The 72,089-nt window shown below is 36.0% G+C and overlaps 2 protein-coding genes, 2 long non-coding RNA genes and 1 pseudogene across 15 annotated transcripts in view; all 5 read right to left on the reverse strand.

The window, feature by feature from the left end:
- LOC110930407 (putative wall-associated receptor kinase-like 16) overlaps positions 1–4,908 on the reverse strand; it is a 7,152-nt gene extending 2,244 nt beyond the window's left edge. The window contains exon 1 of the mRNA XM_022173708.2: positions 4,082–4,908. Coding sequence (XP_022029400.2) covers positions 4,082–4,907 — 826 coding nt within the window. The 5' untranslated portion in view covers position 4,908. The remainder of the gene's footprint in view (positions 1–4,081) is intronic.
- A 5,755-nt stretch (positions 4,909–10,663) lies between these two features.
- Positions 10,664–14,331, reverse strand: LOC110930408 (annotated as a pseudogene).
- A 3,964-nt stretch (positions 14,332–18,295) lies between these two features.
- On the reverse strand, positions 18,296–37,585 carry LOC110930410 (wall-associated receptor kinase 2). The gene is made up of 3 exons (XM_022173709.2): positions 36,720–37,585; positions 19,797–19,964; positions 18,296–19,576 (listed from the first exon to the last, which is right to left on the reverse strand). Exons 1-3 carry the CDS (start codon positions 37,576–37,578, stop codon positions 18,369–18,371), a joined length of 2,235 nt encoding a protein of 744 aa, XP_022029401.2. The 5' UTR covers positions 37,579–37,585; the 3' UTR covers positions 18,296–18,368.
- A 12,353-nt stretch (positions 37,586–49,938) lies between these two features.
- On the reverse strand, positions 49,939–53,010 carry LOC110930411. Of its 12 annotated transcripts, none has more exons than XR_004888782.1 (10): positions 52,824–53,010; positions 52,669–52,741; positions 52,430–52,516; positions 52,219–52,324; positions 52,080–52,153; positions 51,023–51,256; positions 50,807–50,893; positions 50,509–50,676; positions 50,291–50,389; positions 49,939–50,163 (listed from the first exon to the last, which is right to left on the reverse strand). It is a non-coding gene; the product is annotated as an uncharacterized LOC110930411 (long non-coding RNA). The 12 variants fall into 12 exon arrangements; XR_004888775.1 differs by having other exon boundaries at positions 50,807–50,905; positions 52,080–52,135; positions 52,386–52,516; positions 52,824–53,009; XR_004888774.1 differs by having other exon boundaries at positions 50,807–50,905; positions 52,386–52,516; positions 52,824–53,009.
- Positions 53,011–66,476: 13,466 nt separating this feature from the next.
- Positions 66,477–67,904, reverse strand: LOC110928201. Its single transcript, XR_002586205.2, has 3 exons — positions 67,744–67,904; positions 67,154–67,207; positions 66,477–66,791 (listed from the first exon to the last, which is right to left on the reverse strand). It is a non-coding gene; the product is annotated as an uncharacterized LOC110928201 (long non-coding RNA).
- Positions 67,905–72,089: the final 4,185 nt, after the last annotated feature.

The following is a 72,089-nucleotide window of genomic DNA, read 5'->3' on the forward strand; positions in this document are numbered from 1 at the left end:
CGGAATGCGACATATAGCTTGAGTCGAGAGGTATATGTGTCCGCACCATAGCTACGTACAAAATTAAATAACTACATACAAATTACGCAACATATATGAATAATTACACACAATAACTCGCAACATATATAAATAATTACTTACGCAACTTAGATAAATATTTACTCAACATTTTACTTATGCACTTATGCATTTATGTTTATACTTATGCACTTATGTTTATATTTATGCAAGTAATGTTTATAATTACGCACATATATACGTAATTACGTACATCATACACATAATTCATTGGCGTTTTTTAAATGTTGAATTCTTTTAGAAAAAGGTATAACAATCCTATAATTAAATTAAAGATAATAAATGTTCAATGGTATATATTTTTAAACAAATAACAAAATATATAAAAGTAATATGTATTTGAAAAAAAATGGTGAAACTAGATACAATTTTTAATTTATATTTGATTTTGTCTGGCCAAATAATGCTAATATGGCACCCATACCACTTGTAGGTCCTTATAATGATCTTATAACACCTATTCCTTGTTGTTAATGCATAAACAAGTGTGGAATCCAAGTTTATACACAAACCGAAGCAACAAGAACACGATCAATAACAAGTATATATAATATCACTTTAAAGTTTCTTTGTATTGATTTCACCAGAGTAAGAGTACAATGAATACAAAATATGACCCCACTCTTTAAAATGTGCTCTCTCTGTTTCAAAATGGACAATTGTTTTATTTATACAGTAGGTTAAAACCCCGTGTATTACACGGGTTGAATACATATAATTTTATATACCAGATAATAAAAAAAATATATCTTTAAAAATCTCGTTTATTAGACGGGTTAAATAAATGTAATTCTATATACCAAATAATAAAACAATATATATTTAAAAATCTCGTTTATTACATGGGTTGAATAAACGTAATTTTATATATTAAATAATAAAAAGTTGTATTTTTAAGAACTCCGTGTATTGTATATGTTAAGTAAATTTAATTTTATATATTAACTAATGAAAAAAGTTACATTTTTAACACATGTGTTATACGGATTGAACACATGTAATTTTATATAACAAACAATAAAAAGTTATATCTTTATAAACCCTATGTATTATATGGATCGAATAAATCTAATTTTATATACTACCTAATAAAAAATTATATTTTTAAAAACCCCGTGTATTACACGAGTTGCATAAATGTAATTTTGTATAGTATAAATCTAATAAAAATTTATATCTTAAAAAAAACTAACGGATATACTCGATATACGATGGATGGGGTGATTGCGGTGATGGTTCTTATAAATGTCACGTACCATAATTGAGTTGAGAGTTAAACACGAAAATAAAAGTTTAGAACCAATAAACATTGATTAATATTTTTATTTACCCCGTATAAGCATTTTTTAAATAGGTTATACCCTTAATTACTTTAGTTTAATAAAATAAATAAATCATTTAAATAATATTTTAAAATATTATATTATCTCCTATACAAATTGTTTAAATTTATATTAAATTTAATTTTATAACTATCTTTTAATTGATATTAATTATTTATTTATAAAACATAAATGGCTTCAATGAATGACATGTGTCATCCCATTGGTTTCTTTTATTATATAGTATAGATGTATTTATGAATTTTATTAGTTATCAAATAAGAGTTTGAATCTTTTTCTCATTGTAATCGAGTTATTTATGGTGGCTATATAATCCAATCGAGCTTGTGATTAGGATTATGAGAGATTAATCTAGTTTTGAGTTATTTTTTAGATTAATAATTTCGAAGAGCTTATTTCATAATTGTGTGTTTTTATTGTTTGATATCAACTGAGACTTGAATAAGTGTTTCATCTATTGACCTACATCAGTTTACTCGGTTTCCCTATAGCTACGAATATTTTACTCAATTTCCAATTTCCCCTTCAATTTTTAAACTCTTACCAATTTCTATTTCTATCTAACTTAAAGTATAAAGTCGGTAGTTTCTTTTCACAACTTTGATTTTAATTTTACTTTTAGCATTTTCACAACCACCCTCTTAACATTTGTAAATTACATTTTGGCACATAAATTTTTCCTTTTCATACCCTCTACTTTTGTAATTTACATTTTTACCTATACTTTGATAATTTACGTTTTTGGTACATATGATTTATACTTACCCCTCAACTTTTAAAATTTACACTTTTACGTTTCGACGCAAATTTGGTCTACGCTTTCGTGCTTTATTTTGTATGTTTCCTACACATGAATCGGGTCGCATATAATATGTTTTGACTTAACGGTATAAATTCGAGTTAATCAGGTCATATAATACGTTATGATTGTACAGAATAAACTCGATTTATTTTACGTTTTGATCCAATCGCTAAGCAACTATATGTTATATTGAGTTCAATCGAATACATCAAAACGTGCGTTTTCATATGATTAACGCATCACATAACGCTTGGACTAATCCGTTTAACGTTTACGATGTACATCAAACTCAAACGCATTTCCTAGAACAACTGGTTGGTTGCTTTGGTTGAGTATTAAACGAAGCTATGTTCGATCCATGTAGTTGGTAAGTAAAGTTTTTCTTTTTTTTTTTCTTATTTTCTTATATATTTTAGCTTTTGTTCCTTTACTTTAAACAACTATTTTTATATACGTTTCAGTATAAATTCGAGTTCGTCTACGTTTCGACATAAACATTTTAACAAGAATCAAGTTAGGTCAAATATAATACGTTTTCGTTAAATAAAACATTTTACGTGCATATTATTATGTACGTGACGGTATAAATTCGAGTTGGTCAACATTTCAGCGTAAATATTTTTGTAAAACGAGTCAGGTCAAATATAATATGTTTTTATGCTTATTTTATGTACGTTTCGTAAATTTTGTTCTCAACCGAGTGAAGTCAAATTGTGATTTCTTTTTTTCCTTCATTTTTTAAAAACTCTAATTAATCCATATTGATTACACGTGTTTGTTTTTCCTTTATACCCGTGATGTTTTCTATATATGTGTCGGGTCACATATAATACATTATAATAGTACGGCATAAATTCGGTTTACTTTACGTTTTAATCCAATCAAACTGCACGTTTTCATACGCTTAACATATCACATAACGCTTGAACTAATCCATTCAATGTTTGCGATGAACCCACGCCGCAACGCGCGTGGGCATTATTACTAGTTTTATTCTATTCAGGTAGTAATTAGTTAAACAATTAACAACAATAAAATTATTTTACGTATATAATGTTATAATACAACTAAAACAAGCCCATCAAAAAATTGATATTTAATTTATGGAGTAAATTGCCATTTTGGTCCCTGTGGTTTGGTCACTTTCGCCACTTTAGTCCAAAACTCAAACCTTTTGCATCTGAGTCCCTATGGTTTCAGTTTTATTGCCATTTTGGTCCAAAAATAAATCAGATCATATTTGTCTTATAAAATCCTGCTATTTTGTCCTTTTCCACAGGGGCAAAATGGTCATTTCTTTTTTATAAATAAATACCAGATTTTATAAGACAAATATGACCTGATTTGCCTCTGAGGAAAAGGACAAAATTGCAGGATTTTATAAGATAAATATGACCTGATTTTATTTTTGGACCAAAATGGCAATAAAACTGAAACCACAGGGACCCAGATGCAAAAGGTTTGAGTTTTGGACTAAAATGGCAAAAATGACCAAACCTCAGGGACCAAAATGGCAGTTTACTCTAATTTATGTGTCATACGTAGTAATGATGAAAATGATGAGCAATCTTTGTTTTTTCTTAAATAATCACTTTCGTTAAAGATGATGTATAACGGATTATTTAATCCAGAAAAAATAAGTTAACCATAATCAAACTAAATTTAATAGTTATACTATAACCCATTATTATTTAACATCAAATTGTAATAGTCAACTTTAACACACATCAATTTCAAGTAGCCCATTATTTCAAGTAAACCATGCCCATTATTTCAAGTAAACCATTAATACTTGTAAATATATAAGTGTTGAGGTCGTCATTGAAAATGATTTTGATAGATATTTGAAACTGACCTTGGCAACCTGGATCAAGATAGGGGTTACCCTCATAACCATTATTGCATCTACAACGATACCCGCCACCGTCTACCTCATAGCAGGAACTGTTTCCTTTGCATTCTGCAGACTCAGAGCAACCCCCTTCGGGTGCAATTACCCAATCTATCACAACTGGGACAGTGGCCCATATTCGCTCCCAAATATCCGAGGCATTATACAAATCATCGGCACCATGAAACACAAAACTGCCCTGCTCACCAAGAAACGCTAAGCCACATTGGTTGAAAGACCAAACATCTGTGTGGTTTTTGAAGGAGTTAAGTGTAACATTATAGTAATCTAGACCCTTTGGTATAGATGTCTGACAACATCCTGATCCTGAGCACTGTCCATTATCAGGCTCATCCTGATTTGTGCTACATAGTCCCAAACAACCGCTAACAAAGTTGTTTCCTCTAATCAAAGAATAATCATCACAGCCAAGGACTGTGAACTTGTTCTTTTCAGAGAAAGTGAATGGACTAGCTATAATACTCCACCATTCAAATTCATTTCTTATAGTTCCATCTGGGTTGTAGCACCTAAAAGCAGGCCGAGTGCGAGTGCGGAACTCTGAATCTGAAATGTTGTATATTTCTATGTTGCTTGAAAGGAGGAACAATTTTGGATCTTCGTTAGACATGTTACAAGTCAAGTAGAACGAGTTGTCAAGGGAACAACCCGTGTCTTTACCAATACCAAACGGGTAAGGAACTGTCACATTCCCACAACGGCTTGGACAGTTCGTCTTTGCTATGTTGTTAATAGCACTTGCGGAGGAACCTTGAGTGTCCAAGGCCATTGTAAAAGGAAATGTAAAAAGATAGAGGATCATAATATACTGATGACGCATGTTTCTCCTTTGTCTCCTCTCTTCTATGAGCCAATACTTTTGTGTGAGTCTTTTCGTTTACAATTAAGTTAATTTATAGGGTGGCTGCAAGGAGCATATATAAACTACCAACTCTAAAAGGACGTGAAAGATTAGAAATTAAATATTATGCCTTCACACAATCACTTACCAAGAATGATAATTTTTTTTTTTTTGAGTAAATTACAAGTTTTGTTCTTTAAGTTTGCACCATTTTGCAGGCGGTGTCCTTTGGCGTAAAAGTTTACAGGCGGTATTCTTAAACTTTCAAAATCTTGCAAGTTATATCCTTTAGCCCTAACTCAGTCCGATTTTTTGGTTAAATATGGTCATGTGCTTTGTACATGAGGGCATTCTTGTCATTTAATCTACCTAGGGGCTATTTTGTAAAGAATTATTAATAAAGGACTAATTATATAAAACTGAAAAACAAAAAAAAAAATTAATATAAATTCTGTCTCTCTCTCTCTATCTCTCATCCGAACCCATTATCACCACGACCTAATCTCTCTCAACCCACCACCACCTCCCACCACCACCCCACATTATAATCCATTTGTTTCTCCGAACAACGGTTATCTAGGTTATCACCAGTTTAGAGGTGAAATTGAATCTGGTGACAGTGAATGTGAGTCGATTGCCCCACACTTAAACCCAGTTTCATCTTCGATTAACGAGCTTAGAATGTTAAGACTAAACGGTTCATTTCCGTCATTTTCACCTACCGGAGATCTAATCGCGTTCAATCCTGATTTTGATTCAAAAGCCGGTTTAGATATCGTGAAATCCGATGGTTCAAAGTGGTGGAACTTGTTAAAAGGACGAACAACATTCTACAATTCATGGAGTCCAACGGAGAAGAACGTTATATTCACATCAATGGACCGATATTTGACTCTGTTAAAGCTGCGGTGCAAATCGCTAGGGTTTCGTTTGATCTAGAACAACTTGAAGATGATGTAACATATGTAAACTTAATGGTTTTCAGTTTGGGGTCAGCGTGTCTAGTGGCATTGAGGCTATTTTACACGTCAACAAAATTTTAAATGAATGTCACACTGACGAGTCTCTTGCAATGCTTACTATAGATTTTTCTAATGTTTTTAATCAGGCGGATAGATCGGCCTTACTTCACGAGGGCAGGATGAGGTGCCCTTCTATTCTTTGTTGGTAGAATTTCTAAATGGGCAACGAGCTAGATTGTATCTTGGAGATGGGCACATTTGGTGTACCACTAGAGTTCAACAAGAGGAGACATTGGGACCACTTCTTTTGTTTTTCACCCCCTTGTGCATCAGATTAGAGGCAAATGCAAGCTTCTTCTTCATGCTTGGTATCTTGACGATGGAACTATCATTAGAGATTCAGAAGATGTGGCTAGAGTGTTGGACATCATTACGGGGCGTTAGTAGATACGCAAGCTTTATTAGTGTGTTGGAAAAGAAAAGAGTTGCTAATGCTGTAGATTTGATGCGTCTTCTACCAAAACTAGGTGACATGTAGAGTGAAGTACTCTTGCTTCGATCCTGTATGGGCATTGCGAAACTTTTCTTTGGCTTGAGGACATGCCAACCGGTACACATGGAGGATCCAAGGTTATTCTTTGACAAGGGTTTGCGTGATGCAATTAAGGAGGTCCCTTCTTTGGAGACTTCCAGTTGCGACTTGCTTCCTTACTTATTAGGTTTGGGGGTTTGGGGTTGTATTCGGCTGTAGAGGCTTCATCCTATGCCTTTGTGGCATCGAGGACCCAATCTTGGGTGCTATAGGACCACATTTTACGAGACAGTGAGATATGTGGTATGGATTATGATTAATTTTTCTGTGCTCTAGCTTATCTTCATGATACGATTCCAAGCTTCCATTTCGGCGGTTTCACTAAAAAGGATACTGCCCTCTAAAGTCCAACATGCATTGGTGAGTGCTCTTTTTAGTAAAATGGTCCATGACATTGAAGTACAGTTTGGCTTGACTATTAGACAAAAAAAATGTTTTTATAGATGGGTTAGGCCAGCACATGTCGTCAGTGGAGTATTGCACTATCCTTGAGTATCGGCGCGCATGATTCCTTTATTTCCAATTGATGAGATATGCCGTGTTTGTCTTAAGACTTGTTTGCACTCTTTTGGGGAGCATACAATTCATTATAGAGAGCTCTTGGGTTTAACTACCGACATAATTTGGTTAGGGATGTCCTTTTTGACATATTCAAGCGCCCCGATATTTTCTGCTAAGAAAGAGGCACCCGTGAATTTCTTAACTGACCAATTGGAAGGAAGATATACCCTTAGATCAGCCAACATTTTGGTCTTCGGATGGATAGGAGGAAAAATACATGTGTGTGGATCTAACAAGGGTTTCTCCCTTGTGGGCTTAGGGGTAGTGCTTTCATGGTGGGTCATGCTGTTTAAAAGCTGCTCCGGGCAAAGTAACCAAACATAAGAAAGCGTGCATTGACAAGCTGCACGTGTCTATCCCATTTACTTTTGATACTTTTGGTTTCCTTGCGCTAGAAGCTGTGGACCTACTTAGCCGAGTTCAAAGGGTTATGCATAGTAATGTTATGACCCTAAGATCTATGGATGTAGTTTTTAAAAGACTTAGCTTTGCTATTTAAAAAAGGGTAGCCGACATAGCTTGTTGCCCGTTTAATATCTAACTCGAACCTAACACGAAATTCGCGGGTTTGGGTTTAGTATAAACAGGTTCGGGTCAATTTCATGTTGAACTCGCGAACCTGTTTAGCTAAACGGGTCGGGTTAGCTAGTTGACCCGTTTAACCCATTTATATAAAATGAAAAAGTGTATTGTACAAAATGGCTTAACGTACGCTACGTACGCGATGTGAAATCACATGTTATAAAATAACATGGATGAAATCACATGTGAGAATTTTGATGAAATCGCATGTTGGTTTTTTGTAAGAATTTCGCGTGTGATAATTTTTGATGAAATTGCATATTGGTTTTTTGTAACAATTTCGCATATGGTAATTTTGATGAAATCGCATGTTAATAAAACCAACATGCGAAATTGTTACAAAAAACCAACATGCGGTTTCAATGTGGGATGAAGATCTGACGGCAGAGATGATCGCGTACGTAATGTAGGATAAGGGCTCTTGTACGTTAACCTAACTCTATATAAAATTACATTTTTTAACAATATGTTTTCTGTTATAAACTAAATTGGGTGTGTATTTTATGTCATAATTATAACTTAAAAAAAGTTGACATAAGATTATATAACTTAAATCTAATTGTATTATATACATTTTATAGTAAATTTTAATATTAGTATATTAATTTACAAAAAAAAAATAAAAAATAAAAAAAGAGTTAAAAAATTTAGCTTGTACAGGTCGTGTTCGGATCAACTCGTGAATATTTGGGTCGTGTTCGGGTTCATATGTATGACACGATTTGCGTGTTCAGGTTCATCTAAAATTTTCAGGTTCGGATTGAACCCGCCAACCCATGAACACGACTCGTTTAGCACCCAGCCATTAGTGTTTTAAAATACACACCTTAGGTTTTCATGTATATGTGTGTTTGTGTATATATATAGAGTATGAGTTGGCTACAAAGCCAGCTTTTCCTACAAAGTGTAGGAAGTCATATCATTATGACATGTGGAAATTAATTATTCTAATCAAAAGGTATGAGAGTAATTTGATTTTTATTTTAATTATAGAATATTTTATATCCTAAACTAATTAATGAGAATTTTAAGGAAACTGAATATCTCTTTGATTTCAAATGCGACGGTTATCAATAATTATAATACGATCTCTATAACATATTCATATTCAATTCGTATTTCATCCGGTTCGTCACATTGTGTTTCATCACTAAAAAAACACTACTAAGAACACCTCTAAGTTGTGTTTTAGCTGTTAGTAACTGGTTTGTCACGTTGTGTTTTAGCAGTCATTAACATTAACTGTAATTGGTTCATCACATTGTGTTTTTTATCATAAATAACTTCTTGACGTTGTGGTTTAGCAGTCAGTCGCTTGTTCGTCACATTGTGTTTTATCACTAAAACACACTACATGAAAAAAAACATCTTTGATCTCTAAAACAAGAAGAAATAATGAAAACCTAGATCTAATTTATCACTTTTTTGGTATGATTTGGTGTTTTAGAAGGTGGGGGACTAGAGAGAGAGCGGGGAAATCACGACAATTATGGAGGTGATTTTATGATTGATAGTTATTTCTTATTTAAAATAAGTTAAATGACATATTTACCCTAATCAATTAAATTGGCTTATTTTTAAGACACACATATTATCAAAATTCCACAAAGATAATCTCAATCATCAAACACACTCATCCAATGGTAAAGATCACTTCTTACACTTTGTAGGAAAAACACACTTTGTAGAAGAACCCCACCCTATACACACACACACACATATATATATATATATATATATATATATATATAATATTTTCATCTGTATTTTATGTTTTTAAAATATATACAATAGGGGAAGGTTCAAATGAAAACCACTAGTTATCGTGAAAACTCGAAAACTAACTAAAAAATCCAAAAAAAAAAACATACCAATTTTTTTTTTTTGCATAATAATTTTCGCAAGTTTTTTATATAAAAAAAATTTTCAAAAAAAAAAAAATATTTTTTGTGTAGTGCACATGTGTAATACTACACATGTGTATTATTACACATGTGTACTACAATTTTTTTTTTTTTTGAAAAAAAGTTTTTTGTTCATATATAAAAACCAGCGATTTTTATAAAAAAAATTGAATTTTTTTTTTGTTTTTTAGGCTTTTTTTAGTTAGTTTTCGAGTTTTCACAATAAAAGTGGTTTTCATTTGAACCATCCCCATATACAATATATATATATATATTATATTACAATAAATAAAATACATATCACCGTCACCATAAAAATATTTAAAAATGTAAACATATTATACTATTTTTTATAGCAAATGTTTCTCCTACTTTATACCAATAATTATCCTAAATTACACCTTTTGTCTAAATTTAAATCTAGGACCTCACCTCTAAGAGGCATGTGCCTCTGCCAGTGGGCTATCCCACATTAGCAAACATATTATACTATTAATCTCAAGAAGTAATTTTGTATTTTATGGTATATAAATATATATAATTTCTAAAAAGTATATATTCCAAAATAAAAGTTCATTTGTGAAGTAATGAAGCTATTAAAATGAAAAATTACTAAACAATAGTTAAAGGAATTTTAAAAACAAATGTTATAAATTTTTGGGTATATGTTTCGGGTATATTATTCGGGTAAACGGGTAATATTTTCAGGTAATCGGGCTGGATATCACCTAGTCCTGCACCCGTTCAATACTCGCGATTTTTTTACGAATCCCAAGCCTGTAGAGTGTCGACTATACCGTCCTTGATGCTTCGGATTTAGATATACCCATTGGGCTCCAGATTTTTTCCATAGCTAAACTTCTCAATATACCCCAGAAGAGTAATAAGTAAATTAACACAACTCATACTTTGATCCTACTAGCAGTAATAGTGTTATTGACCCAATCTACACCCAATTCAACAACACGTTTTGCCCTGTAGTTGATCCAAAAGAAAAGTGTATTGATCGGTGCTCCATCCATTTTAAAAACCCTTGTAGAGCTTTGGAAATGTAACAAATTGTTACAAGGATATACTACAATATACACGATAACATTAACGACAATATTTATAACCTTGCTGACATATACTACAATATACACGATAACATTAACGACAATATTTATAACCTTGCTGACTATAATCAATGCAAACAACGTGGTGATGCTCACACAATCGACATTATAAGAACCACAAAGAGAGTTTAACGTGGTTTGTTTTCTTCAAACACCATGTCTGTGCTGCTTGAGTAAGATTCCCCATCACGAGTACCATAAGAAACTAATGGGACCTCGTAAAGATCAGAGTGCTCAACTTCTAGGACTAAGCTTCTAGTGTCTTGAAATGTTTGTTGTTGAACCCAAGGATGAGTTGTGAATTTCCTTAACCTATCTAGCTCCACTGCCACTTCTTTCATTGTAGGTCTATCTATGCCTTGTAAACTAAGGCATCTTTTTGTGAGATCACCTACGGCTTGTATTTGCTCAAGTGTCCCTTCACGCAATATTCGAGGTTCAACAATTTCGTATAAATGGTTTTCTGTAACTGATTTGACAAAATGTGTTGCTAAATTCTTTTCAACATTATATCTATCAACACCAATTGGTTTTTTCCCGGTTATGAGTTCTGCAAGGACCACTCCAAAGCTATATACATCACTTTTCTCTGTTAGTTGGCTTGTGTTGAAGTACTCTGGATCTAGATACCCTAGTGTGCCTTGAATAAGAGTAGTTACTTGTTCGTGATGTAATGGGACTAACCTTGATGCGCCAAAATCAGAAATTTTTGCAGTGTAGTTATCATCTAGTAATATGTTGGTAGACTTGACATCTCGGTGTATGATTGACATAATGGTTTCTGAATGAAGGTATGCAAGTGCACTGGCAGCTTCAACAGCTACCCTCAATCGATTTTCCCATGATAACCAACTCATTCCACCTAATCCAGAATGAATGTGATGGTAAAGAGTGTTATTTGAGATGAATTCGTAAACTAGTACAGGGACTTCTTCTTCCAAGCAACACCCTAAAAGCTTTACCACATTTCGATGGATAACTTGTGTAAGGATCAAGACCTCATTTATGAACTGCTCTGCTTGGCTCCCATCCACTATTTTTTACTTCTTTATTGCAACTACACGTTGATCAGACAAAATTCCCTTGTACACTATACCATAAGCACCTCGACCAATAATATTATCTTTAGAATAATTACGAGTGGCTCTACGAAGTTGTGTTGTGCTAAACAAAGTCATTGCTTCGTGAGACCCTTGTGAATTAATCTTTTGTTTTAGCAACACACCCCCGTTTTGCTCAAAGAACTTTTCTTGGAGCTTTGTTAGCCTCCTCCTCCTTATACCATATAAAATCCCCGCTATACCCAATAGTATAGCTAAAAGTCCAAACACCGTTGCTACATGTAAAATGAAAATGAAGAACTTCAGTTAGTGGTTGTTGTGCAATCCATTTCACTTAAAGAACATTGTTTTCTAAAAACTAACACCTTGAAAATTTGTATTTCGAAGGTTAGGCTAGTTCACGATACACATGATTATACTTTTATAAAAGAGTTACCTATAATGAATGTTGTTGTAGAAAATTTTGAATCTTTACGCCATTGACAACCATTTGCTATTTTTGCATTACCAAAAGATCCTAGCGGACACGTACAATTGTAACTCCCTAGAGTATTTATGCAATCACCATAGCAAGGGTTGGTTTCCGGATCCTCGCACTCGTTGATGTCTATAATTAGGAAAAATATAAAGCAACTGTTAAAAGAAAAATCATTAATGAATGAAAAATTACTTATGAATGGCAGGTAAAAAAAAATAAAAAACATCCTAATTTACATGTCTTGTGAAAAAGAAAAAAGAAATAATGTTGAATGAAACGAATGGCAGGTAAAAAAAAAATCCTATTTTACATGAATTATGAAAGAGAAAAAAGAAATAATGTTAGGGTTCAGTTAGTTTGTGAGTGGTAGAGGAAAATAAGTTAAAAGTTAGGAGTTTTATGGTAGACATCAAAGGTTGAAGTGCTATCAACCAATTCGTAAAAGTTGAAATTATTTAAATATAATATCTCTAATGATTTTCGGGCTTAGTCAGCGGGGTCAAGGTTCTATATTCGGAGTCAACTTTATAACACACATCAGTTAAGTAGCCCATTATAGCCTATCAAAATTTGACTCAAAACGTTATAAAATGAGCGGTTAAGAACTCAGAGCATTGAACTTTTTGATTTTGAACTTAAATGGTTAAAATCAATAAAATACATAGACTCGGAAACTAATTTACTTAATTTACTCAAAGGAAAAAAGAAAAGTTTAGTAGCCCATTATGTTAAGTAAACTAGTTGTCATACTAGCTTGCTTTAAATATTGTTGAGATGGCCATTGAAATTAAATACTGAGGGTGGGCGGGGCGTAATTCGGTGAAGCATGCGGGGAGGCCACTCACCGATTAGGGGGGTACCGCCAACCTCACGGTGAGGTAGAGAGAGGGTGTGAATCCGGTGGGGAGGTGCCGAAGAGAGGGGGAGGAGAGAGAGAGGAGAGAGGGAGAGGGGACCAATCAAAAGCCTTCCTTTTTTTTTTTTTTTAAAAAAAAAAAAAAACCAACTCCCCTAATAGGGGAGTGCCGCCATCAAAAAGGGGTATTAGGGGAGTGTTAGAGGGGAGTTGACGTGACATTTTATGGTTGGTTATATGTAAGAGGGGGGACTCACCTAAGAGGTGAGCACCCCTTACACCCTGACAACTGACAACTGACCTTGGCAGCCTGGATCAAGATAGGGGTTACCGTCGTAACCATTGTTGCATCTACAACGATACCCACCACCATCAACCTCATAGCAGGAACTGTTTTCTTTGCATGCGGAAGACTCAGAGCAACCCTCTTTGGGTGCGATAACCCAATCTACCACAACAGGGACAGTTGACTCTATCCTCTCCACAAGATCTGAATCAGCATATAAATCATGGACGCCACGGAACTCAAAACTGCCTTCCTCACCAAGAAACGCGTAGCCACAATCGTTGAAGGGCAAGACAGCTGTGTGGTTATTGAAGGTGTAGAGTGTAACATTGTATTTACTCAGGCCTTTCGGTATAGATGTCTGACAACATCCCATTCCTGAGCACTGCCCATCATCAGGCACATCCTGTGCTTTGCTACAGAGTCCCAAACAGCCATTAGAAAAATCTACACCGTTTGTCCCTCTGATAAAAGAATAATCATCACACCCAAGGACTGTGAACTTATTCTTTTGAGAGAAAGTGAATGCACTTAACTGAATCCAAAAATCAAAATCATTTATTAGAGTTCCATTTTTGTTGTAGCACCCATAAGAAACCGTGGTGCCAATGCGGAGCTCCGAATCTGATATGCTGTATATTTCAAAGTCACTTGAACGGAGGAACAACTTTGGAGGTTCGTAAGTCATGTTACAAGTCACGTGGAATGAGTTGTCGATGGAACAATCCGTGTCGTTCCCAATGCCAAACGGGTAAGGAACTGTTATATTCCCGCAGCGAGTTTGACAGTTTGGCTTTGCCATTGTGTTAATGGTGGAACCTTGAAGAGTTCCCAAGGCTATTGAAAAAGGAAATGCAAACAAAGAGAGGAGGATAATATGAAGAAGCATGTTTCTCCTTAATTTCTTTCACTCTCTTTTGTATGAGGTAGTATCGGTTTGTGGTGTTATTTTGGTTTACAAATATATCAATTTATAGAGTCGCTGCAAGGTAGTGTTACTTATAGCTGTCAACTCTAAATTTAATGTTATGTCCCAACACATTTACACTCCGGTAAAGTATCTAAATTGAAGTCATATTTAATCACTTACCACAGAGTAACAATCAAAATAATTATTAAAATATTATCAAAAGTTTAAAGTGTTTAAATAATCTAACTGTATATTGTAAATATTTAAATTTTCTATATTGTTAAAGTGATTAAAATTTACAAGTATTTATTAATTCTAAAGGAAAACTAATGGATCAAATAACACTTTCTTAATTAATTAACCAAGCACAGACTCAGGTTTTCGCAGTTACTCCTCATGGTGAAAAATTTGTTACTATTATTTTTTTTTGGCAATCTATGGTATCCCACTGTCTTTGCATTAATGACAGGGTCTACTTGTGTTATGGTTAAGTGAATTTGAGTTTGATCGTATGGAACACGTCGAAGAAAGAACTTGATTGACCTTGTCCTCTAGATAAGACTTTGAAAAGGTCTTGAGCATAACACCACAATATTGGTCCCAAATGAATATCTGCCATAAAAATCTGTTCTTGTTTTCATTAAATTGCAATGTATAGTTAATTGCAATGTATAGTTAATAGTGGCCCTTTTTTGTTATAATGTAATTAAATTATTCAAAGTGGACGTGAAAGTTGGTCTATAGTCCACCATGACATTAATGGAATGTCACTATTACAAGTTGTAAGGGTGTAAGGGGTGCTCACCTCTTAGGTGAGTCCCCCCTCTTACACACAACCAATCACATAGTTCCATGTCAACTCCCCTAATACACTCCCCTAATACCGATTTTTGATGGCGGCACTCCCCTATTAGGTGAGTTCAAAATTAATTTTTTTTTTTTGGTAAAATTATGGATGTTTAAAAATTATATAAAAGACATTTCATTAAATTTAAAAAAAATACATTCAAACTAGAAAAAAAAAACACATTGAAAGTAGAAAATAAAAAACACATTCAAAGTAGAAAATAAAAATTACATTAAAACTAGAAAATTAAAATTTTAGAAATCGCATGGCCACCCGTACTTGTTAGCGATTTCTCGCTTTCGGGCGAGGATGATCGGCAACATACTTGGCGGAACATCGTCGTGCGGCTTAAGGAAGGTTTTCATATCTCGATCGTAATTGTAGTTTTTCATCGTCTCGAGTTGTGCCGATATGAGCTCGCGAGCCTCCGACTCTCTTTTTTTCCTCAATTCGATCGCCTCCAATTCTACCGCTTGCTTCGCTTCTTTCATGGCGGTGTACACTTTGAATTGTGCCGCCAACTCGGCCGAGCTTCCCTCGGACGATGTAGCTTGACGCTTGTCTCGCCGTTGTGCTCTTTGTGGCGAGGGATCTTCGTTCATATCCGGTATCGAAAAGTCCACGTCAACGGGCTTTCTTTTATGTGCCGAACCTTCACCTTCCTCACCCATCAATGGGACTTGGGCCCATTTCTCGTGTTTTCGAACGACCTCCCACGCCTCGATGTGTTGAAAACCGGTTGGAAATCTTTCTTTAAATTCTTTTAACGCGACTTTCATCACGTCCAGATCCTGACATCCGCTTGCTCGTGTGCGATCCTACATGTTATAAAATAAAAAAAAATTAGAAAGTGTTAAAAAAGTATGAACTTAGAAAAAAAATTAAAAATATACAATGTTAAAAAAAATATAATTTTTACCGCTTGTTGGTATAGGCCGTTGAAAAAGTTTATTTTCGCATGCATCGGGTTCCATTTAGACCGTACTTGATGAACGGTCCGGTTACTTCCACCGATAGTTTTGTTAAAGTGCTCTAAAATTTTACCCCAAAAACTTTCGCGACTTTGTTGATTGCCCTTTTTTTGTTGGTAGAACAATGTACCCACGCCTTCGCCAACGCCTCTTCTTGTTCTTTTGTCCATTTTTCGCTCACCGTTTTCCCTTTTTTTTCTCGAGCCTCATCTTCTTCGTTGCCCGCGTCTTCGTCCACATTATATTCATCTTCCTCGTCGTCGTCGCCCAAATTTTGAGTTTCGGGCACTACCTCATCGTCCTCGTCGTCGTGAATAGGTAGAGGACGTTCGACATTTCCTCGTGTAGAAGGAACTTGTGGAGAACGATAAGCATATGGGTCGAAGGCGGGGGATTGAGGAGGAGCGTCCATTGATAACAAATTTTGAAAATAGCCGAAATTGGGTTGTTGGGTGTTGTAAAACGAGGGGTGTGTAGGTTGTTGGAAAAAAAACGGGGGTTGTGAAGTGTATCCGAAAGGGGGTTGTGGTTGAGCATTTGAACCGCTCGAACCATCTCGAGACGGTTTCGAGACCCGTCCCTTAGTTTTTTTCTTGGCCTCGCGGGGTCGGTTCTCCATTGCTCGGTGTATAAAAAATAAAAGGTGAAGGGGGTTTGGTTGGAGAGTATAAAAAATAAAAAGTGAAGTGGGTGTGGTTGGAGAGTTTAAAAAAATAGAGAGAATGAGATGGTTTGAGTATAAAAAAATGGTGAGAATGAGATGGTTATTTATATTAGTTTTAAAAAAGTGATTTTTTTTTTATTAAAAATATGACCGTTGAAGAGGACCGTTCCTCAAATCTCGTGCACATTCAATCGGTGAGGCCACGCCCAAATTACACCCCGAATCGGGACCCCGCTTTGATGGCGGCGGTGTTCCCGATCGGGGAAACCTATCACCGCGGGCACTCACCGAAGACGCCCCGTACACCCTAAATTAAACCGAGTTGAAAAGGAGAGGGCTAATCTGACACCCATTATTTCATATAAGACATCCACCCACCATTTCCACCACCACCGGACATTTTTCCGTTACCCACGTCATCAACCAACACAACCACCATCATTGTAAAACCAACAATCCCGCTATCATCTTCACTGTAAACCAGCACAACACCATCCCTTACCATCACACCTGCAAAAAAAAGAAAGAAAAATGTGATTTGACCAACACTCACCTAAGTTAACTGAATTTTTTGAATGAAGTTAGTGGGTTGGATGAAAATAGCAAAAAATAACAAAAGTCAGGGACTAAAAATGACAGAAAACAAAACTATTTGAACTAAAATGGCAAGAAAAAAAACTATTTGGACTAAAGTAGTAATTTTGGTCAAACCTCAGGGACTAAAATGACAATTCACTCCAATATCTTTAAAACCCATATACAACAGATACTATAATCTGTTTAAAGTGTTTGTTACATAGTTAACTTTTGGATATGAGATATTGTGATACTCACATATAACCTTAGATCCACTTTGGTTAAGGGAGCACAAGCTTACATTACGCCTCAGAAAGTTGTAATCGGAGATGGTACATAATAATTAAAGTTACTAATATTCCCTAAATGCACTCTAAAACTTAAACATTTCCTCTTTAATTTAACCATGTAAAAACTTTTGTCTATTTCTACACCATGACAATATTTAGTATCGCGTTGCCATGACGTGGAAATTTTTAGTTTATTTAGGTATCTTATAGTTAGTCGGTTTAGTTGTAGAGTTCATTAGAGTTTGTTGCTCTTTTCTTTTCCTTTCACATAGATAGAAATGTGTATTCATTTGTTAGTTAGTTGAGCTGATCATATGTTGAGCCTAAATTCACTTCCATTTTTCTCTCTACATTATATTACTTTCTAAACATGAATCCACGAGCTTTGTTATGTACCCAAAAATAGTAATGAGAAACAAACACAACTGGACTTCTATCCTACTAGCAACAATATAGTTTTTGACCCAGGCTACCCAATTCAACATTAACTGTTTCCCTCTGTTGTTACAAAAGAAAAAAAATGGCCTGAAACCATAAGAAATGTGTTTCACTTGAAAACTCATTTAGACATTTTCATGTGGTGCTACTTTTGAAATTTTCCAAATCATTACAACGAAGTATTGCGATAAAAAACATTGAATACAACAATTATAACCTTATAACTAACCATAATTGGTGCAAAGAAGATGGTGATGCTCATACATGAATCGACACTATAAGAAGCACCAAAAACATTAACGTGGTTTGTTTTCTTCAAAGGACATGTATGTGATGCTTGAGTAAGATTTCCTGTTAATAGTATCATTCGAAATTAAAGGGGCCTCATAAAGATCAGATTGCTCAACTTCTAGCGTTAAACTTCTAGTCTCATGAAACGATTGTTGTTGAATCCAAGGATGAGTTGTGAATTTCCTCAAACTATCTAGTTCCATTGCCACCTCTTTCATTGTAGGTCTATCCTGACCTTGTGGACTAAGGCATCTTTTTACCAGATCACCTACAACTTGTATTTGCTCAAGTGTCCCTTCACGTAATATGCGAGGTTCAACAATTCCATATAAACGGCTTTCAGTAACTGAATTGACAAAATATGTTGCTAAGTTCTTTTCAACATTGGACCTATCAACACCAATTGGCTTTTTCCCCGTTATGAGTTCCGCAAGGACCACTCCAAAGCTATATACATCACTCTTCTCAGTTAGTTGGCTCGTGTTGAAGTACTCAGGATCCAAATACCCAAGTGTGCCTTGAATAAGAGTAGTTACCTGTTCGTGATCTAATGGGACTAACCTTGATGCACCAAAATCTGAAATTTTTGCGGTGTAGTGTTCATCTAATAATATGTTGGTAGACTTAACATCTCTGTGTATGATAGGCATAATAGTTTCAGAATGAAGGTATGCAAGTGCACCAGCAACTTCAACAGCTACTCTCAATCGATTTTCCCATGATAACCAACTCATTCCACCCAATCTAGAATGAATGTGATGAAAAAGAGTATTATTTGAGATGAAATCATATACTAGTATAGGGACTTCCTCTTCCAAGCAACACCCCAAAAGATTTACAACATTTCGATGGATGACTTGTGTAAGGATCAAGACTTCATTTATGAACTGCTCTGCTTGACCAATATCCACTATTTTAGACTTTTTTATTGCAACCACACGTTTATCAGACAAAACGCCCTTGTACACTATGCCATAGCCACCTTGGCCAATAATATTCGCTTGAGAATAATTATTAGTTGCTTTACGTAGTTGTGCAACGCTGAACAAGGTCATTGCCTCCCGGGACCCTTGTGAATTGATCTTTTGTTTTAGCAAAAGGCCCCCATTTTGCTCAAAAAACTTTTCTCTAAGCTTCATTAGCTTCTTCCTCCTTATACCATAAAATATCCCGGATATACTTGATAGTATTGCTAATGGGCCAAACACCATTGCTGCAAGTAAATTTAAAAAGAAATTCAATTAGTTGTTTGATTAGCGGTTGTTGTGCTAAGTGAACACAATTGTTTAAAACTGAGTTATTTGAAAAAAATGATTTTGAAAGTTATTATAGTTTAAATACACATATTAATAAAAACGAACATTTTGAAAAAGATGATTTTCAAAGTTATACTACTTTACATACACATATGTATACTTCCATGAAAAAATTACCTATGATGAATATGGTTGGAAACTTTGAGCGGTTAGGATATAGACACCCATTTTCTATTTTTGCATCACCAAAAGATCCTGGTGGACAAGTACAATTATAACCCCCTAGAGTATTTAAGCAATCACCATAGCAATGGCTGATTCCTGGATTCGCGCATTCATTGATGTCTATGAAAAGAAAATTGAATAGAATGGTTAAAGAATGTAGAAAACATCATAATTTATATCTTTGTTTAACAACTTAGATATCATGTGGATTGACTTACAAGTCAAGAACCTAACTCTGTGATACTATTGTAGCTACTTGAAAACTATCAAATTGAATTGGTTAGAAAACAATATATCATTGAAGGTTGCATGAGATGAGATGATGGACATGAATACATGAAATTAAGTCACCTAAATGGTGGACTTCATGTAAGAATCTAAGTTGGATAAAAATGGAAACATATAAAGCCTCGTAGGCCTCGTAGTTAATTTACTTGGACTCACATAGTACAATTAAAAATGTTTATATTTTTGTGCCAAATTATGGTTAATTCAATTTCCAGGTTTTGTTAGGGAAATTGAGTAACACGTGTTTATTAAAAGTAGGGTGGGTTAATGTACATCATGTACGTTATTAGTTTGAGAAGCGTATGAGCCACCGGAATGCGACATATAGCTTGAGTCGAGAGGTATATGTGTCCGCACCATAGCTACGTACAAAATTAAATAACTACATACAAATTACGCAACATATATGAATAATTACACACAATAACTCGCAACATATATAAATAATTACTTACGCAACTTAGATAAATATTTACTCAACATTTTACTTATGCACTTATGCATTTATGTTTATACTTATGCACTTATGTTTATATTTATGCAAGTAATGTTTATAATTACGCACATATATACGTAATTACGTACATCATACACATAATTCATTGGCGTTTTTTAAATGTTGAATTCTTTTAGAAAAAGGTATAACAATCCTATAATTAAATTAAAGATAATAAATGTTCAATGGTATATATTTTTAAACAAAAAACAAAATATATAAAAGTAATATGTATTTGAAAAAAAAATGGTGAAACTAGATACAATTTTTAATTTATATTTGATTTTGTCTGGCCAAATAATGCTAATATGGCACCCATACCACTTGTAGGTCCTTATAATGATCTTATAACACCTATTCCTTGTTGTTAATGCATAAATAAGTGTGGAATCCAAGTTTATACACAAACCGAAGCAAGAACACGATCAATAACAAGTGTATATAATATCACTTTAAAGTTTCTTTGTATTGATTTCACCAGAGTAAGAGTACAATGAATACAAAATATGACCCCACTCTTTAAAATGTGCTCTCTCTGTTTCAAAATGAACAATTGTTTTATTTATACAGTAGGTTAAAACCCCGTGTATTACACGGGTTGAATACATATAATTTTATATACCAGATAATAAAAAAAATATATCTTTAAAAATCTCGTTTATCAGACGGGTTAAATAAATGTAATTCTATATACCAAATAATAAAACAATATATATTTAAAAATCTCGTTTATTACATGGGTTGAATAAACGTAATTTTATATATTAAATAATAAAAAGTTGTATTTTTAAGAACCCCGTGTATTGTATGTGTTAAGTAAATTTAATTTTTGTAGGTCCCTTTTCTCGGAGGATCGAGAACAACCTAAACCTTGTTATACTAACTCACTAGCGAGTGCGGAATCCAAGCTAGTAGGCAAACCGGGATGAAGCAAGAACAAACACAAGAACACACAAAGTTCACCGATTAACACCACTGTATTAATACGTATGAAGGTTTACGGTTACAAGCACAAGGTTTACAATCTGTTTGCAAACTCTCTAAAGTATGTGTGTGTGTGTTTTTCAGCAGAGTTTCTCTAACTCTCTATGTGTGCATCCCACCACACTAACACACTGCATGGGTATTTATACCCATACATAACAGGTCTTGGTCGAAGGATCGATAGATGGTCCGAAGGATCATCTATCGATGACAGGGAGCTCGAACGATCAGCATGGACATCGAAGGATCATCCTTCGATGTCTAATGGTTGAACCATGGTCGAACCATATCTTTCGAGCACCTCGAAGGATGATGCGTATCCTTCGAGGCTATCCTTCGATCCAGATAAACATCATGTTGTCCAAGTCAAACTAGGAGGATAGTTGACTTGGTCAACTTACAGACTGACTTTGGACATCGTTTACATACAGACCGAATACAGACAAAGTACAGACACAAGTGCACCAACAAACTCCCCCTTGGCTGTAGCTTTGTCTTTATCTTCTATAGTTGCAGACTCGTCTTGAACTTCGACGGTCTTTGGTCTTCGAGTTACCAAAACTCTGATGTCCTTTCAAGTCTTCAATGTCGGAGGATCTTCAAAGTCTTCACGCCTTGAAAGCAGAGAGTGTATCAACAAACTACCCGTATCATGTAGGAAGTGTGTTGACAAACTCCCCCTTAACATAAGCTCCCCCTTGAGTTATGCTCGTGAATGGACTTTATCTTTATGAAGTGAGATCCTTGTGGTGTTGAGGATGGTCAGCGGCTACTCGATCATCTTCATCAGTTGAGTGTCTTCTCGTCGTGTCTTCATTCCAAAGCTTGTCATCGACCATGTTCTCCTAGCCTTTAGAATCTGCACATGCAAGAAATCTAAACGCGTAATGAGAACAACTGCTTGGAACATAGTATAAGCAAATGACACACGAATGACCATGTCACAATCAAACACCGTCCGACAGTTTGAAAGTTTAATAAATTTGTCAATTTAAGTCTTTAACTTTCAAAACCATGCAAATTTCGACCGTTTATGAAGATTTAGTCAGTTCGGTTTTCGTTCAGGTTTCAGGTAACGAAGACTCGAGCTCCAACATCGTATGATCGAAAATAAAGTAGAAAGAAAATCTTTTTGGCTTTTATAAAGTTTATATTAAAACACACCTAAAATCTTTTTGGTATTTTTGAAAGAAAAAGACAACAATTTAAAATCCTTTGAGTGTTATCAAACGACATCACCGCTAATGTCGTGCTGATATGCACCAAACGACGAAACTGTTTAAAAGAAAAACAATAAAGGTTAAGCAGTAAATAAATAAATATATACAAACATTCTTTTTGCGAGTTTCGAGGGTAAGAGAATCATATCAGTGTACGGTCATGCCAAAACACTCCTGTTGTTCAGTTAATTGACATTAAAATAAGCATCCTATAACAATTATCGGTATTGTTGTCCACTTAAGCTCAACTTATCAGATGTAATCATGTTTAGAGGATACGTTAATGTATGATTTATACTTACCGACCGGTGTTCATCCACATCACGACACATTCCCGTATCAAGGTATGCACGAGAGTTCATCTTACCGGTGAGTATACCGATTATCATCTGTTTGACCGTATAAATTGTGAGATACTCACTTATTTTGATTTGAAAACAAGTCCTATGTGATATAATCACTTATTGATGAGGAACTTGATTTTCGTATGCATGAGGGCACAGGTGCAAGTCCGTGAACAGGTCAGTACTTCCGTACAGCAGAGAGACGAACTTGACACCCGGATAAATGTGATATTTTTATCACTTATTTGATTTGGACATGTGATTGTTTATCACTTATTGAGGTCGAATGCAGTATGTAATATGTACACGTATGTATAGTATCATGGAAGATCTAGACTTGCGTCCCCGTTATTTTTCGGTAAAAGATACAACCATGATACCCAGATGATAAGCAGCATAAAGACCGAATATCTCAGAACCTCGGCAATCTATCAAACGAAATTTCGGTACTAAGACCATATGCCAATGAATGGTTCCCACCTGGTCTTCAGTCGATTAAGATTTATATCACCCTGCACACTTTAAAATGATTGTGAGCCTACCGATACATCTTATATAGAGCTGCTTATCGTTTTGCATTTAAGGTTTAAAGAGGTTTGGATAGACCACTGATGTACTATCATTTTCTCTTTTACTCGCCAGGAAACTCATTTTTGTTTTTCTATTGTTTTTGTGTTTTTGAAATTTTTCGATGTTTTTGTATTTTCCGATTTTTGGATAAACTCCCCCTAAAATCAACAAACTAAGATAAATTAAAAACACACAAAGATATTTACAAAAATGATTTTCCGATGTTGGTTTACTCTTGCTTGACCTTAATGCCATTTACCAATAATAAGAAGTCAAATCTAGATTTGTCAAAAGCTTTGGTAAATAAGTCGGCACGTTGGTCATCGGTGTGGACCTTAACAACATCGATTAGCCTTTTCTCAAAGCAATCACGTATGAAGTGATATTTGATTTCGATGTGTTTGGTCTTTGAATGCTGCACAGGATTTTTAGTGATATCTAAAGCAGCAGAATTATCAACGTATATGGGAGTAGTTAGGAATTCAAAACCGTAGTCCCGCAATTGTTGTTGGATCCAAAGAACTTGTGAACAACAACTTGAGGCAGCAATGTATTCAGCTTCGCATGTTGATGTAGCGACACACGTCTGCTTCTTGCACTGCCAGGTGACTAGGCGATTTCCTAAAAACTGACATCCAGCCGTTGTGGATTTGCCGTCGATTTTACATCCGCCAAAATCAGAATCACTGAATGCGACCAAGTCAAAGTTATTATCCCTAGGATACCACAGACCGGTGTCTGGATAAGCCTTCAAATAACGAAAAATCCTTTTGACAGCTGCAAGATGTGAGGCCTTTGGGTTGACTTGATATCTGGCAAGCAGGCATGTTGGGTACATTATATCTGGCCTTGATGCTGTGAGGTACATAAGGGATCCGATCATCGCGCGATAGTATGAAGGGCTAACAGGTTCACCCTTCAAGATGTCTCCAACATATTTAGTCTGATGGATGAATATCCCAGACTCCGTTTGTTGCACTTGTAGGCCCAAAAAGAAATTCATTTCCCCCATAGCACTCATCTCGAACTTATCCTGCATGATGCGCTCGAAATTCCTACACAAAACATCATTAGTAGAACCAAAAATAATATCATCAACATATACCTGTACCAGAAGAAGATCTCCATCTTGTTCTTTGATGAAGAGAGTACAATCGATAAGACCTCTTCGAAAACCGTTCTCCAGCAAATATGTAGATAAGGTTGCATACCAAGCTCGTGGCGCTTGATGAAGACCATAGAGAGCTTTGTTGAGCAACCAAACCCGATCGGGATGAACAGGATCTTCAAAACCTGGAGGCTGTTCGACATATACCTCTTCTTCAACCACACCATGTAGAAATGCACTTTTGACGTCCATCTGGTAAACCTTGAATCCTTTGAATGAGGCATAAGCCAGAAAGATCCGAATAGCTTCCAGACGTGCAACTGGTGCATAGACTTCGTTGTAGTCGATCCCTTCTATCTGACGAAAACCTTGAACGACTAAACGAGCTTTGTTCCGAATAACCACTCCACGGTCGTCTTTCTTGCATTTGAAGACCCATCGAGTGCCAATCTTCTTGTAGTTCTCAGGTTTTTCAACAAGCTTCCAAACACCAAGCTTGTGAAATTGCTGTAATTCTTCTTGCATGGCTTCAACCCAAGCACTGTCTTTCAAAGCTTCTTTCCACGACTTTGGTTCTTCTTGTGACACATAACACGCGAAGGACCAGTCATTTTGTTGACCAGATTCTCTTATAGCTGAATACAAACCAGCATTCCGGTTGTTTCTCAGCTGATTACGCGTCTGCACCCCGCGATGGACATCTCCTATGATATTCTGCTGGGGATGGGTATCGTGAATCCGCATTTCAGGATTATCTGGCACACGAGCATTGATACCCAAATTATTCAGATTAAGATCGACAACCAACTCTACACCAGGAATGTGGTTAGAGGTGGATGCATTCCCTTCAGCAGTATCGACATTCTGCATATGAGGTGTATCACCAGAGGCACCTTGAACAGGAGCAGCTGGAGCTGAAGATCCTTCGGCTGCATCATGATATTCATCATCTTCAGAAGAGTCATTATAATCAGCAGCATCTTCATAAACCTCATTTTGAACCATATTGTTGACTGACGTAGAAGCTTGAGGGTCAACAACAATAGGTCTGACCAATGGCGAGACAGCAGCGTTATCACTTTCCAACAACATCCGAGCCGCTGCTGATTCTTCGTCAAAGGTTGGCAGATTGAAGGAGTCAAATAGCCCATCATAATCGAACATCCACGGATCACCCGGAGCCCTAACAGGACTCGTGTACCTTTGAACCCTAACTTCGCTCCATAGTTCAATCTTTTTAGTAGCTAGATTCCAAACACGAAAATTCGGAGTAGCATATCCAAGGAAGAAACCCTCGATAGCTTTTGCACCAAACTTTCCATCCGGCTCAATCATCGTACAGGGAGCACCAAACGGTTCAAGGTATGAAAGATCCGGTTTCCTTCTTTGAAGGAGTTCGAAACAAGTCTTGCCATGTCTCTTAACTGTAAGAACTCTGTTCAACGTGTAGCAAGCGGCCGAAACAGCCTCTCCCCAGAATTGAATAGGGAGTTCCGACTCTACTAACATTGTTCTTGCAGTTTCAATAATAGTTCGATTCTTCCTCTCAGCGACACCATTTTGTTGTGGAGTATAACGAGAACTGTACTCATGAAGAATGCCTTTAGAAGTACAAAACTCATCCATAACTTGATTCTTGAATTCAGTTCCATTGTCGCTTCGGATCCTTTTCACTTTCAACGTATAGAGATTCTCCAACATTGTAAGAAGATCCTTGAGGATGCCAGGAGTTTCACTTTTGTGTGCCATAAAAGATACCCAAGAAAATCTAGAGTAGTCATCAGTAACTACTAAACAATAAGCATCACCAAACGTTGTCTTGTGCTTCATAGGTCCAAAAAGGTCCATATGAAGACGTTCGAGAGGCATGCTAACAGTGTTGATTTTCTTCAAAGGGTGAGACTTCTTCGTTTGCTTCCCCTTTTGACACGAGACACATATATCTTGTAGATGAAAACTTCTCACAGGCACACCATTCACAAGATTATTTTTCACCAAATGGTTCATTTTTCTCAAGTGAATGTGTCCCATTCTTCTGTGCCAAGATATAGACTCCTTTTCTGTGGCTTTTGAGACAAAACAAGTAACTTGTGCAGATGTAGTAATCGCTTGGCTCATATCGAGAATATAAAGATCATTAACTCTCGGAGCCGATAAGAGAATCCATTCTTGTGGAATTTTGAATCCAGGTTTCAGCACATAGCAGCCAGCATCATCAAAAATCACTGAGAACTTTTTATCGCAGATTTGCGACACACTGAGAAGATTGTGATCAATTTGCTTCACATAATTGATCTTATCAAAGCACACGATGCCATTAGAGATACTTCCTTCTCCAGTGATGTATCCTCCTTTATCACCCGCAAAAGCAACATACCCTCCTCTAATATTTCTCACGTCATACAGGAGCCGTAAGTCGCCAGTCATGTGCCTGGATGCTCCACTATCAACAATCCAATGACTATTAATAGTTCCTCCTAGAACATCCTGCACATGTCAAATAAACACATCAGTTGAGAATGGGGACCCAAGCCTTAGTGGTCTTGGGTCGTCCCTTGGCATCACGATACGTAAGCTCTATCTCTTGATGGTTTTCAAGAACAACTGCTCCCCCTGAATTGTCACCCGACTTAGGTAACCAAGTTTGTCTGTGCCTACCAGTTTTTGAAGATGCTGGTTTTACAGGTTGTGACACACTCGGTTCCTTTTGTACTGTTTTAACTTCAGATTTTAAAGCTTTTTCAACAGTTTTTATGTTCTTACGTCGTTGTTTAGTCTCTTGTTCTTTTACAGTTCGTTTATCTTGTTTAGGTGAAACTGACCGACGTTGAGGGTGAACTGCTTCAGGTGGAGCCTTTTCAACCAACTTCTTCTTTGGAGCATTTGGGCAATTTCTGATAATGTGCCCAATTTCTCCACATTTGAAACAAGTTCTCCTTTCAACAGACTTAGGAGAACTTGATCGACTACCAGATGTTGAGCTTGTAGAACCTGAGGTACTTGCTTTTTCATCACACCCGTTTGTGTGTTGGGTGTAATTGTTATCACTGTTTCGTTTCAAAATCTTGACTTGTTGTACAAAATCAGTGTTTGATTTGTTTTCAAAAGTCTCAATTTTATCTGTACCTTTTGATGCTACAAACTTAACATCTTTTCCTTTCTTCATGTAACGAGCTCCTTTTGATTCAACTTTAGCCTTTGGCTTTGGAGCTCGTTGTGGTGGTTTACCCTTAGAAGCAATAGGTTGTCGAGTGATTGGAGATTTTTGATTACTAAATTGTTTCCTAACCTCAGCCTTAGGAATTGGATCACATTGTGTTACCACAATTCCTGGAAGTGTTTTTCCCAAAAATCTGTTTGTATTGTCTTCAAAGACTTTGTCAATCAAAGATTTATTTACATTCTTAATTGGAAAAACATGATCTGAGTAGATTTTATTATCTCCAACCAAAGTGTACAACACATTACTGCTTTTAACAGTAGACACACCTGTCTTATCAACCTTGACAGGATCAATCACTTGCTTCTCAACAGATGGAGCCTCAGGAGTATCAGGATCACAAAGGATGTGATTCTCTCGAGGAATATCTACTCCTTTCATCTTGCTAAGTGATTTATCCTGATCACTTACAGCCACATCTGATTCATCATCCGATGTCTCATAGTCCTCGATAATTGGAGGACTTTGTTTCATGGATGGTGAAGTTTCTTGTTCCTTAGGGGCTGTGTTTGAAGAACTGTCCGATTTGAACCCTAGGCCAGTAGAAAATTCCTCAAAGTTCAAAGGCACACTGGATTCATACCGAGGCATTTCCTCATCATCGGGCATCTTGGTATAGTTGTCCATCAAAGGGGGTGGACACGACTTATACCCTACACCTTTCACGTTACCTTTCAGTTGTTGAACGTCTATGATGTGATCAAGCACAAATCGGGAGTTAGAATAACTATCCAATTTCTGTTTGATCGCATCATGCTTGCATTGGGCAATGGCTAATTGCTTCTTAGTTTCTTCCACAAGGTTAATGTATTCATTTATACTTACTTGTTTGTGGTAAACTACTTTGTTAACCTCGGACACATTTTTCTTTAATGTTTCTATTACAGATTTAAATTCTTTTTCATTCCGGGTTAAAGCCATGTTTGCCTCTTGGCATTTTGACAGTTCAATAACCAAATTCTGATTATGACTATGAAGCTTTTCTGATTCAAGCTTCATATCTGCACATGATTTACAAACACTAGGAGCAGGAGGTTCAGAAGTTACCTGACTAGTAGAGGCTGAACCATTTGCCATAAAGGCAGTTTGAAAAGAAAAAGCTCCATCTTCAGAAAATAGCTTTTCCAATTCCGTTGATGTAGCAGCAGCCTTCCTAATCAGAATTGATTTCTGACACTTAAGCTCATCAGCTTCATTCAGTAGCTCCTGTATATCATCATCTCCTTCTTCATTCACATCAGGCTCTGAGTGATTATCCCCAGAAACAGAGCCTTCTTCATCCGAACTGCCCGAATACCCAGAACTGTCATCGCTCCCAGAAGATTCTTCTTTATGAACCTGCTCGATGACTTTAGCATACAATGCAGTTCCACTTCCTTGATCTCCTTCACCAAACTGCACTGACCAGTCACATCCTTCATCAGCTTGAACAGCCAAAGCCCGATTGTGATTGTTAGCTCCAGGCTGTCCCTGATTGTTGTTCACTGCCACCATCCTCCTCTCACGGTTTTCTTGTTGGGCATTCACGTTCGTCTGGTTTCTGAAAGGGTTGTGATTGCCGTGTTTTGTTGGTCGAGTGCACTCACGTTTAAAGTGCCCTTTCTCGCCACAGTTAAAGCACGTGACGGCATTAATATCAAACCCATACTTCGTGTTTTTCTTTCCTTCCAACGAAGTTCTTCCAGTTCGTGCCATGAAATCTTTTGCCCTTCTAACCGCACTAGCAAAAGCCCATTTAATATCCATCAACTCCATTTCTTCCTTGTCGATCTGATCATAATCTTCATTGGTCATGTTGATGTTTCCAAGCTGACCAGCTACCAAACCACAGTAAGCACTGACCATGGTGTTGATAATTTCCATATGTTCCTTAGCAACTTCAATGCTAAGGTGTGAAAGATTTGAGTTGTCGACTCGGATTGTGTGATGACTTTGAGACTGAGGTTGAGGATTGCTTGTATAGTGAGCTTGCTGTTGTTGTTGTTGAGGTTGTGGTTGTGGCTGTGTTGGAACAGGAATGTAGGACCTCGGATCGAATTGAGGTTGTGGTGGAGCAGCTGTTGATTGAGAAAATGGAAAGGAACTCGTATTGGACACAAAAGCAGTTTGAAGCTTCGCTTGTTGAACAGAACTAGCTGAAGGACCAAAACCAGGCAAATACATTTCTGTATTCTGAGGAGCTGGAGCACGCCTTGCTTTCCTAATTTCTTCATCATTTTTATGTTCCAGCTTCTGAATGAACTCATAGATGTTAATCTCATCTAGAGCTTTAGTATGCTTCAACAACTCAATAAACGAACTCCATTTTGGGGGTAGGGCGTCAGCAAACCTATTCACCATGTCTTGTTGAGTAGCTGCCACCCCATAAGCACACATTTCACTAATCAAATGATAGAAACGTGTGGTCATATCATTCAGAGTCTCGTTTTCCAAAAACTGAAAGGATTCAAACTCTTTCTTCAACAAATCATGCCTAGACTTTCGAGCAGCTGCATTGCCTTCTCCTCTAGCAACTAAGGCATCCCACAATGCTTTCGTGGTCTTACAATATGAAAACTGATGGTAGATGTCTTTGTTGAGTGCTTGAGTAAGTATGGCATAGGCCTTTTTCTCCAATTCATAAGCCTTCTTGTCATTTTCAAGCATGTTGGCGTAACCTTCTGAAGTGGATGCTCTACTTTCAAGACTTTCGTTGAATGCATTGACAAAACACATCCAAAGGTCGGTGCTTTGTCCTTGAACATATGTGTGAAAACGTCCTTTCCATGACGGAAAATCGTTCATGTGGTTCAGCTTTGGTGGACGATTGTTACTGCCTGTTTCACTTTCACTAATCAGAAGATTCTGAAGACTTTGACTTTGATTGGATACCAAAGCCCATTGACACGAACTTATTGATTGTTGTTGTTTTGGAATGGCACTCGTCATATATTCAGCCATCGACATCTGTTTCAGATCTGGTTGTGGATCCGTACTCCAATCCCAAGGACTTGTGCAACTCATTGTGATCAAAAATTAATAAATAACCTACACACCACAAACTGTTAACAACAAACAGACAACAATTGAAAGATACAATCTGATCGAAAGATCAAGACTTGTTCGAAGGATCAACAGTGATCGAAAGATTACTGTTGAGTTTCGAGCAAAGTCTTCGAAAGATTCTCAATGAAAGATCCTTATCTTTCGACTGATTTATCACGAAAGATTCACAGTTCGAAAGATCTATATCTTTCGAATACTGATCTCGAAAGATTCACAATGAAAGATCCTTATCTTTCGAGATGTATCCTTATCTTTCGGACAACCAACTTTCGAAAAGATTCCAACAACGAAGGATAACCCTTAGACTTCGAAAGACTACTCGAAGGATGCTTATCTTTCGAGCTGCCTTTGATCGAAAGATGTCGAAGGATATCTTTCGATGTCGAAGGATATCTTTCGAACTCTCTGACACACCTGACACGAAAGGACAGGTTGGTGAAAAGTTGATGGGTAGGTGAAGTTGCTTTCGGCAGAAAGTATGTTCTGCACACAAATCTTCACCAACTTTTTGACTTTCAAAAAGTTTGCCAAAACAAGTAACCTTATCCCCAAGTCCAGTCACCGGAAAGATGATCGGAACACGGCCGGAAAAATCAAAGTTTCACAAAAACGATTTTTATGTTACCCAAACCGACCCCGAACACTCCCGATAGGTTTAGTAGCCGTTTTCCAGTTTCAAAATGCAAGGAAACTACCAAAAACGAGTGCTAAACCAAGTGTTCAAACACACCAAAGAACTTGAACAAACCGGTTTTAAACAAGGTAAAGAGCGAGGCTCTGATACCACTTGTAGGTCCGTGTTTCGGGATCCAATCCGTGATTTTCATGATAATGTTCAAAGATGGAAGAGATAAAGAGATGATAAACAAACAACTTTTGTATTAATCCGGTAATAAACATTACAAGTCAGCCCGATTACATGATAACCGAACTAATACCAAAGAAGTATACATCCAGGGAGAAATCAAGTGGTGATTTCTCCCGGTGAGGACTCAAACCTCCATTCACTCTCTAGCACACACTTGTGCTCTCACTCTTGTGTTTTACAAGACAAGGTGTTGGTATTTATACCAAACACAGGTTGCACAGTCGAAGGATAACACTGACTGGTCGATAGATCATCTGTCGACCATCCAGCTTTCGAAAGATACACACATGCCTCGAAGGATACCATATCCTTCGAGGTCCATCTTCAACCTTCGATGGATATCTTTCGAGCTCATCGAAGGATATCAACAATCCTTCGATGCCCTATCCTTCGACACCAATATAAGCAACCATAACTTGTCTAGCAAACACACACGGTCAACCGAATAACCCTCTCGTTTGACCACTTCAAACGAGCGGGTCTATACACGTTCGATAGACCGTTTCACTAACTATTACAAATTCAGCGTAAAATAATAACTAATCTATTCGACAAGCATCGGACACAAAATCTGCATCAACAATTTTATATATTAACTAATGAAAAAAGTTACATTTTTAACACATGTGTTATACGGATTGAACACATCTATACATATAATAAAGTAAATCATATGGGGACACATGGCGCTTTATTAGGTGATCTCAACTATTTTTTCCCGCCTAAATAAATAGATATAGATAATATTTGTTAATAAGATTTAAATAAAAAATATATTATTTTAATCCATAAATTTTATCTTTTACCCTAAACATATAGATATAGATAATATTTGTTAATAAGATTCAAATAAAGAATATATCCTAAACAAATAGATTTAGATAATATTTGCTAATAAAATTCAAATAAAGAATATATATTATTTTAATCTATAAATTTTATCTTTTACTACTTTTTTCCATTTATATTTATCATGTCTTTACTTTATAATAGTGTGATTAATAAAATTGAATTATAATAAAATAAGAATACGTAACTCATGGCTTCTACTAATGTTTTAGATTTTTAATTTAAAAATATAAATGAACCTTTTTCTACTAAAAGCTCCAATTATTGAGGTCGCTGTAAATTCTTTCATCGCCGGAAAACTTCTTTTTGTCCGGAAAACTCAAGTTTTTGGCCGGAAAACTCAACATTTTCGTCCCAAACCTTTTTTATAACCTTAGATCGGACCTTTATGAACCTTTTCCGGCTATCGGAGACTAACAACATTAAGGTTCTGTTAGTCAGTGTCCATTGGAAGCCAATATGTTAATAGTTGGGACAGCCAGTTTTTAAATTGGAACTGCTAGCGGCCAACGATGAATAGTTGAGATTATTAAAATCTAATATTTCTTTCTTTAATTCAACTTTTCCCCAGTTTTTTTGGTGTGAATTTTGATTTTTTATTTTATAATTTTAAGAGGTTTATCCCATGAAATTTATTGTTATTAGAGGTTTGTCCCATGAAATTCAATGTTATTAATGATAATTTATGAATTTATCATGTATGGTCAATCAAAACTATCAAGAGTAGATTAAAAATAATAAGTATATACAAATAATAAATTATATCATTTTTATTAATCAACCCGTGTAACACACGGGGCCATAACCTAGTGTAATTTTATATAACAAACAATAAAAAGTTATATCTTTATAAACCATATGTATTATATGGATTGAATAAATCTAATTTTATATACTACCTAATAAAAAATTATATTTTTAAAAACCCCGTGTATTACACGAATTGCATAAATGTAATTTTGTATAGTAAAAAATAAAAATGTATCTATAAAAAACCTCATTTATTACACGGGTTGAATGAATCTAATAAAAATTTATATTTTAAAAAAAACTAACGGATATACTCGATATACGATGGATGGGGTGATTGCGGTGATGGTTCTTATAAATGTCACGTAAACATAGTGATTACCGTAATTGAGTTGAGAGTTAAACACGAAAATAAAAGTTTAGAACCAATAAACATTGATTAATATTTTTATTTACCCCGTATAAGCATTTTTTAAATAGGTTATACCCTTAATTACTTTAGTTTAATAAAATAAATAAATCATTTAAATAATATTTTAAAATATTATATTATCTCCTATACAAATTGTTTAAATTTATATTAAATTTAATTTTATAACTATCTTTTAATTGATATTAATTATTTATTTATAAAACATAGATGGCTTCAATGAATGACATGTGTCATCCCATTGGTTTCTTTTATTATATATAGATAGATAGATATAGATGTATTTATGAATTTTATTAGTTATCAAATAAGAGTTTGAATCTTTTTCTCATTGTAATCGAGTTATTTATGGTGGCTATATAATCCAATCGAGCTTGTGATTAGGATTATGAGAGATTAATCTAGTTTTGAGTTATTTTTTAGATTAATAATTTCGAAGAGCTTATTTCATAATTGTGTGTTTTTATTGTTTGATATCAACTGAGACTTGAAAGTGTTTCATCTATTGACCTACATCAGTTTACTCGGTTTCCCTATAGCTACGAATATTTTACTCAATTTCCAATTTCCCCTTCAATTTTTAAACTCTTACCAATTTCTATTTCTATCTAACTTAAAGTATAAAGTCGGTAGTTTCTTTTCACAACTTTGATTTTAATTTTACTTTTAGCATTTTCACAACCACCCTCTAACATTTGTAAATTACATTTTGGCACATAAATTTTTCCTTTTCATACCCTCTACTTTTGTAATTTACATTTATACCTATACTTTGATAATTTACGTTTTTGGTACATATGATTTATACTTACCCCTCAACTTTTAAAATTTACACTTTTACGTTTCGACGCAAATTTGGTCTACGCTTTCGTGCTTTATTTTGTATGTTTCCTACACATGAATCGGGTCGCATATAATATGTTTTGACTTGACGGTATAAATTCGAGTTAATCAGGTCATATAATACGTTATGATTGTACAGAATAAACTCGATTTATTTTACGTTTTGATCCAATCGCTAAGCAACTATATGTTATATTGAGTTCAATCGAATACATCAAAACGTGCGTTTTCATATGATTAACGCATCACATAACGCTTGGACTAATCCGTTTAACGTTTACGATGTACATCAAACTCAAACGCATTTCCTAGAACAACTGGTTGGTTGCTTTGGTTGAGTATTAAACGAAGCTATGTTCGATCCATGTAGTTGGTAAGTAAAGTTTTTCTTTTTTTTTTCTTATTTTCTTATATATTTTAGCTTTTGTTCCTTTACTTTAAACAACTATTTTTATATACGTTTCAGTATAAATTCGAGTTCGTCTACGTTTCGACATAAACATTTTAACAAGAATCAAGTTAGGTCAAATATAATACGTTTTCGTTAAATAAAACATTTTACGTGCATATTATTATGTACGTGACGGTATAAATTCGAGTTGGTCAACATTTCAGCGTAAATATTTTTGTAAAACGAGTCAGGTCAAATATAATATGTTTTTATGCTTATTTTATGTACGTTTCGTAAATTTTGTTCTCAACCGAGTGAAGTCAAATTGTGATTTCTTTTTTTCCTTCATTTTTTAAAAACTCTAATTAATCCATATTGATTACACGTGTTTGTTTTTCCTTTATACCCGTGATGTTTTCTATATATGTGTCGGGTCACATATAATACATTATAATAGTACGGCATAAATTCGGTTTACTTTACGTTTTAATCCAATCAAACTGCACGTTTTCATACGCTTAACATATCACATAACGCTTGAACTAATCCATTCAATGTTTGCGATGAACCCACGCCGCAACGCGCGTGGGCATTATTACTAGTTTTATTCTATTCAGGTAGTAATTAGTTAAACAATTAACAACAATAAAATTATTTTACGTATATAATGTTATAATACAACTAAAACAAGCCCATCAAAAAATTGATATTTAATTTATGGAGTAAATTGCCATTTTGGTCCCTGTGGTTTGGTCACTTTCGCCACTTTAGTCCAAAACTCAAACCTTTTGCATCTGAGTCCCTATGGTTTCAGTTTTATTGCCATTTTGGTCCAAAAATAAATCAGATCATATTTGTCTTATAAAATCCTGCTATTTTGTCCTTTTCCACAGGGGCAAAATGGTCATTTCTTTTTTATAAATAAATACCAGATTTTATAAGACAAATATGACCTGATTTGCCTCTGAGGAAAAGGACAAAATTGCAGGATTTTATAAGATAAATATGACCTGATTTTATTTTTGGACCAAAATGGCAATAAAACTGAAACCACAGGGACCCAGATGCAAAAGGTTTGAGTTTTGGACTAAAATGGCAAAAATGACCAAACCTCAGGGACCAAAATGGCAGTTTACTCTAATTTATGTGTCATACGTAGTAATGATGAAAATGATGAGCAATCTTTGTTTTTTCTTAAATAATCACTTTCGTTAAAGATGATGTATAACGGATTATTTAATCCAGAAAAAATAAGTTAACCATAATCAAACTAAATTTAATAGTTATACTATAACCCATTATTATTTAACATCAAATTGTAATAGTCAACTTTAACACACATCAATTTCAAGTAGCCCATTATTTCAAGTAAACCATGCCCATTATTTCAAGTAAACCATTAATACTTGTAAATATATAAGTGTTGAGGTCGTCATTGAAAATGATTTTGATAGATATTTGAAACTGACCTTGGCAACCTGGATCAAGATAGGGGTTACCCTCATAACCATTATTGCATCTACAACGATACCCGCCACCGTCTACCTCATAGCAGGAACTGTTTCCTTTGCATTCTGCAGACTCAGAGCAACCCCCTTCGGGTGCAATTACCCAATCTATCACAACTGGGACAGTGGCCCATATTCGCTCCCAAATATCCGAGGCATTATACAAATCATCGGCACCATGAAACACAAAACTGCCCTGCTCACCAAGAAACGCTAAGCCACATTGGTTGAAAGACCAAACATCTGTGTGGTTTTTGAAGGAGTTAAGTGTAACATTATAGTAATCTAGACCCTTTGGTATAGATGTCTGACAACATCCTGATCCTGAGCACTGTCCATTATCAGGCTCATCTTGATTTGTGCTACATAGTCCCAAACAACCGCTAACAAAGTTGTTTCCTCTAATCAAAGAATAATCATCACACCCAAGGACTGTGAACTTGTTCTTTTCAGAGAAAGTGAATGGACTAGCTATAATAGTCCACCATTCAAATTCATTTCCTATAGTTCCATCTGGGTTGTAGCACCTAAAAGCAGGCCGAGTGCGAATGCGGAACTCTGTATCTGAAATGTTGTATATTTCTATGTTGCTTGAAAGGAGGAACAATTTTGGATCTTCGTTAGACATGTTACAAGTCAAGTAGAACGAGTTGTCAAGGGAACAACCCGTGTCTTTACCAATACCAAACGGGTAAGGAACTGTCACATTCCCACAACGGCTTGGACAGTTCGGCTTTGCTATGTTGTTAATAGCACTTGTGGAGGAACCTTGAGTGTCCAAGGCCATTGTAAAAGGAAATGTAAAAAGAGAGAGGATCATAATATACTGATGAAGCATGTTTCTCCTTTGTCTCCTCTCTTCTATGAGCCAATACTTTTGTGTGAGTCTTTTCGTTTACAATTAAGTTAATTTATAGGGTGTCTGCGCATGGAGCATATATAAACTACCAACTCTAAAAGGACGTGAAAGATTAGAAATTAAATGTTATGCCTTCACACAATCACTTACCAAGAATGATAATTTTTTTTAAAGAAAACTTCGTTAAAACGCACCTCCGACCCAAACGGACAAAAGGCCAAACAACAAACCACACCCCCGACTCAAACGAGCAAAGGACAGATAATTACAACATATACAACGGGTATTTACACCATTCCACCCAACTAATATATTTACAAGGAGATCTTCTAACCCACGCAAAAGCTCTCGACTTTACCTCTCCTAAAATATCACGCGGGCTTCGTCTAATCTGTTGAAAACCAATTCGTTTCTTCCTTTCCAAATACACCAACACGAAATAATCACCAAACCTTATATGAAACTCTTTTCTTTCTTACCTAGATGCATAGTCTAATATACAATCAGTAAGTGCACTTCAAGTTGATAAATGCTGGATGTTGTTGATGTAGGAATCTTCAGGGACTTGTTCTGCATTTGTTGCAAGTCTATGTGATTTCTAAGCACAACTGCGGACTAGTGTGTCCATTAGGGTGTCCGGATTTATGAGAGTTAGTATGTCAGAACTTATAAATTCATGGATATGTCCGCATTTGTAGTTTAGGGTTTTAAGAACTTGTAGTTCTTGCAAGGTTGTCCGAATTTAGGATTTAGCTTGTCAGGACTTGTAGTTCTTTGTTAATAGTCCGAATTTGTAGTTCTTGTTATGTGTCAGTACTTATTTACTGACTAGGGTTTCATTGTAAGGATTCAAGGTGTACGTATTTAGGCGTGTATATATTCTTAGTGATTGTACGCAGACTAGCGATTTAATGATTTCAATGAAGCAGTGAATTTTTGGAGAAAACTTCTTGTGCAAACAAACCCTAGCTTTGTGTGTTCTTCATTCACTTTGTGTGATTGTTGACTGTGAATACTCAGTTTATTTACCGTTCTCTCATCTTCTACACCTTCTGTGCGAGCTCTACGTTCCGGTACGAGACACACGGTGGTTTCCGCACATCGCGTGTGTGTTCGATCCATCCGGTTCGTGTGTTCGTTGAAGGAAGACGACCTTACAAGTGGTATCAGAGCGGGCCCTGTATAGAGAGTGCTCATACCACTGTAGACTTCGTGTTGGAGGTTAGATTTTGTTCGGTTTTGTTCATTCTAGTGCGTTTTCAAGTTTCTAGGGTTTTCTCATACATTTCTCATGTTTTTCATGGATTCTTCACTTGTTACTTGATTTTTCATCATGGATGGTGATTATGTTTTGTTTGTGAGTGTTTGTGCTTGATATGATTGTTGAGATTGTGCTCAGATTGTGTCAGATCTAAAGTGTTTCTTCATATTCTCTATTCTCTGGGTTTTTGAAGAAGATTGTTGAGGTAAGCAATCATTTGTATTCAGATCTATCTTGGGCGTTTTGCGTCATGTGGTAGTCGAGACAGCAATGGGGCATTATGGGACGTTTTTATAAAATGGGTGTAGTGGGGATGTGGACATTGTTGGGTATTATGTTAAAAGGGGTATTAAACAATTAAATAAAAAAACTATAAAAAAGGTGTTGGCCAAACAAAAAGAAGAATACCTGTCATTGGCCAAATAATTAAACAAGAGGCGTGGAAAAAAGAACGATCTGGACAACTTTTTTGAAAAAAACGCCCAGAGGTAGGGTGTGGGGCGTGGGGGCGTTTTTTGGAATAAAACACCCAAAACCTCTTACTACGGATGATCTTACGGTGAGTAGAGCAAGATACTATATTACCATCCTGGGATGTCAATTACAAAAATATCCAGTTATTTTCATTATTGTTATTTTTTACTAGTAACGTTCGTCATTCAATTTTCTATTTTGTTAAAAACCGTAGACTTTGTACTTGGTACAAATGTCAACTTTGTGGTGTTTCTATGTTTTGCTATTATCTCATTAGTGGCAATAAGCCAATAACTGTTTGTTAATAAGATCCACTAAAATAATGAAATGAATAATTTGCCCCTTTAGTATATACAAGTAGTGGTGAAAATGAATGAAGCCGTCTATGAGCTACTTGCGATCTGTTTTGTAAAAATTAAGTCGAGTTGAGTTTAATTAAACGGTCCAAGCCTAAAAATAAACTTATTTAATAAATAAGTTTGGGCTTCAATTATCGAGCCTAAACTGACTCGCAAGTGGCAAACGAGCCTATTAATACAATTTAAAAATATATTTATATATTTTAGTTATTGTTATACATAAAAGTGTGGTAAAAATTAATAATAATATAATTGTGTTATATATAAAGAAATTATGACTCAAATATCTGTTAATAATTTAAAACGTATATAAATTAATTGAAAAATAATAAACAAGATAAAAGAAAGGATCCACTAAAAAATAGGGTTTTCCTAAATAGCCTAAAATGAATGTGCAGATGACATGTGACAATCTTTATAGGTAAATGACAGGGTACTTTGGTTCTAATTCAGAAACTCTCATCCTTTTGTTTTTTCAAAATACAATACAAAAATTCTTGTAAAAAAATCTAGCACAAAAAAAAATCCAACACAAAAAATGCATCACAAAAAAATATACCACAAAAAAATACCTAGTACAAAAATCTAGCAAAAAAATTCAATAAAAAATCCATTACAAAAAATTCAACACAAAAATGTAGCACAAAAATTTAATACAAAAAATCCAAGATAAAAATGTTATATAACAAAGAAATCTAAGACATCTTTTTTATTTTTTTTAGATCTCATATTTACATAGCAATATGGTGTTCAAATTAAAAATAAAAAGATGCTTGATTTTATGGCACAATTAAAAAAAATAAAACCGTATGAAAAAGTTATGAATGTTTAAAAAATATGAGGAATATGTATGCGCCTTGCACGTATTTTTTGAAACGTAAACTTCATTAAAACAAACAATCAAGCACAATAACTGAACTACATAATTACAAATTTACACCAATTTTCCGAAGATAAATTCTTTAACTTAGTTCTATTTCTAGCCCAAAGATACCCAACCGACTTCACCTCATTAAAGACATTTTCTATTCTTAATGCTTTGTTTGAGTATCTAGCTTCGTTTCTCGTCTTCCAGAGACTCCAGCAAATGATAATTATTATTCCTTGGAAAATAGTTTTCTCCGACTCTTTTAATCAAGAATGCGCATGCACCTCTTCGAAATAAAAAAAAAACGAAAATCTGGGGAACCCGACACCATTTAATTGCCACACAACAGTGGCGTAGATGAACGCCGTGAACAGATGGTTAAATAAATCCTCTCCCTTGTTGCAAAAGCCGCAACTCGTATCATCGATGTTCACGTTCCGTCTTCTAAGAGCATCCGTCGTTGGAATTTGGCCCAACCCCGCCTGCCAAGCAAAAATGTTACACTTAGCGGGGACCCAACTGCACCATTTAAAGTTAGAACTGTTGGTGTTCTCACGGCCTTTCGCTAGTAATCTTTTAACGGCGCCCACAGAAATCCCCCGAGTCCTTGCCAAGCCAAACATATTTATCCTTACTCTCCGACAGAACAACCGGATCTAGCAGGCTCTACAACTGGCCCAAATCATCCGTCTCTAACCCATAATTCAGCGCTCTTTTCCATTGCCAGATAAATTTTTCCTAGCCGATCCCGGTTTGTAATCGATCTATGATTTGCATCTTCTGTTTACTTCAATTTGGAAGAGTCTTGGAAAAATCTCTTTAAGTGAGGTTCACTCATAGCCCACAGATCCAACCAAAAGGGTATGTTTTCTCCCTTTCTCGAAATTCCTTTGAAAAAACTTCTGAGCAGAGCATGTGGAAAGAGAAAATCATCAACAAATAGGCTATTAGAGCATTCACAATGATCCCTTATAATTGTGTGAGTGAGTTAATTATATTTGTAAGGAATGGTTGTAAGTGGAGAAGAGAAAATATATGACAATATTACCGTTCAACAATAAATACGTGGGAAACATTGTTCACCCCTTATATATATAGGGTGATGTTATTGTAAAAAGGTGTTTTTTGTGGGAACGGTAAGAAAGAATCTAAACCATTAGATCTTTAATCTAATGGTTGAAATCTTGATGACAATCATGTAAATAGTGTAACAATTAAAATAATTCATTTTCTAGATTAAGGGTATAAAGGTAAAATTAACATTTTTAAATTTAGAAAGTCACATGCAATCCACATGCAAGTTCCCCCCTTCTTTTTTAAACGTTAATAACTTTTTATACGTAACTTTTCTTTTTTAAAAAAATACACCATAATAACGAGTGTTTTTTTATCTTTAATATGAGTACCATATTGTTATACTTATGTAGAGAAAAAAAATTATGTTTCGATTGGATGTTTTAGTCCATGGTGTTTTTTGTATGTTCATACAATGGTGTTTTCATTGTATTGTGATTCAAGACGTTGTGTTTTACAGTAAAACACCATATGGAAATATACAACTAATGCAGAAAACACCATTCAAAACTAACGAAGTGCAAAAAAAGACACTACAACATAATATCTACAATATAACACAATACGCAACTAATCAAACTGTAGAAAAGAAACAACTGGTATAAAAAACACCCTTCAACTTAAATAGTATACATCAAAACACCATGTACATATAAAAACATCATGGAAGGATTACACATGGTGTCATTAAATAAACTCATATACTAAACGAAAATCACCCATGCAAAAAACACCATACACTGTAACATCAAAGGGGCAAAAACCATATTCATCAGAAAACTAATTAGATTGAAATTCAAAATTCGAATTCCTAAAATAACTACCTAAATTCGGTTACATCAATTTAATCCTTAATTAGAATTATTAGTACAATTACCATTATATCCTTGATCTAATAAAATGGATAGGGAAAGATCTAATGGCTGATATTCTTTCTTACCGTTCTCACACTTTTGGTCTTTTTTATAGAATCCTCTACCTACACACACACACACACACACACACACACACATATATATATATATATATATATATATATATATATATATATATATATATATATATATATATATATATATATATATAGGGCGAGGTTCGACTACAAAGTCCATTTTTCCTACAAAGTGTACAAAGTCATAAAACATCACAATTTCAGCGATAAAACACACTCGAAATCCATGAATAATTGAGTGAAGATCACTAAAACACAATATCCAAACCCTAATAGTCCATAAAAACTTAAAACACGCTATCGTAGAACTATGAATATAAAACACAACATGATAATCAACATAAAACACACTAATGTTAGTCGTTCAATAATCAAAGCCTTATCATCCAAAACACAACACAAAACCCACAAATATGGCATTTTAGTAATCTTTACTTTGTTATTTTTGCGTTTGTAGTGTGTTTTATGGTTGACATTGTGGTGTTTTATAACTTTTTACACTTTGTAGGAAAATGGACTTTGTAGCCAACTCCCACCCCTATATATAGGGTCAGGATTCAGAGAGAACGGTGAAAAGTGTGAGAACGGTGAGAACGATTTTGGTGGTGACATGTGGCATTGATGTTAAAGTACACTAAGGGGTAATATTGTCAAAAAACCCACTCACATGAACTGGGTGTTCAAATAAAACGCCATAAAAACACCCACTTCAGTAAAACATCATGAAAATACTCAGTTAAAACGCCATAAAACACTAAAAAAAGCTATTGTTATGCACCCACAAAAAAAGCTATTTTTTGAGCTATAATTTTACAAGCTCAAAAAACCATTTTTTTTAGACATATAGCTCAAAAAATGTGCGTGTAAGTTTATTTGTGCTGATTTTTGGGCGGTTTATGTGTCTAACCGCCTAAATTAATATTTTTTGAACTCAGAAAAATCATAATTTGTACTAGTGTAAAAACGCCATAAAACACCTAGTTCAGAAAAACGCCATGAAAAAACTCAGTTGAAAACGCCATAAAACACTCAGTTTAGAAAAACGCCATGAAAATACCTAGTTAAAACGCCATAAAAACACATAGTTCAGAAAAACGCCATGAAAATACCTACTCTAAAACGCCATAAAACACTCAGTTCAGAAAAACACCATAAAACCCAATTAAGTTTTTTTTTTTCGAAAAGTATATCAATAGTATACTCGTTGGAAAGATAAAAAAACGCTGAGTTTTATGGTGTAATTTTTTTCGAAAAATAATCACGTATAAAAAAAGTTATTGCCGTTTAAGTATGATGGGGGAAAATTGCATGTGATTAGCATACGCACCTTTGTTTGGATCTTCCTATTTTAGCCCTCCTGGTAGTTCCAAGGCCCATATTATTTACAAAATTGCCACCGCATCAATCTCAGCTACAAACCACTAAGATCTTAGATCTTGTGGCTGAGAATCGTTCTCACCGTTCTCACACTTTGAGGCGTTCTCTCCTGATCCTGTTCCTATATATATATATGTATATATATATATATATATATATATATATATATATATATATATATATATATATAAACGGGATAAGGAGAAAACGGCAAAAAGTGTGAGAATGGTGAGAACGCATCCTGGCCGAACACGTGGCGCGGGGCATGATCAGGGTTCGAGGGGATTTTTTGTCTTTTTAGTATTCTTCTCCTTTCACGATTTTCACGTTTGACATGCTTCTTTATTTTTTGCGTGCAAGATAATTTTGGCGTTATGTAGAATTATTAATTATTTGGCGTTTTACTGTTTTTTCTCAGATTTCTTCTCGTTGAATTAATTCTTTTTGTGTCACATAGTTAATTTTTTGGCGTTATGTCTTTTTCCATGTCATTTTTGGCGTTTTATATCTTTTTGTTAATAATTCATTACCATAGATTAATTTTTTTATAAAACTACAATAACACGAAAATCAAAATAAAATAATAGTCTTCCGTAGATGGGTTTACATTAGAGATGTACCCATCGCTTTGTTCATCACTTTCTTCACATTCTTTATCATCAAATTTCATTTTTGCGTATAACGCCATTAGCTCATCTCTTCTTTGCTGCAGCCTATTCTTGAATATCACTGCATCCTTGGATTTTGGATTGTTTGAAGGTGTTAAATCACAGAGTTGTTCAATGATAGATAGCAACCCTGTCTTCAACATTTCTTCCATTGGCCTTGAATATTACACCCCGTTTTTGTAAGTCATTTCAAGTGTTCCTTCTTTCTCATGCAATACCCCACTGCTAAGTTTTGGTATATGAGTATCTTCAATATCATCATCATCTTCATCATCTTCTGCTGGAAACTTTCTCTCCAGTCTTTTTATTACAGTTCTCGTTCTTTCACAATCGTTGTCTATTGGAACCCCAAGGGCCAAGATATCCTTCTGAACATTTTCATTCATTCCCAGCATGGCTTTTATTGTCCTTATCTTTACCCTTCTTCTGTCAGAGAACTTTATGATGAATCATTTCTCTTTCCTTTCAAACCTCCATGCAATAACCTTAGCCATTTTTAAATTTTTTGGTGTTTTGGAGAATATATGGCGTTTTAGTTTTTTGGCGTGTTTGAGCTTGGGTTCTCATGGTCTTCTTTTATATTGACTTTTTTTGCCGCGTATGACAGGTAATTATGGCATTTTGAAAAAAATAAATAAATTTAATATAACAAATGTTCGTAATTATGTTTTTCGTCGTTTCATTTTACTGTTTTTTTTTTTTTTGCAGTTTACCGTGTTTTGTTTTCAGAATCAACTGTTTTAATGGTGTAACACGTCAAATCTTTTGACGGCTGTAATTATGGCTTTTGTTTTCCAATGACGGTTAGATAACTATTGGACTTCTTTTGTTTTATATTCTTTGCACATTGTTTCACGCTTTTTTTATAATATTAGTTGTTCAAATTAATTTTATTATAGTTTGGTAGTTTTTTGGGGGCGTTTTTATGGCATTATGGCGTTTTACACGTATTTGCTAATTTTGGCGTTTTATTATATTTTTCATTATAGCATTAATATTCTTTTGTTTTTTATTAACTGACATTACAAAACAAACAATTGATAAAGAAATTAAAAAAAACCAAACTAGAAGCAATTTATGATTTTAAATCTTCAGTGTAATCAGTCTCTTTTTTCTTTTGAAACTACAAGAAATGTGACAAATAAATGGTGTTTTGGGTTTGGCGTTGTTTATTTTCTTTGTTCATGTGTTGAAGTGTCTTTGTGGATGTTGGAGACATAGATCGACCCCGTGTGGGTGGATGCTATCTGCTTGTGGTCTTCACTATAATCATTGAGGCCAAAGTAGAATTTACACTGGTATAGGTCTCTTCTTATCATCCAAACCTTCTTCAGGAACAAAGATGATAGTATGATATATGGGTGTTATCAGTCCCTCTTTTTTCAATTTTGTCCATCTCATGCAGCAAAATCTTACTACACTCACGTAACAAATCATTAAATGAAGCTTTGTAGGTACCGTTTTTCCGGTGGATCGATAACGAAAACCTATCCTTGTTTATCACAAACATGGTAACGGGTGCGGAATCCCCGTGACGGTGCAAACCAAACAAAGTGTAAAACACACGCGTAACCAAAAGATTCAATATCTATTGATTAGGGATGAGTACAACCAGAAACATATACAAACAATGTTTAAAGACTCTATCTCAAAGTCTCAGCTCTCGTCACTCGTCCAAGTTTCACACAGAAACTATGAGAGCTATTTATACTAAAACAGACACAGAAATGACGAAACGCATAAAGGACACAACGAAACACTAAAGTCGACGAAACACGTTCTGTTTCGTCGACATACATATTGATCCTAAATCTTTGTTTCGTCGAGTTGTAGAAGCCCAAGCTGAAAGGTCAAAAGCCCACTCTAAAGTCTTCGGCCCATATGTTGATGTTACGGCCCAGACTTCGTTTCAGTCATTTGAATTTGTAATATCAACATAATGACATCATCATGACATCACAAGATGATGTCATGGCGATGTGTCACCTTGTCTTGGTTCGTGGCGCTCCGTGCTTCGCGTGTCGAACTCTGGGGCGCACGACTGAGGAATGTCGTGACGTCGGGCTTGAGCCGGACCTAACCGAGTCGACCCGAACCGAATCTAACCGAGTGGAGTCGCGTCCACATAAAGTGTACCAACAAACTCCCCCTTGGACGCTACTCGTGAGGTTCGTCTTCCGTGTCTTTCATGTCGGAGGATCTTCAAAGTCTTCACGCGTCGAAAGTAGAAAGTGTATCAACAAACTCCCTTTTCATTTAGGTAGTGTGTTAACAAACTCCCCCTTAGAATGAACTCTCCATTGAGTCGTGCTCGTGAATCTATTGATCTTCAATTCTTAAGATCCTTGTGGTGTTGATGAGTGATCAACTGCAATCCGATCATCTTGATCTTCTGATTGCATTAACGTCGTGTCTTTACTTTACGGCTTGTCATCTAACACGTTCTCTTCGCCTTTAGCTGATTCTGATGTCGCATCTGCACATACAAGAAAGCTAAACACGTAATGAGAACAACCGCTTGAAATATAGACAAATTAAACAAACGACACATATGAGATCAAATCTCAATCAAACACCGACCGACAACAGTTTGAAAGTTTAGAAAATGTTCAGATTTAAAATTTTAACTTTCAAAACTTGTTAACTTCGACAGTTTATGAAGGTGCAATTGTTTTCCGTCTTACGATCAGGATTTTATAAAGTTTATATTAAAACACACCTAAAATCTTTTTAAAATTTTTCATTTTTCAAATGTAAAGACGGAAAGCAATAAATAAATAGATACAAAGATGCAGAAACTAAAAGCAGTAAACAAATATTTACAGACATTCTTTTTGCGAGTTTCGAGGGTAAGAGAATCATATCAGTGTACGGTCATGCCAAAACGCTCTTTTTGTTCAATTAGTTAACATTTAGATAAGCATCCTATAACAATTATCGGTATTGTTATCCACATAAGCTCAACTTATCAGATGTAATAATGTTTAGGGGATACGTTAAGGTATAATTTATACTTACCGACCGGTGTTCATCCACACACGACACATTCCCGTATCAAGGTATGCACGAGAGTTCATCTTACCGGTGAGTATACCGATTATCATCTGTTTGACCATATATGATGTGAGAAACTCACTTATTTTGATTGAAAACAAGCCCTATGTGATAGAATCACTTATTGAGGAGGAACTTGATTTTCGATGCATGAGGGCACAGGAGCAAGTCCGTGAACAGGTCAGTACTTTCGTACAGCAGAGAGACGAACTTGACTTATTGAGGACATGTGATTGTTGATCACTTATTGAGGTCGTATGCAATATGTACACGTATGTATAGTATCATGGAAGATCTAGACTTGTGTCCCCGTTATTTTTCGGTAAAAGATACAACCATGATACCCAGATGATAAGCAGCATAAAGACCGAATATCTCAGAACCTCAGCAATCTCTCAAACGAAATTTCGGTACCAAGACCATATGCCAATGAATGGTTCCCACCAGGTCTTCAGTCGATTTAAGATTTATATCACCCTACACACTTTAAAATGATTGTGAGCCTACCGATACATCTTATATAGAGCTGCTTATCGTTTTTCATTTTAAGTTCAGTTTAAAGATGTTTCAACAGACCACTAATGTATTATCATTTTCTCTTTTTCTCGCCAGGAAACTCATTTTTGTTTTTCTATTGTTTTTGTGTTTTTTGAAATTTTTCGATGTTTTTGGATTTTTTAAAAATTGGATTTACTCCCCCTAAAATCAACAAACTATGATAAATTTTAAAAACACAAAGGTATTTACAAAAACGATTTCCCGATGTCGGTTAACTCATGTTTTACCTCAATGCCGTTTACCAAAATTAATTTTGAATCAGAGATGATTTATCGAATTTTGGAAAAATCAGTTGGCATGTTGGTAAGCGGTGCGGACCATGACAACATTGACGAGTTTCATAGTGAAACAATCACGTGTGAGGTGATATTCGAGTTCAACGTGTCTGGCCAAAGAGAGCTGTACGAGATGATATAATTCATAAAGCAACTTAAATATCGACAAGCATAGGAGAGATTAGAAATTAAAAACCGTATCCTGCAGCTGCTTCATGCATTGCAAGGAATCTGAGCGCTCTCCGAAACTGGATATCCACCCGGTGTGGATTTCAAGGTCGATTTTTGTAGCTACTGAGAAATCTCTTCACAGCAACACGATCAAAAACCTTTGGGTCCGGCTGGTCTTCTACATTGCACCAGCAAAGGTCTTTGTCTTTCTCCTTCAGAAGTAGTGTGCGGTTGTTCAACCCACGCCAAGGCATCCGCACACCCGGTTGGTTTATTCAACAAACACATTTTCTTCAATCACACCGCGAAGAAATGTACACTGCATGTTCATCTTGTTGATTTTGAACTTCAGACGTGCTGCAGGTGCGTACATTTTGATTTGAATCTATCCTGGGGACCCGATCAAAGCCTTGAACAATCAAACATTGAAATGATTTGCATTTTGTCGAAGTTATCAATTTCTTTCAACAGACAACTCTGTTTCCCCTTTCCTTTTCTCTCCATCAAAGGCAACAATTTCTTCTGTCGCCTATCTTGTGCAAGGACATTCCACTATCAATAATCCTATGACTATCGATAGTTCCTCCTGGAACTTCCTGCACACTCACTTAGAGATTAGATGGAGAGGGGGACCCAAGCCTTCACAGACTTAGGTCGCCCTTGTTCATCGACATAAGTTATCTCAACTTCTCGATGATCTAAAACTGATGATTCTCCCCCTGAAACTTTATCCGTTTTAGGTCTCCAAGCTTGTTTCCGTTGACCAGATTGTGTATTATGTACAATTTATGGTTTTAATGGTTGTGACAAACTAGCACTACTAGAAAAAACACCTTTCTTGACATGCATTGCGTGTCACAAAAGGGTCCTTATGACACGCAACTGCGAGTCGTTGATTGAGGAGTCATAAAATTAACATGACATGCATTTGTGTGTCATGTTTTTATGACACACATTTAATGACACGCATTCATGACACACATTCATGACACTCATTTTATGACACCTTTTAATGACACACATTCATGACACTCATTTTATGACACTTTTTAATGACACACGTTCATGACAAGCATTTATGACACATACGTATGACATTCGTTTACGCGTGTCATGCTTTTAATTGTATCAGTTTTTTTTTTATAAAATTACTAATTTGCCCTGGATACATGTATAATAACAAAAACAATAAATCTTTTTCATAAAACAAATACACACACACACACACACACACACATATATATATATATATACCAAAACAATCCATTACATAATCATTTGTCAAGTATACTACAAATATTTTAACGTTAACAAAAAAAGAATTGTTTGTCAATACGTCATCAACACCTAAAATACGATTTATAACTTAAAAATAGAGTTAACCGCATAAGTCGACCAATCTTCACAAATGTCATCCATATCCGCAGCCGAGTATTCCTCTACTCCTTTCCCAACCTGAGACAATTAAATAAAATAAATCTTAAAAATCAAAATTTAATCCTAACATATGAATTTAAGCATTTGTTTGGATATATAACAACATATTTCTCTAATATACAGACTAAAATATGCCTAAACTTACATTATCATTGTCAAGTATTTCAACTCCTTCGTAAGCTACCTCCTTCATGAACTTCATCACATAGTAGCCGCATTCAGTACCTCCTGGCTGACGTGGACACTACCACAATTAAAAATATCAAGAAATATGAAATCATTGCGATTTAAGTTTAAACTAATGGGTGTCAATATTTACAATATCATTACAACCACAATTTACATAAGGGATTAAGTGCTTACCCTAGCGTTAATCCATACGAGTTTAACCCTTATGTTGGCACCACTTTCTGAAGCATACACCTAAAATACGATTTATAACTTAAAAATAGAGTTAACCGCATAAGTCGACCAATCTTCGCGAATGTCATCCATATCTGCAGCCGAGTATTCCTCTACTCCTTTCCCAACCTAAGACAACAATTAAATAAAATAAATCTTAAAAATCAGAACTTAATCCTAATATATGAATTTAAGCATTTGTTTGGATATCTAAGTACATATTTCTCTAATATACAGACTAAAATATGCCTAAACTTACATTATTATTGTCAAATATTTCAAGTCCTTCGTAAGCTATCTCCTTTATCAACTTCATCACATAGTAGCCGCATTCAATACCTCCTGGCTGACATGGACACTACACAATTAAAATATCAATAAATGTGAAACCATTGTGATTTAAGTTTAAATTAAATGGTTTCAATATTTACAATATCATTACAACCACAATTTAAATAAGGGATCTACTGCTTACCCTAGCGTTAATCCAGGTGAGTTTAACCCTTATGCTGTCATTGACTGCGATTCATTTCCACCACCACTAGAAAGTCGTCGGTCAATATATAGATTCATATATTTGTTCATTATCTTGTGTTATATAACATATGTTCACAAATATCCATTTAAAAAATAAGATGATGCGATGAACGTAGGGCTTCTTGACCAAGTTTAACTTCAAATAGGTCTCAAGCTGACCAATTGGTCTGAACTGTAATAATAAAAAAAAACATATTACTGCATGAAAAGGTACACATAGGAGTGCAAACAAGCTGAGCTTAAACGAGCTCTAGCCCGAGCCTAAAAACAAGCCCGTTTAGTAAACGAGCCTAGGCCCTAGCTTAGCTTACCAAGCCAGCTTGCGAACCTAAACAAGCCCACTAGCCATATAATTATTTATCAATATATTAGATATATATTTAAATAATAATAATTATTTATAAAATTTATGAAAAAATAACTAAATTATATTTAAAATAATAATCATAATTAATATAAATTAATTAACAAATAATAAACGAGTCGAGCCCGAGATGAGCTTAAGCTACGAGCCACGCTCGTACTTTAGAAACAAATCATGAATCGAGCCTAGCTCGAGTTGTCATAAGTTGAATGAGCTCGGGGCTTGACTCGGCTCATTTGCACCCCCTACTTTTATCCTAGTCACAAATTCTTATGATGCATTTCATCCATAAGGTGACCTAATTTTGATTGTGCATGTAGTCTGCTCAAGTTGCTAAATTCACTCTTACATGTTTATAATTGATTGCGTATGCGATATGTTGACCAGGCTAGATAAATGTTAGTTTCATATACTTACACTCACTTGTTGTATAGACCCTCGCAAAAACCCACCAAGGTAACACCAGGCTAGATATATGTTAATTTTATACACTTACAAATATAGATTATCCCCAAAAATTTTAATTTCTGACTTAGCCTCTCAATACACCATTGTTTTGATTATAAACAGGTTATCCCAAATTTTGACTGTTGTCGTAAAAAATAAAATCAATCAATGTTGGAAAACATACCGTTCGACATACAAGTAGAAATCATAGAAAAGGTTCTTGTGAACTTGTGCTTCGTTCTACAGTTAGAAAAAAAACTGCAATAATAAATAGATAAGTAAGAAGTTAAAAACAACCTCAACTCATAGTTTGTTAATCATACCTCCAAGAAGACTTTGGACAGAAATCAGAATACTTCTCACATCACAAGCAAATGACATTTTGTCCTAAAAGTTCCTTGAAATAAAAATTATATAGATGACAAAGCCCTGTAACACCAGATTTGAAGTGATGTTAAAGCATGAAATAAAAAAACAAGAAAATAAGCACCTGGAATCATGGCCCAGTTAGACGGATTTGGGTTCACAACTGACCTGGTTAACCCATTTGCATATAGAGAATGATTGATTTTTTTGGTGTAGCTTTAATTAGGCCGGTCAATTTTCTATCAGATCCAAACCCTAAAATGACACCCAATTCAGAACCCCCAAGATTAATCACGATAAATTCATTCACAAAATGTAATTAACATCAATCAGAGTGAAAAACTTCGATCCTAAAGCAAGTGACGAGTCAACATGTATATTAGAAAGACAATAAACCTTTTAACAACCTTTAGAGTATGGATCAGCGGCCGCATTTTTTGTAGTTGCTACTACGATTGTTCATGGCTGTCGTGTCAAAAACTGTAATCAAAAGAAGCACAAGATCAATTGGAATGGATTTTGAATCGGAAAAAAATATAGAAAAAAAAAAAGAATGTGAGACCTTTTAATTAGTTGTCTCCTCAATCTTCTTCTAAAAAATGAGAGAGGGAACTGTTAAACTTTTAGTTTGAATTTGAGCTTATAGGGTGAGGAATTTGCCTAGGGTTGGGAAGCGGGAGAATGAAATTCTTTTATGGCGGGTCACTTAGGTAAAGGGGGAACTGGAAATTTTGGATGATTCAACTTGGGGAAGGAGGGACTTGAAAAGGTTTGGGTGAAATTGGTTTGATTTTATGGTTGGTAAAAAAAATAACTCGTAACAAATTAAAAAAATATATTAAAAATTATATATTTAGTTGTTACTAATTCATTATCAATTTAAAAAAACAAACAATTTAATATAACAAGTGGGTTGTAAACAAGTCGAGTCAAGCAAGGGTGAGCTCAGGTTCGGCTCATATAAAAACAGAGTCGAGCCGAGTCGACTTGTTTATCCTAAGGAACTGAAATGTTAGGCTTGGGGTTGGCTCGTCAAAAGCTCATGACTCGTCGAGCTGACTCATTTATTTTTAATATATATATACACACACAATTGTTTTTTTTTTCTGACACAGCTGATATGTATTGGAGCCAAAATTCTCTTTGAAAGTGGTCTTTATATCTCTAGAGATAGAGTTAATGTTTATTTACCTCTCAACCAGAAACCTTTCTAGTAGTTTTGCCATTTGGAATATACAGTGGGTTTGGTTGTTGACGAGTCAAATCATATACATAAAACCAAAAAAAGACAATAAATAAAATAATATAGGCTAATAAAACGGTAATTTAGAAATTATGACTTCACAATCTATTTTTTAGTAAGAGTAAGTTACAAGTTTTGTCCTTTATGTATGTCTCAAATTGCAGGCGCTGTCCTTTGTCTTTAAAATTGATGAGTTTTGTCCTTAATGTTTGCAAATCTTGCACGTTATGTCCTTTAGGCCAAACCCAGTTAGATTTTTTGGTTAAAACTGATCATGTGCATGGCACATGAGGGTATTTTTGTAATTTCATTTTTAGAGGAATTTATGTGCAAGGCCAAACCCACCACCACCATCTTCTGTGCAAGGCCAAACCCACCACCACCATCTTCTGCAGACCCACCACCACCATCGATTACCAGACTACCACCACCACTGTCTCCACCATCCCCACCCCCACCCCCACCGGTCTCCGATTTGACGGCTGAGAACGCCCGTGAACGCCCAAATAAAATCTCGTAACATGGTGAAGACAATCCAGTGCCATAAACCGATTGTTCTTATCCTGTAGAATACACATGATATTTATCATCTGGAAGAAAGATCTCGATAAAAGTAGTAAACGTTGTGCGTATAAAGTTAGTTACCTTAAGTTGTTTATACAATTGTTCTGTATGAGGACCAAAGTTACTAAGAAACACAAGAGGATCACCAAGACAGAGAAGATAAGTCACTAAAGGGTATGCTGCCTAACATAAAAACAATGAGAATTGAACAAAGGTATAAGAATAAACCAATTCAGAAAATAGACATGAACAAACGAACGAATGAATTTACTTACGGGTATATGCTTGCTCTGTTTATCTGCCCAATGAATGATCTGCATTCTTACCCTTGCGACAGCTTCATACCACACAGTAAGTGCACGATGTACACCAGAAGGAGGCCAGTGACAGTTATTATCATCTGCAAGTGGTGCTAAAATGCTTGACAGCATAACCACCATTACCATCCACCCACTGCCTCCCCTGCACCGGTCTTCACCACCACCCTCCACCTCCACCACCAAATAAAGAACAACCGTCGCACCACCACAACCCTTAAAACCCACAAAATCAAAAACCCCCAAAATCCACAAAATCAAAAACCTTAAAACCCCCAAAATCAAAAACCCCCAAAAACCCTATCTTTTGAAGATGTAAACGGTGATGGTGGATCATCGTAGGTGGGGAGGCGTTTCACGGCGGCGCTAGGGTTTTTGGGGAGGACTCGATGATGGTGGTGGTGGTGGTTGAGCACAGTAGTTCCGGTGGCGATGACGTGTGACGGTGGAAAGTTTCAGGTTCATTAGGTGGTGGCCAGTGGTGGAATCGAAACCCTTTGGTGACGATAATGGTGGTGGTGGTGGGTGTTTGATTCAGTTCTGGGTGATGGCGGATTGAGTTTAGAGAGAGAGAGAAAGAGAGATGAATTGCAGAGAGAGAGAGTTGGGGAAGATTGGGTGATGGCGGATTGAGTTTAGAGAGAGAGAGATGAATTGCAGAGAGAGAGAGAGTTGGGGAAGATTATGATGAATTGCAGATAGAGAGAGCTGGGGAAGATTATATAAATAATAGTAATAAATTAGATAAATTAGGATGTGAAAAGACAATGCTACCCTCATGTGCCTTGCACATGATCAGTTTTAACCAAAAAATCTAACTGGGTTTGGCCTAAAGGACATAACGTGCAAGATTTGCAAACATTAAGGACAAAACTCATCAATTTTAAAGACAAAGGACAGCGCCTGCAATTTGGGACATACATAAAGGACAAAACTTGTAATTTACTCTTTTAGTAAAAATAACAACATTACTAGTTAAAAACCATACCTTTATAGATATATATAAAAGCCTAAAAATGAAAACCACTTTTAACCCGAGAACTCGAAAACTAACTAAAAAAGCCACAAAAATACATATTTAATATATTAATAAAAAATATATAAACAGAAAGCTCGTTTAGGCTCACGAGCCGGCTCGAGCTCGATAAGCGAAGCTCGGGCTCGTTTACTAAACGAGCTTTTTTTTAGGCTCGGGCTCCAGCTCAAGCTCGTTTAACCTCGGCTCGTTTGAGCTTTTTTTCGAGTCGAGCTCGAGTAGCTCGCTAGTAGCTCGACTTGTTTACACCCCTAGTTGCTTGTGACTTTGAAATTAGAAGCATTACAATTTCCTACATCAAACCTTCTGGGGTAGCCCAGTTGGCCAGCCTCACCCCGCCTCTTCTTGAGGTCACCGGTTCGGTTCCCGGCAATGCCCTTATGGGGTGTTGGGGCTCTTCACCGTGGGTAATCACCGCCAGGCAGCTATGGGGCTAAGCTAACTTGCGGAGTTGCAATACTCCGGCGGATGGGAAGTCCGTGCAACTATCCCCCCCCCCCCCCTACAATTTCCTACATCAATACAAGAATCCATGATACCATGGTTGGCAACCTAGAAAATATTGCCCAGCCAATAAAAGGTTAGGGATCAGATTTCTAGTACTTGTTACATTACAAAAAACAAAAGGAAAAACAGAGAGTGATGAATTAGAAAATTAAAACTTATAGCATTCCCGGGACATATACATACATACTAGCTAGATTAATAAACAAAATAGATAAACAAATCAAGGGACCACATGTGATACTCATAAATGACTCAAAATTCGGCATAAAAAGACCACGCATAGGATCATATTCAATAGAATCGAACACACATTCAACTTTAGCTGCTTTAGGGTTCATAAACCATTCAAAAATATGTACACAAACATATAAATAAGAGGTAGACAACATAACCTGCAAACCTTCTCAAACTTCACCAACATGTTCAAAAGAAGCTCCAACACAGATCCAGAACCTAAATTCATGACACAATAAGAAGTTTTATAAAAAAAATTAGCACTATGTTTAAGTATCTAAGGAAAAAAACTAGGGTTTTTACCAACCACGTATGCGGGGAAGATTTAGAGAAGAAAACGATTTGAAGAAGTGTTCGCTCTGGGCTCACGATGTGACGGTGGGAATTTTGGATTTTTTGGCTCTACGAAGATTAAGGAGATTTTGTTTTGGATGGTTAAGGGTTCACTATGGTGAGACGGTTGTTTTTTGGGACTTTAACCAGGTTCCTACTTTTATTTTTGGCGGGCCCGTTTAAATTATTTAGCTTTCTTTAATTCTTTTTTATGATGCTAAAATGATGACAAACAAAAAGTGTGTCATAAAGATATTGATTTTTGTAAAACCATGACATTTTTTTCTTGACAGCCACTTTCGAATGTCATAAAATAAGCGTGTGTCATTATTTGCGTGTCAAGATGAATCTTGTTTTTTTTATGACACTAAAAACATGACACACAAAAAAGAATGTCATAGATTTATTAAATTTTGTAAACCATGACATTTTTTTTTTTGACATACGCTTTTGAATGTCATAAAATATGCGCGTGTCATTGTTCGCGTGTCAAGAGAAGTGTATTTTCTAGTAGTGTAGGTTTCCCTTTAACAGTTTCCGGTTTTAAAGCCTTTTCGATCACCTTTACGTTTTTACGTCGTTGTTTCGTTTCTTGTTCTTTAATGGTACGTTTGTCATTTTTGGGTGAAACAGGACGACGTTGTGAGTGAACTTGTTCAGAGGGGGCTCTTTCAACAAAATTTGGTTTGGGCGAGTTTGTGCAGTCTTTAATGATGTGCCCAAACTTCCCACATTTGAAACAAGTTCTCCTTTCAACAAACTTAGGAGAATTTGATCGACGACCTGACGTAGAAGTTGCAGACCCAGAGGTACTAGCTTCACACCCGTTTGTGTGTTGGGTGTAATTGTTATCACTGTTACGTTTCAAAATGTTGACTTTTTGTAAAAAATCGGTATTTGATTTATTTTCAAAAGTCTCCACTTTATCAGTACCTTTGGAGGCCAAAAACTTAACGTCTTTTGCTTTCTTCTTGTAGCGAGCTCCTTTTGATTCAACCTTAGCCTTTGGCTTTGGAGCTCGTTGTTGTTGTTTACCCTTAAAAGCAATTGGTTGTTGCCTTGTCGGTGATTTCTGTTTTCCAAATTGTTTTCTGATTTCAGCTTTTGGAATTGGGTCACATTGAGTTACAATGACTCCTGGAATTGTCTTTCCCAAAAACTTGTTTGTAGTATCTTCAAACACTTTGTCAATCAAAGATTGATTGGCGTTTTTGATTGGAAAATCTTTGTCTGAATAAATTTCACTATCACCGACTAAAGTATACAACAAGTTATTGCTCTTAATAGCAGACACACATTCTTTGTCATCGTTGACATTCTTGACATGATCTATCACTTGCTTGGCAACTGGTTGCACGTTAGGAGTAGGAGGATCACACAGAATATGATTCTCAATTGGAATTTCTACTCCTTTCGTCTCATCAAGTGATTCATCCTGGTCACTTACATCTGATTCATCATCTGAAGAATCATAGTCCTCAATGGTTGGAGGACTTTGATTTGAAGCACATGATGACTTTTCTTTGTTATCAGATGAGCCCTCTGAGGAATTGTCCGGTTTGAACCCTAGGCCAGTAGTAACTTCCTCATAATCAAGAGGCACACTGGGTTCATACCGAGGCATATCCTCTTCATCGAGCATTTTGGTATAGTTGTGTCTCAAAGGGGGTGGACACGCCTTATACCCTACGCCTTTCACGTTCCCTTTCAGTTTTTGAACGTCTATGATGTGATCGAGCACAAATCGGGAGTTAGAATAACTCTCCAATTTTTGCTTGATAGCATCATGCTCGCATTTGGCAATGGCTAGTTCCTTTTTGGTTTCCTCAACAATGTTAATGTAATCGTTAATACTGACTTGTTTATGATAAACAACTTTGTTCACTTCGGAAACACTTTTCTTTAAGGTTTCAATTACATATTTAAATTCCTTTTCGTTTCTAACTAAAGCCATATTTGCCTCTTTGCACTTTGGCAGTTCAATAACCAAACTCTGATTGTGACTATGAACCATTTCAGATTCACGTTTCAATTCGTCACATTTATGTTTCATATCAGCACAATCACTACATATGCTAGGAGTTTCAGATTTTACCTGACTTGTAGAAACTGTGACATTAGCCATAAAGGCAGTCTGAGAAGAGAAAGATCCATCTTCAGTGAGAATCTTCTCCATTTCTTCTGATGTAGCATCAGCTTTCTTGATCAAGTCAGATTTCTTGTTAGCATTATTCGACAAATTATCAGCTTCAGAATCCATTCCCTCCTTCACGTCCGATTCTGAACTGCAATCACTCACACCTGAGCCATCTTCATCAGTACTGCCACTATATCCTAAACTGTCATCATTTCCCGAAGATTCACCATCATTGACATTCTTGACAATTTCAGCATAAAACGCAGTTCTTGTTTGATCACCGTTTCCCAACTGTATGGCAGGACCACAATCGACACTTGGATCGAATTGAGGTTGTGTTGTGGAAACTTGAGGTTGAGGTTGGGGTTTAGGGAGCCAGGCACTCGGATCAAGTTGAGGTTTTGAAAGGGCGTGAGCTTGAGCAATAACATGCGGTGGAGGTAGATAGGCACGTGAATCGAAAATCGGAGGTGGAGCTGAAGACGGAAAAGAGCTTGTATTTGACATAAACGCCATTTGTAACTTCGGTTGCTGAGCTGAACTGGAACTAGCTAACTGTTTAAAACCTGCAAGATCCATTTCGGTGTTTTGAATAGGTGCAATCCTTTTAGCTTTCCGAATTTCCTCTTCGTTCTTGTGCTCCAACTTCTGAATGAATTCATAGATATTAACATTGACAGCATCTAGAACGCCCGTATGCTTTAAAAGCTCAATGAATGGGCTCCAGTTTGGAGGTAGAGCATCAGCAAACCGTGCTACCATTTCCTGTTGAGATGCAAGAACACCAAAATAATACATTTCACTCATCAAATGATAATAACGAGTAGTTATATCATTTAGGGTTTCATTCTCTAAGAAATGAAATGATTCGAATTTCTTCTTCAACAGATCATGACGTGTCTTTCTAGTAGCTGCATTTCCTTCTCCTCTCGCTACCAAAAGATTCTCTATGTTTTGATTTTGATTCGACACCAAAGCCCATTGACTTGCACTTATTGACTGTTGTTGTCGAGGTATGGTACTAGCTAAATATTCGGCCATCGAAGTCGGTTTTTGAACTGGTTGTGAGTCCGTACTCCAATCCCACAGACTTGTACAACTCATGATTGATGTATGTATGTGAAAAACCGATCACACTCTTGAAAACAGACTGTTATCACACTTTTGGAAGTCCTCTGCTTAAAATTGATAAGTTTCTCGACGAAACACTGATGTTAATGAACGACGAAACTCAAAAGAAATTAATGATTCGACGAAATTGATTTATATGACGAAACTGAATGAATTGCGACGAAACTGATATATATATGACGAAACAGAATGATTTGCGACGAAACTGATATATATATATGATGAAACAGAATGATTTGCGACGAAACTGATATATATGACGAAACAGAATGATTTGCGACGAAACTGATATATATATATGACGAAACAGAATGATTTTGCGACGAAACTGATTTAAGAACTTTTTGCGACGAAACAGATTTTGCGACGAAACTGTTTTAAGAACTTTATGCGACGAAACAGATTTTGCGACGAAACTCAATGCTGAATAACGTATGACGAAACTGATTTTGCGACGAAACTGTTTTAAGAACTTTATGCGACGAAACAGATTTTGCGACGAAACTCAATGCTGAATAATGTATGACGAAACATATTTTTTTTTTTGATCGACGAAACTCAAAGGTTTTGGGATAAGATCTTAGAGTTGTTGAGATATTTTCAAAGGAACCTTATCTATTCACTGACATGCACCAAATTTTCAAACTAGACCATGCTCATCATACCTTGAAAACCCAAAATGTCAACTTAATATATTTTAATCAACTTTCCTTTTATCTTTAAAACTTTTAAAATCCACCAACAACTTATACAGTGACTTTATAAAGGATCAAAAAGTGAAATTATGAAGAACACTTTGAAGATCACTGAAGAACACGATGAATATTTGAAGATTCCGGTCACCGAGTAATTTTCCGAAACCCGAAAATGCTTAAAACTTTTACTAAAAACCTGGTTTAACACGTAAACAATCAACTTAACAAGGTTTTTGATAAAACTTTTGAGCAAAACAACCAAGATCTAACAGATTTGAACCACTTTTTCCAAAAAAAAAAATATGAACTTTTCAAGAACAAACTTGGTAAAAACCGAAACTTGTTTGGTTTTAAACAAGGATTAGAGCCAAAGCTCTGATACCAATTGTAGGTCCCGTTTTTCCGGTGGATCGATAACGAAAACCTATCCTTGTTTATCACAAACACGGTAACGGGTGCGGAATCCCCGTGACGGTGCAAACCAAACAAAGTGTAAAACACACGCGTAACCAAAAGATTCAATATCTATTGATTAGGGATGAGTACAACCAGAAACATATACAAACAATGTTTAAAGACTCTATCTCAAAGTCTCAGCTCTCGTCACTCGTCCAAGTTTCACACAGAAACTATGAGAGCTATTTATACTAAAACAGACACAGAAATGACGAAACGCATAAAGGACACGACGAAACACTAAAGTCGACGAAACACGTTCTGTTTCGTCGACATACATATTGATCCTAAATCTTTGTTTCGTCGAGTTGTAGAAGCCCAAGCTGAAAGGTCAAAAGCCCACTCTAAAGTCTTCGGCCCATATGTTGATGTTACGGCCCAGACTTTGTTTCAGTCATTTGAATTTGTAATATCAACATAATGACATCATCATGACATCACAAGATGATGTCATGGTGATGTGTCACCTTGTCTTGGTTCGTGGCGCTCCGTGCTTCGCGTGTCGAACTCTGAGGCGCACGACTGAGGAATGTCGTGCCGTCGGGCTTGAGCTGGACCTAACCGAGTCGACCTGAACCGAATCGAACCGAGTCGAGTCGCGTCCACATAAAGTGTACCAACAAGCTTCATGCAGAACATTACTGAGGATCAAAGAAAAGATGTTTGCTGTCGTTGTATTTTTTGGCGTTTTATATTGAGTTGTAATTTTTTTAGCAACCACTTTGTGTTTTTTGGTGTTCTTTTGGTGTGATAAATGGGAGGTGGTGAGACGTTTCTATTTATAGAATTTTTTTGGCGCGTAGTTTAGGCGGGATGTTATTTTTATAACAAAAAATGTAATTAACATTTATATGGATGTAAGCTTTGGCGTTATATATAATGGCGTTTCATATTTTTTGGCGTTTTTATAGCCAGAGAGCTTAAATAAAAACACAAAAAAAAGTACGCAATGATAAAATTGACGTTTTGTATTTATTTGGCGTTTTATTTTTCAACGGCGTTTTATGTGAGGAATGGTTTTTTACATTTTTACCCTTAATGAAGCGCGTTCACGTAATAAAATTTGTGTTATTTACTAAAATGCCACCGCGCCAATCTAGTCCATTGATTGTTTTGATCGGACGATCAATAAGCATTCTCACCGTTCTCACACTTTCTACTGTTTTCTCTAAATCCTGAACCTATATATATATATATATATATATATATATATATATATATTAATGATGATTGTCAGTAAAGGAGAGGGAAAATGTAATGATAAAGGTTTAAAAATATTATTTAATTGAAAAAAGAGAAAAACAATGATTTTAGTATAATTATACAGATATGGATAAAGAATTAAATGTGAATGTTCTTACAGAAAGACCCTTACACCCATCTTAACAATGGATTTAAAAAATAAAAGGTAAAGATTTCTTCTTATCTTATTTAAACAAAATCAACTTGTTATTTGATGTTACCCATATAAAATATTACACACGAAAATTAATTACACCTTTTGGGAATCTCATCCGGCCACACATGATTAATTTTATATTTTGTATAAGGGTAAATTACACTTTTCGTCCTTTATGTTTGTATGGGTTTGCAATGAATGCCCTTTAACTTCAATAATTACAGTCACAGTCCTTTTTTTTTGTTAAACTCATTACACCCTACGTCCTTTGATCCTAATTTGGTTAAAATTTTTAGTTAAGTATGACACATGCTTTGCACGTGAGGGTATTTACGTCTTTTTACTCTAATCTATTTAAATTAAAAATATAAATAAAAACATTAAAATATCTCCAGCCCTTTATTTTTAACCCATCTTCAATCTTGGGACCCTAGACCTGCAAATCAGTTGATCATCTTTTCCATAAAGCAAGTAAACGTGTGGCAGTAATAAATCCCTCCACTATTTATCACATAATGCAAAAAAAAAAAAAAAAAAAAAACTTTTTTATGCAAAGTAAAAAAGAAAAGAAAAGAATGAGTGTGCTGCAAAAAAATCTTGTACATAAACCTATATATCTGCTATTCACAAGTGCAGTGCTTGTGCAGTTCTGTTTAAGGTCCAAGATAATTGTTCGACAACGGTTGTAACTTTTAACCCCATCCTCTTTCCGAACGGATCTGCGATTTCATAGAACTGATTCAAACGCGAGGTAAGGTGATTCAAACGCGATTTTGCAGATCTGATTCAAACGAAGGGTTCTTGTGGTTATCGGTGATGTGGAGCTTGGTGGCCGCAGGATCTGAGGTATCGTCCGGAGTAGTTTGATGGCTGCCGGATATGAGGAACCAGTAAGAGTCATTTCGGGTGGTTGTACCGTGGTGGTTTTAGGCGGTAGTGGAGATGACAAGATGGTGGTGGTGGTGGTTCATAGAAAGATAAAGTTCAAATAGAGAGATAGACAGAGATCTTAGAGATGGGGTTTGTATTGATTTTGAATGAGAGAGATGGGAGAGACAAACCTAGATTGAGAGATAGAGGAAGAGAGAGAATTGAGATCAGGTTGTTTATTTGCTTAAATATATTTTAAATACAATAATAGTAATATTACTAACCTATCTTCATGTGCATGACACATGCTATATTTAACCAGAAATTTTAACCCAGTTAGTACTAAAGGACGCAGGGTGTAATGAGTTTTACAAAAAAAGGACCATGACTGTAATTATTGAAGTTAAAGAACATCTATTGCAAACCTATACAAACATAAAGGATGAAAAATATAATTTACCCTTTGTATAATCTCAACCTTTTAATTAAACCCAAATACAATACCATTATATAACAAGTACTCAAGAAAATAACTCACCCTAATCTCTATTATTAATCATGTAACGTGCTAATATTTTTAAATTAAAAGAACTATAACAATATCATAGTCAAATGAAGGAGAATAAATTGCTACTTTATTATGCAATTAAAAAGAAAACAATATCAACGTATGAAGAAGTTGTGTTTTTTTATTTTTTTTAAATCATGAGTCAAATTATACTATATCTTAAATTACAAAGTCGGTGGCGGATTATACTATATCTTAAATTACAAAGTCGGTGGCCTCCGCCACCGACAATTCCTCCGTTTTTGTTTATGTATTATACGCATGTCCCGACAACTTCTCCATTTTTGAGCTTCTTACTCAAAAGCCAGCAGCCATTGTTGACTTTAGCTTGCCCCATTTTTTTCCAAATATAATATCAGGTACTGCTTTTTACCATCCAAGTTTCTGGTAGTATACTTCATACCCCCAACTTTATCATAGGTTTCTTTTTTTACCCACAACTTTATCAAATCTTATTATTAACTTCTCTTAGTCCTTAAGTTTAGGAAATCTAATTTTTAACCCCATAACTTTTTATTAAACTTTGTAAAATGTCACTTTCACCCCTTGAGAGTTTTAACTTGATGGTATAAATTCAAGTTAGTCGGGTCGCATATAATACGTTATGATTGTACGGTATAAATTCGATTTGCGTTATGTTTTGATCCAATCGCAGTGCAATTATATGTTACACTGAGTTAAACCGGATACGTCCAAACAGGTGTTTTCATAACGTTAACGCATCACATAACGCTTGGACTAATCCGTTCGACGTTTGCAATGTATCCGCGTCGCAACGCGCGCGGGTCTTATTACTAGCTTATACTTAAAAGACAAAGTCGGTGGCATTGGCCACCGACCATACAAGCCCAAACAAAAGTTAAAAAATGACAAAGGCCCATAAAGACTTTAGTGGATTGCTAATGCAAGTGGATTGCTTGAAATTTTCCCCTATTTGTCTTTTGCTGGTGAACAATTACTAACTGAGGCCAATGCATTTATATCATTTTATAAATCATTTCAACTATTATATTAAGACACCTCCCAACGACTCATAATTTATTAACAGGTTTTAAATATATTAGTCACCGTTGAATTTAAAGCTAAATAGAAAGTACCTCGCCTGTGTTTTGACGTAAATTTTATTCGGCAACGAGTCAGATCAAGTATAATACGCTTTCATTTCACGGTATAAATTTCAGTTACTGTACGTTTGACGCCACTAAGTATTTATGAAAACGCAAGGGTGGTATAGTGATTGGGTGAAACCCCACTAAACGAACCAACCCGAGGTCGATTCCGTGTCTTTTGTACGGTTTAAATTTGATTTACTTTACTTTTTTATCCAACCGCAATGCTTATATAGATTACACTAAGTTAGATTTTAATGCGTAAACACACGCGTTTTTCATATGGGTAACACATCGCATAATGTTGGACTAATCCACTCGATGTTTCAACGTGCTACGCGTCAATTTTCTGTTTATATATGTTTAATGCTTTTTTCGATACATTTCCTATGTATGAATCGGTCACATATAGATACGTTATGATTGTACATTAAAATTTTGATTGCTTTAGATAATCTTGATCCAATATCAGGATGCTATTAAGTTAACTTGGATACGTCACAATGTGCGTCACACAACGTTTGGATTAATCCATTCGATGTTTAATCGGCGCGGGTCTAATTACTAGTTTAGTTTAAAGTGCTACTTTATTGTGCAATATGTTTAAAAGAACTGTTTCATGTATTTTAAAAATTCATAATTATTTAAAGTATTAAAAGCCAATTTATATAATATTAAAGAGAAAGGACGATGGCCACCCACTTAACTCCAAATACTTTCACACATGCTTTTTATGTGCAGTTAAATCCTTTGAGAATCCAATATCAATACTTTGAGAATCCAATATCTACAACATCATCATTCAATCTTTTATCATATTTTCAATTAATCAAAACTTTTATATTAGAGTTAACTGCCATTTTCGTCCAAGTGGTTTGGTCACTTTGGCCATTTCAGTCCATTTTTCAAAAATGCGCCATTTTCGTCCCCCACGTTCTGGAAAGGTGCCATTTCAGTCCAAAAATCATAACCCAGTTAAGTCAGTTAGTAAATAAGGACTGATTGTATAAATTTGTAACATAAAGGACCATTTAAGTAAATATTAAACACCACCACCACTAGCCCTGCCACCACCACCACTCCGCTGCCACCACCACCGCCACCACAGCCCTGCCACCACCACCACTCCGCTGCCACCACCACCGCCACCACAGCCCTGCCACCACCACCACTCCGCTGCCACCACCACCACCGCCACCGCCACCACAGCCCTGCCACCACCACCACAGCCCTGCCACCACAGCCCTGCCACCACCGCCACCACAGCCAGTTCATCATCATATCAGACGAGAGAAGGAGAAAGTCGGAGAGAGAGAGAGAGATAACGAGGCGGGAGAGAGAATCGGCGAAGGTGGGGCTGCCTTCCCCAGATGATGAACAGAGGGTATTTTCGAAAGGGTAAAGGATTTTGAAGGGTGTGAGAGTTTCGTATGGTGGCGGTGGTGGCAGGGCTGTGGTGGCGGTGGTGGCAGGGCTGTGGTGGCAGGGCTGTGGTGGTGGTGGCAGGGCTGTGGTGGCAGTGGCGGTGGTGGTGGCGGCAGCGGAGTGGTGGTGGTGAAACACCCTCTAATTTGGTACTTGCAAGTTACAAAAACGACACATATTTAAATAACCCAAAAATTTAAAATTTGGGCATGACCCATTCGTAACTTGGACAAATTCCCTGTTTATACTTTATCAAAATACTCAAACTACGACACTTTCCCTAAAACACCAAAAGAACATAACATTTTCAACCACCATTTCAAACATTGAGTTCTAAGTACTAAATACTTGCATACGACTAGTTAAAGATTAAAGACTTCAACACAACTAGACATTACAAAACTATTAACATTTGAAATTACTACAAAAGAGGCGGAAGCGCATCACGGGTGATCAAGGTGTGTTCATATCCGAGTGACGCAACGACGATTAAACTTGTGCTTTACCTACAACCATTCAATAAAACATATACATTAGCGTAGTGCACTTAACATTTTCATTCGCTTATAATACATGTTCACGGGTTTACAAGATATCTTACCAATCATTCTTATTATATTTCAAATCATTCTAGTTGAATAAGCATACTATCTCTCATAAGTCCCCAATAACCCGTTTAGTACGGATTAAGGAGAAAACTTCCATTTAATTCCCTTCCATTCGAACCCGAACCGAGCCAATCACTATGGTTCGCTACGGATTCTCACTTTCACATTCTTGTTTGAAACGAGCACATTAAATTGTATATCAAATAATCAAAGGAGGCGATTGATTAAACTCATAACTAAAATGTAAGTAACGAACTTACCTCGATCTTGTGCCTTTGTTTGTGATCCGGAACTAGCTCCTTCTTCTTTCGATCCTACATGAATTCGTTCTTATTTAGATCATAGCTCTTACATTCTTAATCACACTTTCAAGTATCAATGCTACTCATATAACAATTGACAATACTTTAATTTCATCATACAAATCCATTCACAATGATTTATTTAGACTACTTAGATTATCATTGAGGCATTTCATCAAACACCTAACATGCGTACTACTTATCAAGCCTTATGTACATGTATCTTATGCATAAATTCACTAGAATACATCACCTTTCACATAATCAATCACTCATGTTCAAATATTCATTCTACACAATATAATCTACCAACACTCTATCATTCATACAATTTTATTTGAAGATTTACTCACTAATCAACAATCTATTCACTATCATGCTAGAACAAGTGGGTTTTTCCCCCAAACTCTTTAGTAAATCGAATTCATGCACAATATACCTTCTACATGATGATTCTAACTCACATACAATCTAATTTCATACTAATTCACGAATTGGTATAAACCCTAGTTCATCAACAAACATCAAATTGTGAGATTTTCTCTTACCTTATGTTCAAAACACTTGGATTAGAGAGTATTTAGACACTAGCATGCGATTTATGACTCTAATCCTTCACAATCTTGCTGAATTTTGAGGTTGAATCATGCAATTAGGGTTTCCCCCTTTTTCCCTTCTCTGGTCGCGACCAACACCCCCAGAACATTCTGGGATTTTAATTTTACTAAATGATTTAATATAAAATTTTACATTCTTAACCCTCCATGTTGGTTTATTGTTTCATTAATACCCCTCTACATTTTAGTAAACTTCCTTTAAGTTATTTACAAAATAATCATAACTAATCATAAACTTTTAAATATTAAAGTATCTAACCTTATAAATTATTGGATGTTACAAATCTACCCCCCTTAAAAGAGGTTTCGTCCCCGAAACCTTAATACGTACCAAAAAGAGACGGGTAGTGCTTTCGCATTTCATCTTCAGATTCCCAGGTTAGATCCGATCCCTTCCGATGCTGCCATTGCACTAAAACTTGTCGAATGGCCTTGTTTCGTAAATGCTTTATTTTGGAATCTTTGATAGCTACCGGCTTTTCAATATAACTCATTTTATCATCCAATTCAATGTCATCAAGTGACACATGCGTTGTATCATCCGCGAGGCACTTTCTTAGTTGAGACACGTGAAACGTGTTATGGATTCCATCCAGAGCTGGAGGTAATTCTAGCCGATATGCCACTTTACCAATACGGGCCACTATTCTGAACGGTCCGATGTATCGAGGGCCCAACTTTCCTCGTTTGCGGAACCGTATTATTCCCTTCCACGGCGAAACCTTTAAAAATACACGATCACCTTCTTGAAATTCTATAGGGCGCCTTCTTTTATCTGCATAGGATTTTTGCCTGTCTTGCGCCGCCTTCAAACGAGCCCGGACCTGATCAATCTTTTCATTCGTTATTGCCACAACATCTTTAGGCGCAAGTTCCCGTTGCCCGACTTCTCCCCAACATACAGGTGTTCTACACTTTCTACCGTACAACATTTCATATGGCGCCATTTTGATACTACTTTGATAACTATTGTTGTACGCGAACTCCACCAACGGTAAATGGTTATCCCAATTACCCCAAGGTCTATGACACAAGCCCTCAACATATCAAGCAACGTTTGTATAGTTCTTTCCGACTGTCCATCCGTCTGCGGATGGTACGCGGTACTTAGTCGCAAGTTTGTGCCCACATCTTCATGAAATTTTCGCCAAAAACGAGACGTGAATCTTGTGTCACGATCCGACACAATAGACACGGGTACTCCGTGACGAGCAATTATTTCATTCATATAAATTTCCGCCAATTTTTCGGATGAAATAGATTCTCGTATTGGTAGAAAGTGAGCACTCTTTGTAAGTCGGTCGACAATAACCCAAATAGCATCGTGACCTCGTTTCGTTCTGGGTAGCTTTGTAATAAGGTCCATGGTTATATCTTCCCACTTCCAAACTGGTATTTCTAATGACTGTAATTTACCATACGGTTTTTGGTGCTCCGCCTTCACTTGGGAACATGTCAAGCACTTAGCCACGTACTTAACAATGTCTCGTTTCATTCCAGGCCACCAATACCCTTTCTTTAAATCTTGATACATTTTTGTAGCCCCCGGGTGTACCGTATAGCGGGATTTGTGAGCCTCCTCTAGCAACAATGATTTCACCTCGGATAACCATGGTACCCAGATTCGGTCATACCTGGTCATGACGCCGTCGGCATTCATCTTTAATTCTCCAATTAGGCCTTTCATTCTTTCCTTCTTTGGATCACCATTTAAGGATTTTATTTGTGCTTCCTTGATCAACTCCAAAAGTTTAGGGGTGACAGTCATTTTCATTGACTTAACTTGTATGGGTGATGGGTATTCCTTCCGGCTTAACGCATCTGCTACAACGTTGGCTTTCCCCGGATGATAAAGGATTTCACAATCATAATCCTTAATTAATTCTAACCACCTTCGTTGTCTCATATTCAATTCTTTTTGTTCGAAGAAATACTTGAGACTTTTGTGATCCGAATATATGGTACATTTAGTTCCGTACAAATAATGTCGCCACAGTTTCAACGCAAATACTACTGCAGCCAACTCTAAATCGTGTGTTGGGTAGTTACTTTCATGTGGTTTAAGCTGCCTTGAAGCATATGCTATCACTTTACCCCGTTGCATTAAAACAACCCCCAAGCCCTGATGTGAAGCATCAGTGTATACTACCAAATCTTCTGAACCCTCGGGTAGGGTTAGAATTGGGGCGTCAGACAGCTTACTCTTCAAGGTTTGGAATGCCTTTTCTTGCTCAACTTCCCACACAAACTTCTCATTCTTTTTGGTTAGTCTGGTTAAAGGTAACGATATTTTGGAAAAATCCTGTATAAACCTTCGGTAATACCCAGCCAAACCCAGAAAACTTCTCACTTCACTCGGGTTCTTAGGAGGAACCCAGTTCACAACAGCCTCGACTTTAGTTGGGTCTACCAAGACACCATCTTTATTAATGACGTGGCCAAGAAATTGCACCTCTCTAAGCCAGAAGGCACATTTGGAAAACTTAGCATATAACTTCTCTTTCCGAAGAATCTCTAACACTTCACGCAAATGATTTGCATGTTCGGCTCTACTACGAGAGTACACAAGGATATCATCTATAAACACTATAACAGACTTATCTAACATGGGCCGACATACTCTATTCATTAGATCCATGAAAGCGGCCGGGGCGTTAGTCAGTCCGAATGGCATTACTAAAAACTCGTAATGCCCGTATCGGGTCCTGAACGCAGTTTTCGCAACATCTTCTTCCCGTACCCGAAGTTGGTGATACCCCGAACGCAAATCGATCTTTGAAAACCAACTTGCTCCTTGCAGTTGGTCAAAAAGATCATCTATTCGAGGTAAAGGGTATTTATTCTTCACGGTCAACTTGTTCAAATCTCGATAATCTATACACATGCGCATCGTGCCGTCTTTCTTTTTCACAAAGAGTACCGGGGCTCCCCAAGGCGACACACTCGGGCGTACGAAACCCTTATCGAGTAATTCCTGTATCTGTGTCATTAGCTCTCGCATCTCAGTGGGAGCTAATCTATAAGGAGCTTTAGCCACTGGCTTGGCACCCGGGTTTAATTCGATTCGGAATTCCACCTCTCGCTCAGGTGGCAATCCCGGTAATTCATCCGGAAACACATCCGCATATTCATTCACCACTTCTACTTCTCCAATTTCAGGCACCTTCTGTCTTGTATCCACTACATAAACCAAGTAAACCTTACCCTCATTCCTTGCGTGCTTCACCGCCTCGACAATCGTGCACAGTTTTGTCTCTAACTTTCTTTCCCCACAAATGCTTATTCGAGCCCCACTAGGTGAGAATACATGAATAACTTTCGCCTCGCATCGAATTTCCACGTGATAGCGGGATAACCAATCCATCCCTACTACCACCTTGAATTCCCCCAAAGTCATAGGAATGAGATCTATTTCAAATTCTTCGTTTTCTATGGTTATCTTACAATTCTTACAAATTTCACATAACAAATAACTTTTACTATCCGCTACTTCTACTTCTAAGGGTACAGACATTCGTTCCTTTCTAAAAGAGGGATAACACATAAGTTCGTCTGACACGAAAGATTTGCTAGCACCAGAATCGAATAACACATTCACGGGTATTTGGTTGATTAAGAAAATACCTGACATGACATTCGGTGAGGCCTTGGCTTCCTCAGTGATAATCTGAAACATTCTTCCCCGAGCCTTCTGATTTTCATTCTTCTTTTCATCCTTCTGCCCTTGTTGTTTAAGCTTTGGACAATCAGCTTTTACATGACCGGGAGTGAAACAATTGAAACACGTCCTCACGGGACTAGGGCACTTAAAGTAAGGATGTCCCTCCTGACCACAATTGTAACACCCCTTCTTTCCCATTAGACATTCTCTAGTGTGAAGCTTTCCACAAGTTTTGCATGGGGGAATACTACCCTTAGATCCTCCTTTAGTTCTTGTGTCATGCTGTTTAGGCTTCTTAGATGGGTTCGTAGTTGACGGCTTTTCAGCAACTCTTTTCTCACCTCTTTCCACTTGCCGCTTTAGTTCTATCTCCCTATCCCGGGCTAAATTGATAAGTTCACTTAGAGTTTCACACTTCGAAGGGGTAATGAACTCCCTATATTCGGCCTTCAACATTCCATAATACCGGTTTATCTTCATCCTTTCTGACTTGACGAAATCATCACAGAACTTTAACTTATCGAAGAATATGTTGGTAATTTCATCAATGGACTCATTCTGTTGACGAAGATGCAAGAACTCATCTTGTATTCTATCAATTGCCGATTGCGGGCAA

Source organism: Helianthus annuus, chromosome 3 (genome assembly GCF_002127325.2).
Source record: "Helianthus annuus cultivar XRQ/B chromosome 3, HanXRQr2.0-SUNRISE, whole genome shotgun sequence".
In the NCBI taxonomy this organism is placed as follows: domain Eukaryota; kingdom Viridiplantae; phylum Streptophyta; class Magnoliopsida; order Asterales; family Asteraceae; genus Helianthus; species Helianthus annuus.

What these genes read in the sequence shown, in the direction of transcription:
- LOC110930410 (XM_022173709.2), bottom strand. Translation starts at nt 37,578, where the DNA reads ATGATCCTCTCTCTTTTTACATTTCCTTTTACAATGGCCTTGGACACT. An exon ending in TCTTGATCCAGGTTGCCAAG is followed by an intron (nt 19,965 to 36,719) that starts GTCAGTTTCAAA and finishes TTCTTTTCATAG; the next exon opens with ACATCAATGAATGCGCGAAT. An exon ending in TCCAACCATATTCATCATAG is followed by an intron (nt 19,577 to 19,796) that starts GTAATTTTTTCA and finishes ATTTACTTGCAG; the next exon opens with CAATGGTGTTTGGCCCATTA.